The 72,089-nt window shown below is 38.5% G+C and overlaps 2 protein-coding genes across 3 annotated transcripts; both read right to left on the reverse strand.

The window, feature by feature from the left end:
• Positions 1–27,631: 27,631 nt before the first annotated feature.
• Positions 27,632–31,377, reverse strand: LOC111884528 (endo-1,3;1,4-beta-D-glucanase). Its single transcript, XM_023880843.3, has 7 exons — positions 31,193–31,377; positions 30,460–30,481; positions 30,081–30,207; positions 29,755–29,842; positions 29,468–29,557; positions 28,379–28,479; positions 27,632–27,944 (listed from the first exon to the last, which is right to left on the reverse strand). Exons 1-7 carry the CDS (start codon positions 31,338–31,340, stop codon positions 27,804–27,806), a joined length of 717 nt encoding a protein of 238 aa, XP_023736611.1. The 5' UTR covers positions 31,341–31,377; the 3' UTR covers positions 27,632–27,803.
• Positions 31,378–68,615: 37,238 nt separating this feature from the next.
• On the reverse strand, positions 68,616–69,924 carry LOC111884546 (stress-related protein). 2 transcript variants are annotated; one of them, XM_023880863.3, is made up of 3 exons: positions 69,709–69,924; positions 69,330–69,549; positions 68,616–69,260 (listed from the first exon to the last, which is right to left on the reverse strand). In XM_023880863.3, exons 1-3 carry the CDS (start codon positions 69,745–69,747, stop codon positions 68,875–68,877), a joined length of 645 nt encoding a protein of 214 aa, XP_023736631.1. In that variant the 5' UTR covers positions 69,748–69,924; the 3' UTR covers positions 68,616–68,874. The 2 variants fall into 2 exon arrangements, with proteins under 2 accessions (XP_023736631.1, XP_023736630.1); XM_023880862.3 differs by having other exon boundaries at positions 68,616–69,549; positions 69,709–69,920.
• Positions 69,925–72,089: the final 2,165 nt, after the last annotated feature.

Raw genomic sequence — 72,089 nt, forward strand, 5'->3', positions numbered from 1 at the left:
GAGTCTGTTACTCGAAGGATTATCTGAGCCTCACCACATGTGATGGTATTCAGATAATGGCTAATTGGCATTACAAAGAGGCCTTCAACAGCTGAGGACCGGGTAGGGTGGAGTTAGAGATTTCCCTAGGGCAAGCCTAGGATGAGTATAGTAGTGATCAGCGGTAGTGAAAGGGATCTGGTGGAGTCAAGGCAATCCTTAGAGAAGGTACGGATAGATGTGGAAGGTAGTATGGGCCCGTACTACTGAAAGCAGAGGATCCGTACCCGAACCAAGGAAGGCCAAGATAAGACCAGGGAACTTGTATTGGATGTGATCCCTCAAGAAGTATCAGTATCGCTGACGGTTGTTATTTATGTATTCCAAAATGGTGGTACTACGCTCGAGGCCAACAGTTGGCAGTTCAGGAGAGGGATCGGGTTCGGGATCAGGTTCCGAGCCAGTAGATGAGAGGCTACGCGAGTTCATCGCGTCAGAGATCACCAGGGGCATCCTTGAGTCGACCCCTATTATCTTCGGGTCGATCAAGGAAGGGATAGTCGAGTTGATGGAGGATCGCCTCAGGGCATTCAGGAGCGACATGGCATCTGGCCAGTCGGGATCTCGCACACTGTCCTTTAAGGACTTTAGGAGCAGTGCTGTGCCGGATTTTCACGTGGCGAAGGACCCCATTGCTGCCAAGTGATGGATTGCAGACATTGAGTTTGCACAGTTGACTAGCTTCTGCCTTGAGGGGTCGAAGGTGAGGTTTGCAGCAGGGTGTTTACAAGATCGAGCTAGGGATTGGTAGGAGTCCGTTGGTGACTCGTTGGGAGCCTCGGCTGTCGAGGCTATGACCTGGTCGGACTTCGTGCCAGGTTCAGGGCAGAGTTTGCGCCGGCTGTCGAGCTTCAGCAGCTGGCCAGAGAGTTCTTAGATATGAGGCAGACGACGGAGACGGTGGCGGAGATCACCACCAAGTTCCGGGAGAGAGCATTGTTGGTGCCCCAGTACGCAGGTGATGAGGATATGAGAAGGACCCGCTACCATGACATGCTTCGAGCTGATATTCGGGAGCATGTCAGTTTTTCAGCTTGCCCCACCCTGGACTCTATGATTTCCAGGGCGAGGGAGAGGGAGATAGATCTGCAGAACATCCGGAAGAGGAAGACAGAGGAGGGACAGACAGGAGGGGCTTCGGGGAAGAAACCCAAGGGATCAGATGGTAGGCCGAAAGGCCAGTTAGGACCGAGCCGCTGCAGGAAATGTGGCAGGCCTTATGAGGGGGCATGTAGACTGGGATCGTCGGGCTGCTATAAGTGCGGAAAGACGGGGCATTTCAGCAGGGATTGTACCGCCCCTACACCTGTGATACAGACGTCTGAGTTGCTGTGTTTCCACTGCAACCAGAAGGGCCACAAGAAGGCCAATTGCCCCCAGTTGACAGCAGCGGCGCCAGTGAAGGCACCAGCTCCAGCGACCCTACGGATCACTGATGGCCAGAAGGGCAAGGCAGAGGCTCCAATGGTGAGGAGTCGGGCATTTCATCTGACTACCGAGGAGGCACACGCCGCACCCGATGTGGTGACGGGTATAATTCTTTCCCTTTATTTTATTTTACATGATGTTATGTTATTGATATGTGCCCTGTGTTTATGTGTTAGGATCGTTCCATGTGAACGGTATCCCAGTTCAGGTGTTGTTTGACTCGGGTGCCACCCGGTCATTTGTTTCCCTTGCGCTTAGCAAGAGGTTCACTGAGTCTCCAGGCATGTTGGATTGCCCTTCAGAGGTAGAGATTACCGATGATCGATCGATGCGAGCATCAGCAGTGTCCAGGGTTTGTGTTCTAAGGTTATTTGAGGAGCGCTATTTGGTGGATTTGGTTCCCATCCCATTGCGGGGGAACAAGGTGATTATAGGCATGGATTGGTTGAGCCCTAATGGGGCGGTGATAGATTGCGCACAACAACTAGTGCGGATCAGGACCCCAAGTGGGGGAGAGTTGGTGATCCACGGCGAGAGACCACAGCATGGACCCATAGTTTGTTCAGCAGCGAGAGCTAGGTGCTACCTTCAGCAGGGTTGCGCAGGATATGTCGCGTATGTTATGGATACCCGAGAGACGGGTAAGGTGACAGTGAGCAAGGTTCTAGTGGTGCGAGACTACACTGATGTGTTCCCGGAGGAGCTTCCTGGAATACCTCCAGAGCGTCAGGTAGAGGTCAGGATCGACCTAGTTCCTGGTGCGGCTCCGATAGCCAAAGCACCCTATCGGTTGGCTCCTCCCAAGACGCAGGAGTTGTCTACGCAGCTGCAGGAGCTGCTAGACATGGGATTTATTCGACCGAGCAGTTCACCCTGGGGAGCCTCGATCCTATTCGTGAAGAAGAAGGACGGGTCGCATCGGATTTGTATAGATTACCGGGAGCTGAATAAGGTAACGGTGAAGAACCGTTACCCACTCCCGAGGATTGATGACCTCTTTGATCAGTTACAGGGAGCATCTTGGTTCTCCAAGATCGATTTGCGTTCAGGTTATCATCAGATGAGGGTCAGAGAGGAGGATGTACAGAAGACCGCGTTTTGGACGCGTTATGGCCATTATGAGTTCGCGGTGATGCCGTTTGGGCTCACCAATGCTGCTGCCGCGTTCATGGACCTCATGAACCGCGTGTGTAAACTGATGTTGGATCGGTCTGTGATAGTTTTCATTGATGACACCTTGGTTTATTCCAAGACGCGGGAGGAGCACGAGGAGCATCTGAGAGAGGTTTTAGAGGCCTTGAGGAGGGAGAGATTGTATGCCAAGTTCTCCAAATGTGAGTTTTGGTTGCGCGAGGTGCAGTTTCTTGGGCACCTCATCAACCAGAACGGGATTTCAGTAGACCCGGCCAAGGTGGAGGCCGTGATGAGATGGGAGGTTCCGAAGTCTCCATCTGAGATTCGGAGTTTCCTAGGATTAGTAGGCTACTATCGGAGATTCATTCAGGATTTCTCCAAGATAGTTGTACCGCTGACGCGGTTGACTAAGAAAGTCGTGGTCTTTCGATGGTAGCCTGAGCAGCAGGCAACATTTGAGGTTCCGAGGCAGAGATTGTGCGAGGCGCCAATCTTAGCCCTGCTGCAGGGCGTAGAGGATTTTGTGGTATACTGTGATGCGTCTATCTCAGGTTTGGGCACGGTATTGATGCAGAGAGGGCATGTCATTGCCTACGCCTCGAGGCAGCTGAAGCCTCACGAGGCGAAGTACCCGACGCATGATCTAGAGTTGGGGGCGGTGGTCTTCGCCCTCAAGATTTGGCAACATTACCTCTATGGAGTTCGGTGTACCATTTACACGGACCACAAGAGTTTGAGGTACCTCATGGATCAGCCGAATCTGAACATGAGGCAGCGTCAGTGGTTAGATGTGGTGAAGGATTATGATTGCGAGATTCTTTATCACCCGGGGAAGGCCAATTTTGTGGCCTATGCGCTTAGCTGTAAGGCGGCACCGATCAGGGATGTGTGTGTGAGGATGACTGTGGTGACTCCACTGTTAGAGCAGATTCGGGAAGCTCAGCAGGAGGCTATGAAGGAAGAACATCAGAAGAGCGAGCGAATAGTGGGTCAAGTCACCTCCTTCGATTATGATAGCCGAGGATTATTGACACTACACCGAAGGGTGTGGGTGCCGTATCACGGAGGCGTGCGCCAGATCTTGATGGAGGAGGCGCACAAATCCTGATTCTTTATTCATCCAGCGGCGACGAAGATGTATAGGGATCTTCGTCTAGACTATTGGTGGCCCTGCATGAAGCGGGATGTGGCTTGGTACGTTGAGCGGTGCTTGACCTGCAGGAAGGTCAAGGCCGAGCATCAGAGACCGCACGACAAGATGCAGCCGTTGGATATCCCGTTATGGAAATAGGAAGATATTACGATGGATTTTATCACAAAGCTTCCCAGGACTGCACGAGGAGTAGATTCGATTTGGGTCATCGTGGATCGGTTGACCAAGAGCGCCCATTTTATTCCGATTCAGGAGAGCATCTCAGCCGAAAAGTTGGCCGATATCTATATCCGAGAGATAGTGGCGCAGCACGGGGTGCCGGTGTCAGTGATATCAGACAGAGATGTGAGTTTCACTTCCAGGTTTTGGAAGAAGTTTCATGACGAGTTGGGCACTCGTCTGCATTTTAGCACCGCCTTTCACCCGCATACGGATGGTCAGAGCGAGTGGACCATCCAGACTTTGGAGGATATTTTGCGGGCGTGCATGCTAGACTTCGGTGGTAGCTAGGATACCTATCTTCCCTTGGCTGAGTTCTCGTACAACAACAGCTACCACGCGAGTATCGACCGCCCTCCTTTCGAGATGTTGTACAGACGGAGGTGCAGGACCCCGATATGTTGGGGGAAGTTGGCCAAAGGGTCATGGGGAGCACAGAGGTGGTGCTCAAGACGACTGAGAGAATCCAACAGGTTTGAAGCAGGCTTCAGACTGCGCAGAGTCGGCAGAAAAGTTACGCAGACAAGTGTCGATCAGACCTGGAGTTCCAGGTCGGGGATATGGTTCTCCTGAAGGTGTCGCCTTGGAAGGGCGTCATTCGATTTAGGAGGCAGGGCAAGTTGGGCCCAAGATACATTGGTCCGTTCAGGGTTGTAGCCCGGGTGGGCAAGGTGGCATATAGGCTGGATCTCCCAGCCGAGCTCAGTAAGAACCACAACACCTTCCATGTCTCCCAGCTGCGGAACTGCCTAGTGGATGATTCAGCGGTGGTGCCGTTATAGGATATCCAGCTTGATGACAGCCTGAATTACATTGAGCGCCAGTCGCAATCCTCGACCGGAAGTCGAAGGATCTGAGGAACAAGAGGGTGGAATTAGTGAAGGTGCAATGGCAGCACCGAAAGGGTTCAAAGTGGACTCGGGAGCCGGTGGAAGAAATGATGGAGCATTACCCTGAGTTGTTTCAGGATCGAGCAACAGACTTCGAGGACGAAGTCTAAAATAAGTGGGGGAGATTTGTAGCACCTGGTTCCTGGTATGTAAAATTTATCTAAGTATTTTGCATTTTTAGCCTTGGACTCGGCGAGTTGCAAGCCCGACTCGCCGAGTAGAGATGGGAGTTGGAACACATTTAAGTTAGCGACTCGGCGAGTCTATATTCTGGACTCGGCGAGTCCCCTCTGTCTGATGAAACCCTAATTTCAAGGGTTTGCACCCTATTTAAACCATCATATGCGCCCCCTTCCCCTTTGTGATTTGAGTGTTGGTGTGTGTTTCTTTGAAGTCTTGAGGAAGAGAAGGAGGAAAGATCAAGGAAAAGGAGGAAAATAGAAGTTGTGAGCCCATTTCAGAGATTAGTAAGGTAAAACTCGACCTCTTCTTCTGTTTCTATGGTTGAACCTCCATTAGAGCATCTTTAAGACTTTTTGGAACCCTTTTATTGGCTTGGTTGTGGTTTAGAGGACTCCTTGGTTCGTTTAGCTTTCAGATCTGACCACATCTGAGCTCTAGAGGCTCAGATCTACAACCTTTATGGTCCATTGTTATGAGCAAGCCTAGATCTACACTTCTAACCCCATTAAATTCCTTAAATCTCTTGAATGAGCATGAATGCACGTAAAGTTGGAGACTTTACATGAAAAATCAACCCTAGGAACCCAGATCTATGAATGGTATGCACTGGATTCAAGCAGAATCGAGTGTATAGTTCCTGCATGCATGCGACTCGGTGGGTCGTGTCGTGAGTCCCTGATTTTCCCCCTTTTTTTGTGTATGCTGAGTAGCAGTGAGTCATGGGTGGACTCGGTGAGTCGGAAGCCAGACTCATCCATGGAGGGACTCGGCGAGTCCAAGGCAATCTTCTTGCCTCAAGAAGAGACTCGGCGAGTTGTTCATACAACTAGGCGAGTCTCAGCATAGAGTGTTCTTCGAGTGAAGATGAACTCGATGAGTTGTTCATACAACTCGGCGAGTAGGATGAAGGACTTTTTGACATCATTTTAGAAGGAAAACTCATCGAGTCAATGCCAAACTCGACGAGTAGAGACGGTATTAAGGTCATTTCAATGGATAGGGACTCGACGAGTTGGCGAGCCAACTCGGCGAGTCGGGTCAACCAAAAGTTGAGTTTGACCTTGGCTCTTGACTTGGGTAGGGGTAAACGGTCATTTTACCTTGAGGACTGTTAGCAGTAATTGACTGAGAGTTTTGTGGGAATTACAGCTGGAGGATTTCCGGAGCAGCAGCAGCACTAGACAGGCAGTTCCCACGCATATCAGCAGCTACTACGAGGTGAGTTACCTTCCAGTAGCGGTGGGTCTAAGGCCACAATATCGGCCCACCAGTAGGAGACGTATGATAGATGATTGTCTCTGTGATATCATCTAGGTTTGCTACTACCTAATATGTTATATGCTAGCATGATATGTTAGATGTGATAGTAGCAGAGTTTGGTTGTTAGGACCGGAGGGTAGTCAGACACCCCAGATACGTCTGATAGTATGTGATGTTATGTTTATACGCTAGAATGATCTGTTATATGAGTTAGAGGTAGTAGGAGGGGAGCAGTCCCCAAGTTCGGTTGTTGGGACCGAAGGGTAGTTCAGACACCCCAGATATGTCTGACAATCTGTTATGTTATGATATGTGATAGTAGTAGTAGTAGGGGCTGAAATAGTCCCTGAGGTTCGGTCATCAGGACCGAAGGGTAGTCAGCACCCCAGAATGGCTTGACATGGGTAGTCAGCACCCCAGAATGGCTTGGCGCGGGTAGGACGGCACCCCATAATGGCCGCATGGGTAGGTCGGCACCCTAGAATGGCCGTACCGGGTAGGTCGGACACCCCAGAATTGTCTGGCAGTATGTATGCTATATGATTGTATGGTATGTAGTACGATGGGGGAACTCACTAAGCTTCGTGCTTACAGTTTACAGTTTTGGTTTCAGGTAGTTCTTCTTCGAAGGGGAAGGAGCTGGCGCGGTAGCGGCATATCACATACATGCTTGTATTCCGCACTATGAGATCTTCCTGGGGATTTGTACTCTGACATTATTATGTTTTATGAAATGGTTTCCGGACACAAGACATCTTTTATGAAATGACATGATCGGTGAATGTTTTATTTCTAATGTTTTGCAAAGTATATGTTTTAAAAATGATTTTTTTTTGGCTCGTATTTTGTGGTGTTACATCTAAGGCCTGATGTAAAGTTTAAAACTTATATGAGATTGAATGCGATATATATCTCATGATTCAACATGATGTCTGTAGCAAAGGGATAACCGATAAACTTACCTTACCAACCAATTATAACTTTGACTTTATGAAATATAAACCAAATCTTCTCTTTTCCATAAGCATGGATGGCCATGCATGCGGAAAATAAGAAGTATGGCTTTCTTAATTCTTTAATCTAAAGTACTCAAGGTATGGTGCATGCTAGGGGACGAAGTTGTCTAAAGTGCTTAATGGTTAAGGACTTGTGGACCATGATTCTATTATAAATAAGTGAAGAGTATTCACATTTTTTCTTACTTTTTCTTGCTTGGCCGAGAGCACATCTCCCTTCTCCATCTTCTCGCTAAAGTCTTGAACTTTGAAGATTTCTTGTTGCTTGCATTCTCTCTGTAAGTCATAATGTTGTTTTGACTTAAAACTTAAGAGTTGTAACTAGCATTACTTCAAGTTGGCACATTTTTGGTGTCTCAAGGGTTCATCCTCACTCCATCAGCTTCCAAGCCTCCCATAGAGGACTTTAAATGCTTCAAAGATTGTTACCACTTCTTCCTTCTATGGTTGTGTTTTAAATCTCTCCTTTACTTTCAAGATGATCCTTGGTTGGTGATAAATTGTTTATGCTATTTATAAAACTCAATCGTACCGTTTGCCATTATTTGTAGTTTTTTAAACTAAGTTTTAAATAAAACCCATCAGCTACTACCAAAAAGATCAACCACCACCCGAGAGGAAACTTGATTTCGATTCAATGTTGAATAGATTCATGGAAGCTAGTGAAAAGAGACATGATGCTACTAATGCTATAATTAGAAACCAACAAGTCTCCATTCAAGACATTAAGACTCAACTCGGGCACCTGACCAAACTTGTGAACGAACGACTACTAGCTAAAAATTCCAATTTGAAACCGCAACTACACATCATGGAGATCTCCACTAAAGAAGACACTATCTCTTAGACTCTAGTGATCTTAACTGAACCCAGAAAGCAGCCTGGTCCACAACCAAAGTAAGTGAATTCCGAAGAAGAAAAACAATTCGCCCAGTTTTCACGACGTGATGAGTAGTCTGTCACGTCGTGGCCTTAACAGACTCACACAAACACTTCTTCTGTCAAGCTATATCAACCATATTTTCCTTATCCTTCTTAAGCAAGTTAAAATCTTCTAGAACAAGAGCATACAAGATTCATCAATCAAATAAAAGAAATTCCAATTAATATCTTGTTCATTGAAGCCACAACTAAAATGCTCGAATGTGTGAAATTTCTTCAAGATCTTCTTAACACTCGTCAAGAACTAGAAAAGATGTCCAAGGTCGTTCTTATTGAACAATGTTCATCGGTCATAATTGAAGAAATAGAAAAAAAGATGGGAGATATAGGAAGCCTAACTTTCCTATGTGAGTTTGGAAATGCCATGAAGACATTTGCTTTAGCCGATTATGGAGCTAGTAATAATTTGATGTCTTATTCTTTCTATCAAAAGCTTTGTAACATCCCAAAAGTAGTGATAAAAGTTTTATTTAAAAATTCATTAATCCCATACATCATATGTCTCGAAAACATCCAAAATACAACTTTCCAAACATCAAAGTAAAGAAATCATAATCGCGGAAACATTAGGGGGGGATGTTGTGCCATCACGTCGGGCCCTTCCCTTTCGCACCAAAAGTATTTGAAACCATAAACATAACTATAAGCAAAAAGGTTAGTGATCTTCCCCAAAATACCACATACAACATACATATAAATATAATAGCACGAGGCTGTGTCGAGTCCGCATCAACCGACGTATTCGTATCAACCCCATTTCAGCAAGTAGCTGTGTTGGGTCTTTATCAAGCCCCAGGTATGTATCAACCCCGAGTCGATAATGACTCCTAACCCAGAGCAGCTCAATGCATACATCATGCATTCATATAATTAATAGTCACATGGTCATATACATCCAACACATACGAATCCGCAGGCCGTCATTGATGCCTTCGACCCACTAGTATGGTGAGAAGATTCGCCTCACAGAAAATGCACAAGTGCTACAACTCACACTGACAGAGTACCATTACTACCCACCACCTAATCAGTAAACCAAATAAACCTTGAACTCTTTATCTGAAATAGGTTCCTAACCAAAAGTTAGCTCAAGTCAAAGGTTAAAGTCAACGATCAACATTGACTTTGGTTAACCTCCATGTTGTGGCCACCTATGGCTACGTCGTGTGTGACAACCCGAAATTTCCATTCTGTACAAAACTATATCACTTCAATAGAAGTTATAGCAGTCACAGTTAATTTTCAGACTTTTTCGCGTAAGTTTGAGTAATTCAGGGTTTACACTTCAGGAAATATCAGGAGAGTGGGTGCACTAGGGTTTTGTGCAACACTATTATTCCAACACTCTATTATATTAGAGATCATTTCTGGAATAAAAATATTTTCTGCCAAAAATATCTCAGGACTATAAATAGATTTCTGAACCAAATTCATTCATTATTCACATTTCCAACTAGAGAAAAGCCATTTTCTCTTTGACGGATCTTCGGGTTTTTATCCCAAATTGCGAGTACCCTTTTCTAGTAGTGTTAGAATGCTTATTATGTGTTTATAACATGATTTAGAAGGCTAAATCACTAGATCTAGGAGTTTACTCCCCAAGGTGTTCTTGGGCGGTAAACTCCCAAAACAAAGCCAAAACCGACCCTTGTGTTATACCACTGCCCTAGACTCATTTGTATATGTATTTAGGACAAGAAAACATCCATAAAGCACCCAAGTTTGGGAGTTCACGGCCCAAGAGTTTCATAGGCCGTAAACTCCCTTTTCAACCTCAAAATGGTGTTTTAAGGCCACTAAAGCTTTAAGGCTTTTATCAAGGCTAGTTCCCATTTAATCTAAGGCCTTAAACACATCAAAGAACACCAACAAATGAGAGTTTACGGCCCAAGTGTATCTTAGGCCGTAAACTCCATAGAAATGGACCAAAGGGTGTTTTTAAGACACCTAAAGCCCTAGACCTTTACATGGAAATGTTCCCCACTTAATCTAAGGACCAAAGCACATCAAAACCACATTTCAAAGTGAGTTTACGGCCATGACATGGTTCATGGGCCGTAAACTCATTAAAGGGGCACCAAAGTGTGTCAATGGTCCTCATTAGCTTTAAACAATTGACTAGAACCTATCCTTTAAATGCATGAGGCTTGAAAACAACAAAAACAACACCCCAAGGGAGTTTACGGCCGTAAACTCCAAGGGGAATGGCCTTGGGTCCGTAAACTCCTAAATGGAGTGTTTCTAGACCGTAAACCCCTTCAAGGATGGAACCACCAAGTTAAAATAATTCTAGAAAGAATTTGGGACTTCAAAACACACAAATACCCCATGGTTGGGAGTTTACGGCCGTAAACTCAAGAGTTTACAACCGTAAACTCCATGTGTGTTAGTATATGAGGAGTAAACTCATATATGGGGTCCTTTGGAACCCTAAACACAAATACCTTGTCCCACAATAGCTTAGATGCAATCCTTAGGGCTTAAAACACTTATATAAAGTGTTTATTATGTCTAGGATGTCTTAACTTTATCAATTAGTGATTTAAGACTAATTGAATGCATATATGTGTGATTATATGTTCAGTAGGATCGTAGTGTGTGTACAAGTCCTCGTTTGACACGTAGCCATCCTATACCGTTCAGTTCATCCCAATCACCAACTACAGGTGAGTTCATACCCCTAATCAATATTTTAAATGATTTTAAATGCTTTAATGGGGGGGGGGGGGGAATATAAGTAGAAACAAACATTTTATTGAATCATTAATATGTATTTTATAACTGTGCTTGTCATTTAACAGATTTCACATGCTACAAAAATGTGATGCATGAAATGGTTTTACATCTTAAAAACGCATTGTTACCAAATGTTTTACCTTTGAAATGTTTATCAAAAATGACATCAAGTCATTGTTAATTATTGTTCAAAACCCATAAGATGTCTTACAAAACCATTTTACATTCTTGAACTAAACTATGCATATACACTTATATTCTTATATATGTATTGATGTTATACTTTACATCTTTCATTTAGTTTCCCACACCCTTGAGTAGTAAGAGTGTATAAACCTACATGATCAACCAGTTATATTACAGTAAATTATCATAGGGATAATTTGAAGATATCAAACATTACTTCTATTACAAGGAATCACACAAGAGTCAGTTCATTCATGAGTCTATACTAGTACATTACCTGATACATGAGTACTTACAAATGTTTACCTGATACATGAATATGTTTACATATACTTACCTGTTACATGGACACACATACATGAATACCATACAGGAACACTTTTACATAGGTGCATTATCCTGTATTCACTTACCTGGATACTGGTACTTAGGACTACGAGGATGATTTATTAGTACTTACTGTGTAAATTGTCTTTCCTATCTCGGTTCAATGGGATAGCTAGGCGGGACTTACCATTCCGAACCCCACTGATTAGCACCAGTGGTCGATGACCATCTACGGAGGTCTAAGGTTACTACTTATATTAGGTAGATTGATTGGGACTAACCCTTCCACCCACCAGCTGCTGCTACAGAGGAAAATTGGACAATCTTCGGATGTTCATTAGGTTATACCTTTCGCTTATTGCGATGATTGTGTTACTCCTAGTACCCAGCGATGACACTTACATTAATACTTGTTTTGGACAATCTTCGGATGTTCGTTAGGTTACATATTTTGCTTAATGTGATGTTGTGTTAGTCCTAGTACCAAGTGACAACACGTACAGTAGTACATTTTCCTGTTTACTTTATTTTGTGATACATTCACATAAACGATGAGTTAGACTACGCACTTTTAGTACTAGTCAATACAAAGGAAAAACTATCATTTTACAAACAAAACATTCGGGTCTTGGTAGAAGACTACATCTCAAACTGATAGAAAATAAGGGATTTTCTAGGGTTTTTCATACGTACATCAACATTTTCATTTAACGTTTTACGTGGCCTTCATAACAGATTTTCACAAACAAGGCACTGACACTTATATACTTATGATTTCACCAGCTTTAAAGCTGATACTCGCTTTCAAAATAACTTGTATTCTCAGGTCAGCAGTAGACAGGTACGATGGCCACGTTTTGAGAAGACGGAGCAGACAAGTCTCGTCTTTTATTTTGATTGTATATTTTTGGTGTCTTATTACAATGAAAGAACACACATGTATTAAACTTTACATATAATGCAATGGATGATGTTGTTGCTTGTTTATTATATTACACTGTTGTGATACTGTGCATGACGTCCTCCACCCCTGAACGTTTCCGCAGTTCGTGGTTTTGGGGTGTGACAGATTGGTATCAGAGCATTGTTTATTGTGAATATAGTATATCAACCCATAAAAGATATACTAACTATAAATACATCGGGATTAAAACACTCTGTCTCAGAGTTATACTTTTAAATAATAAAATATTTAACAAAGTATACGTGCCTGCATTCATACTAAAATCAGTGTCACCACGACAAGAACAAAAGTATTACGATTATTGAATATCACAAGTAAGCCTGGGGATATATGGTCAGTCTTAGGAATGGCATAGCCTGATCAACTATGCTGGTCCGAGGAGTGATTAGAATATGCCCAAGAATGGTTGTGATATGGCAACAAGTCTAAAAACTTACCAACACAACCATAAAGAAATACCATATGGGTATTTAGTCTTACTATAAGTACCTTAGTCAGTCGTCTATTTTAGCTATTCCTTCTGTTGTTGGACTATGGGGATTATTCCATGAGACACATTCATTAATCATTTATTCTTATCCATGTTGTCATCTTTTAAACGTATAGTTAAAGATGCCGCCACGCAGAAGTACAAGGCGTAACCCAAACAACGAAGCACCGATACCACCACCTCCACCACCACCAGTACCTCTTCAACCACCTAATCCGTTCGATGCCAACATGTTCCAGGCAGCTTTCACAGCAGCAGTTGCAGCTGCTGTGTCAGCAATCAACGCTCCTGCCCCTAGTGGGTCAGGAACAGGTGCACCACCCTCGAACCACGGCGAAAGCCATGGACACCCTCGGGAATGCACCTACAAGGACTTTACAAACGCCAAACCCCGCAGCTTCAATGGCACTGGTGGAGTTATGGCGTTAAGACAGTGGATTGAGAAGATGGAATCTGTCTTTGAGATCTGCGGATGCCAAGAAGGCAACAAGGTCAAGTTCGCAGCTTGTACCTTCTCTGACTGAGCACTAACATGGTGGAACAGCCGTGTTAACTATCTAACTTTGGTGGCGGCGTATTCCATCAGCTGGGAAAACTTGAAAGACATGCTGATGAAAGAATATTGTCCTCAAGGTGAAATACAAAAACTCGAGCAAGAATTCTGGGGTCTACAAATGGTTGGATCCGACATCACGACCTAGACTAATAGGTTCTGTGATTTGGCAAACTTATGCCCGGAGATGGTTGCTCTCCAGAGCAAAAAGATAGAGAGATATATCTGGGGACTGTCGCCCCAGATCCAGTCAAGTGTGATCGCTTCCAGGCCTATTACTTTTGATAGAGCCAAGGAACTGGCACAATCTCTTATCGATCACTGGAAACCTCAGAACACAACAATCCCTACACCCGTACCCCAAGACTCCAGCCCTGGCAACAACCAGAAAGGGTGGTCTAAGCGGAAAAAGGGGGCTTCAAAAGGATCCTCCAAGAGACAACAACTTGTGGCAATCAATGCTACCACAGTGATTCCCGCTGTCCCTGCGAACCCCTTACCAGAGAAAACTTATGCTGGATCTCTTCCGAAGTGCAACAAATGCAGCTTCCACCACCGCGGGCCGTGCAGGGAGATGTAATGCATCAACTGCAACAGGAAGGGGCACACAGCCCGTTTCTGCCAGACTCCAACAGCTCAAGCCACCCAGGCTCCTAACGCTGGTATGGGCCAAACTTGCTACGGTTGTGGCGAAGTGGGCCACTACAAGAGGAACTGCCCTAAAGCAGGAATGGCTGGAGTGGTAGGAAGAGTTATGGCCCTAGGCCACGAGGAAGCAGTAGCTGATCCTACGATAGTTACTGGTACGTTCCTCCTCGATAACTCATATGCTTGCATACTTTTCGATAGTGGAGCCGAGAAAAGTTTTGTAAGTCACAAATTTGCACACCTGCTTAAACAAAAACCATGTGCATTAGATAGTTCATTCACGGTAGAAATGGCTAACGGGAAAACAGAGAGTACAAACTGCATATACGTAGGTTGTACCTTAACTTTAGATGGCGATACTTTCAAGATAGATCTCATGTCAGTCCCAATTAAATGCTTCGACGTTATCATCGGTATGGATTGGTTGAGTCTTCTTCGTGTCGACATTATGTGCTTCGAAAAAGCAGTTCGTCTTAACCTTCCTAACAACGAAACCTTAGTTATCTACGACGACAAACCTAGTACGAGCCTTCGCATCATTTTGTGCATTCAAGCCCAGAAGTGCTTGCGGAAGGAGTACCATGCATTTCTCGCACACGTCGTCGATACCAGTCAAGAACTGAAAGACATCCAGAAAATCCCAGAAGTACGCGACTTTCCCGAAATATTCCCAGAAGAACTTCCCGGTTTACCACCACAACGCCAAGTCGAGTTCAGAATCGACTTAGTGCCAGGGGCTACCCCAGTAGCCAAATCCCCGTATCGTCTGGCACCGGCTGAAATGCAGGAACTTTCCAGTCAACTTAACGAACTTCTCAAGAAGGGATTCATTCGACCAAGCTTCTCACCATGGGGAGCACCGGTCTTGTTCGTCAAGAAGAAAGATGGATCGTTTCGCATGTGCATCGACTATAGAGAACTCAACAAACTTACCATTAAAAATCGTTATCCCTTGCCCCGCATTGACGATTTGTTGGATCAACTTCAAGGAGCCAACTACTTCTCGAAGATAGATCTGCGATCCGGATATCACCAACTACGAGTATTTGAGGAGGATGTTCCCAAGACAGCCTTCCGAACTCGTTATGGTCACTACGAGTTTGTAGTGATGCCATTCGGATTAACTAACGCGCCCGCAGTATTCATGGATCTGATGACTAGGGTGTGTCGTCCTTACTTGGATCAGTTCTTCATCGTCTTCATTGATGACATACTCATCTACTCTCGAAGTAAGGAGGAGCATAGTCAACATCTCCGTAAAATCTTAGAAACACTGCGATCGGAGAAGCTCTACGCGAAGTTCTTAAAGTGCGAATTTTGGATTTGGCGAGTCGAATTCTTCGGCCATGTGGTTAGCGAAGAAGGTATACACGTGGACCCTTCCAAAATTAAGGCCATCGAGAACTGGTCAGCACCAAAGACACCTACTGAAATTCGTCAATTTCTAGGTCTAGCTGGCTACTATCGCAGGTTCATTCATAACTTCTCCAGCATAGCGAAACCTCTTACAACCCTGACCCAGAAAGGCGTGGCCTTTGACTGGGAAGAGAAACAGGAAAGAGCGTTCCAAACGCTCAAACGAGCCTTGTGCACCGCCCCGATACTATCCCTTCCCGAAAGGATAGAAGACTTCATTGTCTCTTATGATGCATCCAATCAAGGACTCGGATGTGTTCTGATGCAGCGAGGTAAAGTCATAGCCTATGCCTCGAGACAGCTGAAGACACATGAGGTTAACTACACAACCCACGATCTCGAACTAGGAGCAGTTGTGTTTGCTCTGAAGATCTGGTGACATTACCTGTACGGAACAAAAAGCACGATCTTTACAGACCATAAGAGTCTACAACACATTTTCGACCAGAAAGAGCTCAACATGAGACAACGACGGTGGGTCGAGCTACTTAGTGATTACGAGTGCGAAATTCGTTATCATCCGGGTAAAGCCAATGTAGTAGCCGACGCCCTAAGTCGGAAAGAATATACTGGTCGTAGAGTCAAATCTTTGACTCTAACTATCCATTCACACTTCTCCACGCAAATAAAGGAGGCTCAACTCGACGCTTTGAAACCTGAAAACGTGGCAGGTGAATCCCTTAGAGGGATGGATAAGAACTTGGAAGTCAAGGGTGGCGGAGCCTTATACCTCATGGATCGGATCTGGACACCGAAACACGGTGGCTTCAGAGACTTGGTCATGACCGAAGCTCACAACACTCGTTATTCCATCCACCCGGGTTCAGACAAGATGTATCTGGATCTTAAAAACTTATACTGCTGGCCTAACATGAAAGTAGATATTGCTACCTTCGTGAGTAAATGCCTTACTTGCGCAAAGGTCGAGGTCGAATACCAGAAACCCTCCGGTCTTCTACAACAACCGGAGATACCAGAATGGAAGTGGGAGCGGATCACTATGGACTTCATAACCAAGTTGCCCAAGACGACGGGTGGACTTGATTCCATATGGGTCATCGTCGATAGACTGACCAAGTCTGCACACTTCCTACCGATCAAGGAAATGGACAAGATGGAGAAACTTACCAGAACTTACATTAGGGAGATTGTAAGGCTGCACGGTCTTCCTTTATCTATCATCTCGGACCGAGATAGTAGATTCACTTCGAGGTTCTAGCAGTCATTACAAAGTTCCCTAGGAACTAGGCTGGATATGAGTACAACCTACCATCCACAGACCGACGGGCAAAGTGAGAGAACTATCCAAACCTTAGAAGATATGTTGCGTGCCTGTGTGATTGACTTTGGAAAAGCTTGGGATATCCATTTACTCCTTGTTGAATTTTCCTACAAAAACAATTATCATACGAGCATAAAGGCAGCTCCATTCGAGGCCCTCTATGCCCAAAAGTGCAGATCCCCTCTGTGCTGGGTTGAAGCGGGTGATACTCAGTTTGCTAAGGGACGAGTTCCCGAAATCACTCTCATGGGTCCAGAGATCATTCGGGAAACGACAGAGAAGATCGTTCAAATTCGTGAACGATTAAAAGCCTCTAGAGACCGAAAGAAAAGCTACGCTGACAAGCGTAGGAAACCATTGGATTTCCAGGTGGGCGACCGATTCCTACTGAAGGTCGCACCCTGGAAGGGCTTAATACGCTTTGGAAAGCGTAGGAAGCTCAATCCAATATACATAGGGCCTTTCGAGATTCTCGCAAGAATCGGCCCTGTGGCTTACAAGCTCAATCTACCGAAAGAACTCAGTAACGTACATCCCACCTTCCACGTGTCAAACTTGAAAAAGTGTCTATCCGACGAGACTCTTGTTATTCCACTCGACGAGATCGAGATCAACGAGAGCCTCAACTTCGTAGAGGAACCCATAGAGATCATGGACCGAGAGGTCAAGCAAACAAAGCAGAGTCGTATCCCAATAGTGAAGGTGCGTTGGAACGCAAAGCGTGGACCGGAATTCACTTGGGAAAGTGAGGATCAGATGAAACTGAAATACCCTCACCTTTTCGCTTAGTTATTTGTAACTTCTTATTTGCTTAAATTCTAATTTCGGGACGAAATTCCTTCTAACGGGGGGATGATGTGACAACCCGAAATTCCCATTCTGTACAAAACTATATCACTTCAATAGAAGTTATAGCAGTCACAGTTAATTTTCAGACTTTTTCGCGTAAGTTTGAGTAATTCAGGGTTTACACTTCAGGAAATATCAGGAGAGTGGGTGCACTAGGGTTTTGTGCAACACTATTATTCCAACACTCTATTATATTAGAGATCATTTCTAGAATAAAAATATTTTCTGCCAAAAATATCTCAGGACTATAAATAGATTTCTGAACCAAATTCATTCATTATTCACATTTCCAACTAGAGAAAAGCCATTTTCTCTCTGACGGATCTTCGGGTTTTTATCCCAAATTGTGAGTACCCTTTTCTAGTAGTGTTAGAATGCTTATTATGTGTTTATAACATGATTTAGAAGGCTAAATCACTAGATCTAGGAGTTTACTCCCCAAGGTGTTCTTGGGCGGTAAACTCCCAAAACGAAGCCAAAGTCGACCCTTGTGTTATACCACTGCCCTAGACTCATTTGTATATGTATTTAGGACAAGAAAACATCCATAAAGCACCCAAGTTTGGGAGTTCACGGCCCAAGAGTTTCATAGGCCGTAAACTCCCTTTTCAACCTCGAAATGGTGTTTTAAGGCCACTAAAGCTTTAAGGCTTTTATCAAGGCTAGTTCCCATTTAATCTAAGGCCTTAAACACATCAAAGAACACCAACAAATGAGAGTTTACGGCCCAAGTGTATCTTAGGCCGTAAACTCCATAGAAATGGACCAAAGGGTGTTTTTAAGACACCTAAAGCCCTAGACCTTTACATGGAAATGTTCCCCACTTAATCTAAGGACCAAAGCACATCAAAACCACATTTCAAAGTGAGTTTACGGCCATGACATGGTTCATGGGCCGTAAACTCATTAAAGGGGCACCAAAGTGTGTCAATGGTCCTCATTAGCTTTAAACAATTGACTAGAACCTATCCTTTAAATGCATGAGGCTTGAAAACAACAAAAACAACACCCCAAGGGAGTTTACGGCCGTAAACTCCAAGGGGAATGGCCTTGGGTCCGTAAACTCCTAAATGGAGTGTTTCTAGACCTTAAACCCCTTCAAGGATGGAACCACCAAGTTAAAATAATTCTAGAAAGAATTTGGGACTTCAAAACACACAAATACCCCATGGTTGGGAGTTTACGGCCGTAAACTCAAGAGTTTACAACCGTAAACTCCATGTGTGTTAGTATATGAGGAGTAAACTCATATATGGGGTCCTTTGGAACCCTAAACACAAATACCTTGTCCCACAATAGCTTAGATGCAATCCTTAGGGCTTAAAACACTTATATAAAGTGTTTATTATGTCTAGGATGTCTTAACTTTATCAATTAGTGATTTAAGACTAATTGAATGCATATATGTGTGATTATATGTTCAGTAGGATCGTAGTGTGTGTACAAGTCCTCGTTTGACACGTAGCCATCCTATACCGTTCAGTTCATCCCAATCACCAACTACAGGTGAGTTCATACCCCTAATCAATATTTTAAATGATTTTAAATGCTTTAATGGGGGGGGGGGAATACAAGTAGAAACAACCATGTTATTGAATCATTAATATGTATTTTATAACTGTGCTTGTCATTTAACAGACTTCACATGCTACAAAAATGTGATGCATGAAATGGTTTTACATCTTAAAAACGCATTGTTACCAAATGTTTTACCTTTGAAATGTTTATCAAAAATGACATCAAGTCATTGTTAATTATTGTTCAAAACCCATAAGATGTCTTACAAAACCATTTTACATTCTTGAACTAAACTATGCATATACACTTATATTCTTATATATGTATTGATGTTATACTTTACATCTTTCATTTAGTTTCCCACACCCTTGAGTAGTAAGAGTGTATAAACCTACATGATCAACCAGTTATATTACAGTAAATTATCATAGGGATAATTTGAAGATATCAAACATTACTTCTATTACAAGGAATCACACAAGAGTCAGTTCATTCATGAGTCTATACTAGTACATTACCTGATACATGAGTACTTACAAATGTTTACCTGATACATGAATATGTTTACATATACTTACCTGTTACATGGATACACATACATGAATACCATATAGGAACACTTTTACATAGGTGCATTATCCTGTATTCACTTACCTGGATACTGGTACTTAGGACTACGAGGATGATTTATTAGTACTTACTGTGTAAATTGTCTTTCCTATCTCGGTTCAATGGGATAGCTAGGCGGGACTTACCATTCCGAACCCCACTGATTAGCACCAGTGGTCGATGACCATCTACGGAGGTCTAAGGTTACTACTTATATTAGGTAGATCGATTGGGACTAACCCTTCCACCCACCAGCTGCTGCTACAGAGGACAATTGGACAATCTTCGGATGTTCATTAGGTTATACCTTTCGCTTATTGCGATGATTGTGTTACTCCTAGTACCCAGCGATGACACTTACATTAATACTTGTTTTGGACAATCTTCGGATGTTCATTAGGTTACATATTTCGCTTAATGCGATGTTGTGTTAGTCCTAGTACCAAGTGACAACACGTACAATAGTACATTTTCCTGTTTACTTTATTTTGTGATACATTCACATAAACGATGAGTTAGACTACGCACTTTTAGTACTAGTCAATACAAAGGAAAAACTATCATTTTACAAACAAAACATTCGGGTCTTGGTAGAAGACTACATCTCAAACTGATAGAAAATAAGGGATTTTCTAGGGTTTTTCATACGTACATCAACATTTTCATTTAACGTTTTACATGGCCTTCATAACAGATTTTCACAAACAAGGCAATGACACTTATATACTTATGAATTCACCAGCTTTAAAGCTGATACTCGCTTTCAAAATAACTTGTATTCTCAGGTCAGCAGTAGACAGGTACGATGGCCAGGTTTTGAGAAGACGGAGCAGACAAGTCTCGTCTTTTATTTTGATTGTATATTTTTGGTGTCTTATTACAATGAAAAAGCACACATGTATTAAACTTTACATATAATGCAATGGATGATGTTGTTGCTTGTTTATTATATTACACTGTTGTGATACTGTGCATGACGTCCTCCACCCCTGAACGTTTCCGCCGTTCTTGGTTTTGGGGTGTGACATCGTGGCCCTTCAGTATCAGCCTGTCACAATTTTCCCCACCGCCACGCCGTGGGCACTGGGTCTTCAACAACGTACTAGATTAAGTTTCTTTCAACGATTCAAATGCTCAAACTTCCAGATCTAGTCCGAAACAAGGTCTATGAGAATAAATTTTCCAACTATACCTGGTAAGACCATCCACAAGGTCAAAATATCAAATCCTAGATTCAAAAAAGTTAAATATGACATGACTTTTACCATTAAGCACTTAATCTATAAAGTCCACAACCATTTACTTCCAAAACAGATTCTAATATGTAATCCAACATAAAAGCTGGTGCTTTATAGAAACCTATGTCTAATGCATGTCTTGAAGCCACAATGAGTTAAATAAGGGTTTTTCTATGGAAATCTCATGCATGGCTCAAATCCATGTAGAAATCAGATCAAAACAAATAATTATACAAAAAAAATCCCATTTATTCATAAATTTGCAAGCTTTATGAGATCCCATCATTCTAACTCACAAAACATGACGATTAAGGGACAAAACATAATATCTAGCAACCTATGATGATAAAAATCGAGTCTTGGATACTTACAAGGGTCCAGAAGATTGCTAACAAATAGGATGATGACTAGCTTGCTGAATCAAAGCTCACTTCTTCTTCTTTCTTACTTCAAAGTCTTCAAGAACACCAAGAAAGGCACATAATGAAACAAAGAGAGATTTAGAGTTTCACATGTCAGATGGAGGTTGAGGCTGAGCAAACCCTAGCCTCATCATTCCTTTAAATAAGGAGAAAACCCCATAAAATAGGGTTCCTCATTTTCCAGCTTCCACACTGTGGCCTATATTGTCACGCCGTCGCGACTTAAATAAACTACTCGGGTTGATCTTGACTTGCCACATCGTGGTGCCTCCCCACGACGTCGTGGTGATCCAATAAAGGGCCAACTTTTCAAAATGCAAAGTACCTCGGGATTCGGATGTTACAAGCTTGACCTTTTAGAATTGAAGACCACAAGAATGACGATCCATATGGTAAATCGGTAGGTACGTTATCCTTGAGGCATAGTTGAAGATTTATTGGTTAAAATTGGAAATTTCATTTTTCCAATTGATTTTGTTGTCTTAGATATGAAAGAGGATGAGGATGTACCAATCATTTTTGGACGACCACTACTCAATACAGAAATAGTCTTGGTAAATATTCGAGAGTCTAAACTTACATTATGAGTGGGGAAGGAATAGATTACATTTGGAGTTGATGAAAGGTCCAAGAACTTGAAAGAAGAAAATGAAGTATTTATCGTGGATGGGGTAAATGAAGATAATGAGCTTGAAGAATTAGAGAAATTATTGGAAGAATAAGTACAAACAAGGGAAAAGCCAAAATTGAAAGTCAAGCTTACTAAGAATAGGTGTTCCACTTAAATGGTTTTTAAAGTCTTCGCTTTTACCAGAACAAAAGCTCAAGCCGAGGAGGAACACAAAAAGAATTTAGTCTAAGTGATGAAGAGGAGAATCAAGTTAGCATAGCAAGGAGACCACTCTTGACAAAATGTAGCAGGACAAGAAGGAACCAGCTAAGGATAAAGAGAAGAGCACAGTGGATGAAAAATCTCGAAGAGTAAAATAGAAGCAAGATTCAAGTAACCTGAGGAAGAAGGAGAATTAAAAGAAAGCTTATAAAAGACGGGTTGCAATTTGCAAGAGTAAACACCTTGAGATAAATAAGAATAATGAGATTCCACTCCCAACTGGCACAATGTAGAGCGAGAAGGAGTCCGACTCACGACTCCATCAAAAGAAGCGCTTCTTGGGAAGCAACCCGAGCTCGGTTTGCATTTTCTTTCCCTTTTCTTTTTTGTTTGTTTGTTTTGTTTTCATTTTAGGTTAGTTTTTCATTCATCTTCTATTTAAAAAAATCAAGTGTAGGATCGCAAATATTAGTGGAAAATTTTTAATTTTGATTTTTGAAAAATGAAAAATATGAATTTTTAACCCACTACGTGGCTTTCTATTGCCGCAACGTGGGAAGAGAAACCCCGATTTGGTTTTTACTTCTAAACTTCACGACATGGGCCTTATAAGGCCACAACGTAAATAATGAGGGGACCAATAGCTTTTATACCCTAAACAAAACCATTTGACCTTATTTTCTTATACCGCTTAGGATGTGAATTCTGGTTTGGTCACCACTTGGATTTTTGGCTGCAATTGTTTAATCTTTCAACCTTTCGTGTTCTTTCCTTGCTTTAGGCATGATTTTTATGATCAAAATCCTTTAACTTTACTGATTTCATGACTTGTAAGGTAGGGTTCAGTTTTTAGGGTTCTTGGTATCAAATTCATGCGTTTTTTTTTTCTGAAAAATCGGGGTTGCATGTTGTGATTATTAGCCTTAGATTGACAGTTAGACAAAACCTTATGGAAGTATTTAGTCTGATTTGGCCTAAAAAAGAACGGATTTCAGACATGCTGTCATACTGAACTCACGACGTGAGAATTGGAATCACAGACTTATGTTGTTTTCTATTTTTATTAACTACTGGATTTTGCTTGGGTTTTGTTTGTTCATTGTTTTGCAGAATTCATGGGTCTAAGGAAAGCTACTCAATAGAACCGAGGATACTTATCCAACCTTCAACCGTTCTACCAATTTCCAAACGACCTTTCGCATGATATTTTGAACAACTATACTAACCGATTGGGGTGGTTACATAACAAAGAGTTTTGTATTTTACTAACCAATGATTGGGCAAAGTTGAATGGAATTGGAATTTTTGAGAGACTAAACCGTACCTTACAAAGTTGCTTGTGGGGAATGACGTTTCCATTACTTTTAATGTTTGGAGGAACTTATTTTCCATCAAAGAGTCGGTTTACAAAGAGCTAAGTGTCGAATTTTTTGCCGTCGTGTCTTTGAAGAAGAATGTGGAGGATCCTTAGTACACAAGAGCACTAGTTTGCAAGTGTTATGTGGGATGATTTGATGCGAACCCTATGATTTTGTTGAGCCAATATATTATAGTGTATTTGTGGCTTCCTAGTCCTAGTGAAATCGTGAGACAAAAACTCAACCTTGTTTAGTTTGAGGGACATAATATGTTTAGCATTGTGTACCAGAAATGTATCCAACAGAGCTTATGTAGTCATTGCACTTTAGCCTAATACCTTTAACCAATAAGTTTTAAAGTTAAGTTCCCTTGCTTAAGCATATGTTTTTCGTTTTAAGGTTTTTAGTCTTGATTGAAAAAAAAAAGTTGCAAAAGCTTGAGTGAATAAGAGTCTACAAAGTATGAAGATCAAGAATTATGAAGAAAAGTTGAAAAGTTCCAAATATTAAAGACTCGTGTTGAAGAAATTGAAGAATAAGGAAAACATACCAAAAGTATAGGTTATATTATTTAAGTTGTAATTTTTCTTTCTATGTTATTTTACTATATGTATGCATGAGAGCTTAACAAAAAATACCTTAAGGTTAAGAAAGTTTTCTAAGGATGGGTTCAAAGGATGCATAAAATGCATGTCGTTTAAAATAAGTAGAAGCATTTTAGAGGATAGTAAGTATTTAGGGCTTGAGGGGTAATTAGGATTTAGACACTTATACATACATTGAGATGATGTGTAATTAGCAGGTTCAATTTGGATTGTTTTGTGTAATATTTGTGAGAAAAGTTCTATGTATGTATTAAATAAAGTTTTGCTTGATGGTAATCAAAATATAAGTGGTGGTTTTTTTGATATTGCCATATTTATATACATTTTAGGCATTAGTTTAATATATTTAAAGCTATATTTTGGTAAAACGAAAAGGTATTTGGCACGTACTAAGTTAAATTGTATTTTGCAGCTAAAAAGGACATTCTTGAAGAAAAAGGATTAAAATGACAAAAGTTGGATACTTGGAGTACTGGAGGTGGAGCTAAGAGATTAAAGGAGAAAGTTTCAAGTCAAACATGACCCCACAACATGGAGATCTATAGTTTAGGACATGGAATTTGGAAGGATCTCAATTCCTTGTGCAAAAATAAAGCTCACGATGTGACCATCACCCTTTCACATCGCGACCATGTGTCCTAGAAGAGTCTACATGGAGAATATTAGTTTCCTTGGTAAATACGTGATAGATGTTGATTTCATGTCGTAACACCCTTATGGTCACAACGTGAAGAGCGATTTTAAGGAAACTATATATATATATATATATATATATATATATATATATATATATATATATATATATATATATATATATATATATATATATATATATATATATATATCAGACATTATAGCAAATTGAGGAGAATCCAGAGATTAATGAAGTCTTCTATGCAGAAAAACCTGCAAAAGTCATCCTTTGGAAGGATGAGAAGATTGAAGATCAAGAGTTTAGAAGATTGTAGCAAGAGATCACAACATACGTTCAGTTTGCTTAGATTGATCATGTCTAGTTTACTTTCTTATTTGATTTTGTGTTTCTTTTCTACAACGATGAGCTAAATCACTAGTCTTTCGTTTAGTGTAGATGAACCATCATACTATGTGTTTGATTCTAATTTACATGGATTTATGAAGTTGGTTTAACTTGTGTTTGATTTAGCAATACCTAACATGTTAAAAGTTTCAATCTTTGTTGCTTAGATTCAAGTTTAGTGTAGTTGAACGATCACTTTAATTACATGAACTTGTTTACCTAGTTGTTTATGACCATTAAATTGCTAGAGCTAGTGATTGACTAACTCCTAGAATACGTAATAAAGATAACAACTTTAACTGTGTTAGAGAACATAATTTGATTATAATTGTCATTTGTCTTGATCATAGATAATTAATCATTAATCTTAGATATATCCTACATAGTCCAATAATCTTAAATAATCAATTTAGTGTCCACTTGTGTATGATCATTACATAGTAGTTCATGAATTAGTGATAAAATTAGGAGATCAGACCGAGACTTCTAATAACTTTACATTGGTAACCAACTGAATTAATCTATGTCTTGAAACTAACCATAAGAAAAAGGGGGATTTAAAGCTAAATGAAAATGCCTTCATTATCCTAATTATAATCATCTTAGTTAGTTGTTAATTTTAGTTTTTCCTTAATTGAAGTGATTAAGTTAATCTGAACTTGCAAAATCAGATAAAAACCCTCATTTTAGGTTTTTTTTTTCTAGATTAATTTTTAGTGGTTATTTTATTAGCTAAATACCATTCCCAGAGATTGACACCCTACTTGCTTTCTTTACTATTAACTAACTAGGTTAACAGCCTAAGTGCATTTAATTAGTTAAGTATGTTAGGTTTATAAATTTAAAACTGCTAGTATATAAGTTGCACATCAATCGCCTTCCTAAACTATATTTGCTTGGTGTTGGTCGATGGCAGCAGTAGTGGTCGCTACTGAGTGGCAATGGTGACATTAGATTTGGAACCGATGGTGGTAGATTCAGGGCATTGTGGCGGTGTTGTCTTCAGGGCGATGGTGGTAGCTGATCTAAATATTGTGGAGGTGTCGGTGTTCTATTGTCAGAGTTGATAATCAGCAGGAAGAAAAAACATGGGTGGGATCTCGTGTTTGTCGGTGTTCTACTCTCCTCGGGGTTTTGGTCTCGTCGGAGCGAGGGGATTTTCCGGCGGAGATGACTGTGGCGTATAGTTGTTTACCAGAGAGGTGAGAATCTGGAAATGATTTGTAGGAGATGATTAGGTCGGATCCATTTAATTAATTAATAATATAAATAACTCTAATAAAATAAATAAATGAAAAAGAAAATAAAAAAATGCATTATAGTCTTTTTATGTGTAACATGGATGAAAGACGTAATAATGGATGAAAGACGTAATAAAAACAAAACCTAGGGATGAAAGACGTAATAAAACCCCAACCTAGAGATAGTCTGAGTGCAAAAGAAAAAAAAAACTTTAGGGACCAAACTAGTAGTTTTTACTAAACAACCGAGATGATTTCAGTAATTTTTTTCTAAAAATAATAAACCAAAATGGACTTGTAGTGTTGGATCTTCAACTCTCCTGACGTGATTGTATTAAGGCTCTCTTGCATCTTCTTTTTCCATGCACATTCCTTCTAATGGATCACATGTAGAGACCTTGACATTGAGCTTGTAATCGATCTTTAAATTGTTGTATCCTAGCCACATGAACTCCACTCGTCAAGACAAATTTATGATTAGAAAATGGAATGTGCATAAAAGACATAACATCAATGAGAACACCCTTAATGATATTAGTCTACTTGGTAAGCCCGTGGAAGGGTGTTTTTTCTTATGTGGAGGCACCTCAACGCCATTGTAACGGAGTTAACATCGTCCCAGCCTTCAATTATGAGATGTTGTGTTATGAAATATGGTAACATTAACCACCTTGGGAGGCAACACCCAATCAAATTATATCTCTCTCTCTCTCTCTCTCAACACCATGTTATAATATAGGAAGAACTCTCTCTCTCTCTCTCTCTCTCTCTCTCTCTCTCTCTCTCTCTCTCTCTCTCTCTCTCTCTCTCTCTCTCTCTCTCTCTCTCTCTCTCTCTCTCTCTCTCTCTCTCTCTCTCAACACCATGTTATAATATAGGAACATCATCCCACTTCATGTTATAACAAATTAGAATGTGAGGTGACAATATTTGTTTCATAACACGGTCTCACCTAATTGTCTTAAGTAGATTTACTATCCATCCTTGAGATATTATTTCAATTTTGTTTAATGTGGTCATCAGCTGCAGGTAGTAGGTAGAAATAATACAAAAATAATCCAACTTACTAACCCTTATTTATTGAACCACTATAGTTACTAGCACTCAAAAATCTACGATCAAGATCATGTTACAAATCCAAGGATCTCTTTATTCATTCATTTCACATTTGAAAAAGGTTTTGCATTTATGATATTCTATAATATATAAATATAGATATAATATAATTATATGAGGTGCTTGGAAAACCAATTGAGCATGTCTGTGTGAGCCTCCTCGGCACTCCTGATAGCAGATTCATCATCGTCCTTGTATCTGGAAGCCCATCCATGACCAACGCCCCGGAATATCTTCACAAAGCTCTCCACCTGTATACCACAATACAATTCCTTCAAATTTTCATTATTAATTAGATAAATACAATTTTACCACTTTATTTTAACAAAGCTCCACAAGTTATTTTTCACCGTTATTATTCCCAGTTACCCAGTTTCAAAAAAAGCAAGATACACAAGAACAACAAACTATAATCGACTCTACCATTTTCTTAATTTATTATAATAAGGATTTATATCAATCAAGATTTAGTAACAAAACAAAAGCATTTCGCATGTTCCCATTTTAATCTCTGAGACTGAGAGTAATTTACTGAAGAAATGTATTTTAAACGTCGAAAATAGTTTAACCACTACACAAAATATAGTTAAGCGGTGAAAATATAATTGTTGTTCTGTATTTTTTCCCAAAAAACACTCTTTTTTTATGTATAGAAAGTTAGGTCCATGGAATAAAAGGAACTTACTTGTGGTTTTGCTGCTAAAATTTTCCGATAATGCTCCACTTCTTCTTGTGGGCATAGTTGGTCAAGCTCACCACCTAAAATGGCAACTGGGACCCTCACCTCTAAAAAAACATTTCGGGCCGGGTCATAAAATAAAATAATAAAAATCCTTGGTTGCTTATTTATTAGAGTAAATTGTACGAATGGTCTATATGGTTTGGATAATTTGGATGCTTGGTCTTTAATTTATTTTGTTAACTCGAAAGGTTCCTACTATTTGTTTTTATTACACGTTTGGTCCCCACTTTTTTATACGCGCTTGGTCCTTGTTTTACATAAAAATACTATTATTTAAATAGGGAAAAATGATGGGTAGGTAAGGTAAGGTGAGGGGTGGAGTTGGAGGTGTGTTTATTTAAATAAATTAAAAAAAAAAAAAAAAGCAAAATAGTGTTTTTAGGTAAGATGGAAAACAAAGGTTCCTACTGTTTGTTTTTATTACACGTTTGGTCCCTATTTTTTTATATGCGCTTGGTCCTTGTTTTACATAAAAATACTATTATTTAAATAGGGAAAAATGATGGGTAGGTAAGGTAAGGTGAGGGGTGGAGTTGAAGGTGTGTTTATTTAAATAAATTTAAAAAAAAAAAAGCAAAATAGTGTTTTTAGGTAAGATGGAAAACAAAGGTTCCTACTGTTTGTTTTTATTACACGTTTGGTCCCTATTTTTTTATACGCGTTTGGTCCTTGTTTTACATAAAAATACTATTATTTAAATAGGGAAAAATGATGGGTACGTAAGGTAAGGTGAGGGGTGGAGTTGGGGGTGTGTTTATTTAAATAAATTTAAAAAAAAAATGCAAAATAGTGTTTTTAGGTAAGATGGAAAACAAATTCATAAGAAAAACAAACAGTAAAGACCTTTCGAATTAAAAAAATAAGTTAGGAACCAAACCCACAAATTACCCTAAACTATAGGGACCATTTGTGTAATTTACTCTATTTATTATTATTATTATTATTATTATTATTATTATTATTATTATTATTATTATCCGGGACTCCAAACCAAAGAAATTAAATGGGGAAAAAATAAATAAATAAACGTACCATTAACATCATTGTATGACAAGCGACCTGGGTGCAATATAACCGCCGCCTTAATGTCCTCATATTTTGCGAGTTTGATGACCATCATCCCTGACACATGATAAATTAATTAATTAATTAACTGTGAACAAACTTAATCAGTTTCTTATCCCACACACACAAACATCGAACAATTTTCATTTAATTTCAATCAAACACACCATTAATTTCTTTTTAAACAACTTTCATTTAATGCCCTCCTCCACAATTAATGTAATCTTATGTACACAAAGAAGAAATTAACATACCTCCCCAGCAAAAACCTGCAGCCCCTACAGCAGATACTCTAGTTTTAAGTTCAGCAATTATCTTCAATGCGTTTTCACATCCTTTTTCCTATAAAAATGCATCAAAGTGGTATAATTATGATAAAGTTACATACTACGCTTCCTTCCTTGCATCTATTATTTCCTTAAAATTATTCTTAGCATTTAATATATGTATTATCAATAAACTAATAACTTTTTGTTCAAGAATAGCTACTACATCTAGAATATTATTAACATAGTAGCAATCATTAAGCTAAAAGAGTGAATGAAAATTGAAAAGAATGATGAGAAATTTGAGAACTAACTGGAGGATGATTAGGTAACCAGTTTTCTCGGAGTTGTGGAGGCATCGTGCTGTAATAACAATCCCCAAAGAAGAAATCAGGAACGACAATCAGGTATCCAGTATCACCCATTTTGTCAGCCAGTTTCCTGTTTATATAAAAAAATGTTAATAATTAACATTTAACAAATAAACACTTAGGTGCTAATTCCTTTTGATGTGAGGATATGCAAAGAAATACCATTACCAATAACATCTTATTTTGTAGACAAGGCCTAAAAACCCAAACCACAAAATACCTATGTGTTGGTTTTCTCTTTGTGTATGTCATGTTTTGGCTCTTTACATCTCACATAACGCTTATGGTTTGCATAAATAGTAATTCCTTTTCTCACAATTACCTTAGCATAACTCCTTCATAGCCTGCATACGTATTATTAGAAAGAAAATTTCAATTTTCTAGTCTACAAAATTGAACTTAAAAAAGAAAAAAGAAGTTTTTAAGAATTTACATATTTCAAAATTGAATTTCCCTAAAAAAAAAAAAAGTAGCACACATACTTATATTCTTTTCAGCGATAATAAGTTAATAACATATATGTAAATTGAAATTTGTGTAAGTACTTCACAAGTTTTGGTTACATTTTGCTACTATTATCAGGAAAAAAATGTAAGTACACAGAAAAAAGTCGAAGTACTTCGCTTTTGGGTAAAAAATAAAATACATGACTATGTGGTAACGATAACCATTGTAAACTACGTTGCTAGTAATACGCAGTTTCCTATTTGGATTATGGATTTGTATAAACTTTTCAGGGGTTTGTTATTCTGAAAATTAGTCCAGCAAACGTCAATCGGGCGCTTTTAAAATAACAAAACATGTATTTTTATAAATTTAACAGCATTAATTTATTGTCTAAAGTCAGAACTTATGGTTTCTATTACGTAAACTTAACAAATCCACAAACAGTTTTGTAGTTGAATATTTAATGGGTTGAGACCAAATCAAAAAATTGACTCATCTTTCATGTCCAAAGTGACATATTATTGTTAGAATTAAGTACAAGAGAAAACCAATATGGAATTTAGTAGAAATAATAAATGAGTGATGGATGATGAGTAGTGAAATTATACCGAAAGCATCAGAAGCAAGAAGGATGGCTCGATCGGAAGAGCGATTCCCAGTAATATACGCTTTCAGTCCTCCGATTTCTTCGACGCTCCCTTTTCCAAAAACACTGTTCACCTCCGGTGGATTCGCACTGCATTCTGGTCCCGACATCTTTCCAGAAACACCAGCATCTTCAACAAACTTTGAAGAGATACGTATTTAATTAAGGCTCCATTTTTTTTGACCATTTTTGGAGCCTAGTCTACCATTCTTGAGTGAATTTACAGGAATGGTCCCTGTGGTTTGGAATAACTTTTATGTTTGGTCCATAACTTTAACAGAAAACTGCCAGAATAGTCCCTATTGTTAGCTTAAAATCCCCGTTTTGGTGCAAAAAGATTGTTTTGGTGCAAAAAGATTTAGACTAGTATTAGAGGTCTAAACTTTTTATTTTGTTATTAGTTTGGTCAAACTAGTTTTGAACTTTTTTATAATGATAATTTTGCCTTTATCTTTTTTTTTCTTTTTCAATTTTATTGTTAAATTTTTTAATACTTTGATTAAAATAAATAAAAAACAAAAGAGAAAATATACACACTCCTCATTTTTTATGTATCTTTTTTTTGTTAGAAGTCCAACACTTAACATCACCATCAACATCAGAACCACAACCACCACCACCATAAGCCGCCGCCGCCGGTTGTAGCGTCACCGGTTACAACGACGATGCAACTGTTTTCACCACCGAAAGGAGTGAGATGCAGAGAGAAATAGAGGCGAAAAAAATATAACGCCGCCCTAATCACTTGTCGGAAAATCGTTTCACCCCCAACCTGCTGGAGGCATCAATACCATCACAGCTCCTAACCTTAACGCCATCACTATCGTCTGAAACACTAACCCTTGTTTCGACGTTCTTGTACCCTAGCAAACTAGAATGTCGACGCCAGAACCCTAGACTTCTCCGACGAGGGTTTCGTAGTGGGATGTTCATAGCAGCGACAATGAGGGTTTTAAGCTCAACGATGATTGAGATAGATGTGAAGTGATCTGACGTATAGGATCCTAATCGAAGAAGACAAAGGAAGACAAAGTTAGGAAACGGCGACAAACCACTAATCGGAGATAGGCTGAGGCGACGAAACCGTAATCAGAAAAGATGAAGGACGATGCTGGCAATTGTGATGGTGGATTCCAAGAATGGTGGTGGATTTCGATAATGTCAGTGATTTTTCGATGAACAGTAAAGAGAGGGAGAGAGATAGAGCCTTTGATGAGGGAAATATATAGGGTGTGGTGGAACAGTAAAGAGAGGGAGAGAGATAGAGCCTTTGATGAGGGAAATATATAGGGTGTGGTGGGTTATTAGGGGTAAGTTTTTTATTTTTTTATTTTTTATTTTTCTAGTGAAGTTAATAAAAAGAAAATGGGAAAAAATATAAATGGCAAAAATATCATTTCTCGCACATTTGATTTTGAATTAGACCAAACTCACAACAAAATCAAAGTTTTGGACCGGTGGTGCAAGTCCAAAACTTTTTGGACCAAAGTGGTAATTGTCAGCATATAACAGGGACATTTTTTGAGTGTAAACTAACTGTAACTTTTAGCATAGTTTTTAAGAATTATATTTTTTTTGGGCTTAGTAATTGATCTAGTTAAAAAGACTAACATATCCTTATTACTTTCATTTAACATCATTATATCCATTACCTCCTCGGCCCTTCTCCTTTATTATGGTTAAAGCCTTTCTACCAGTATACCCTTGTCCGCATTACATCCCACCATAGCCTTTGCTTACACTCATGCAATCATCGTAGAAGGCGAATCGAACCTATCATCCATATATTAAAAGTTTCAACAAAAGTGATAGATTAAGTTGTGTATTCCGATTCCAAACAACTACAAAATGTTGAATTAAGTTGTTCAAGTTCCGAAATTATAACTTTTTCACCATTGTTTTGGAATTATGGGTTGAAGATGTGTAACACCCGGTTTCGAATCGTTTCATTACTCGGGGCCGTGACCCAAAGATCAGTGATCATAAGGCTTCGAGACTTGGGGAGAGAGATATTTATAGCCTTTTTGGATGTGGGTATTATGGGATAGGTGATACGGAAGTTCAGTTCGTGTTTTGGAGCCAAAGTGGTATATTGGTAAAGTGTTAGTCAGGGCTTTTGTTGAATTTTGGATTTTAGTTCGGGAAGTTTTAAGGAAAGGATGAGTTTATAGAAATGTAGAGCTTCATGTCACCTTTCCATGGATATAAGGATCGTCGAAATCGGACTTAGAACGAAGAAGATATGGCATTTAGAAGATTGAAGGATTGTGGGGCAGCCTAGTATGTGGGGCGTACTTTAGGAGTACACATGGCGTACTAGGCAAGGGAGCCGCAGGTGCTCCTTGGAGTACGCTGGGCATACCATAGATACACATGGCATACTTGATACTCCAGTTAGACTCAAAATCTAATTGAGGCTCTTGGACCTTACTTAAGCTCGTTAGCCCACCACCAAACCTTATTATCTTCAGTCTCCATCCCTTTAAACCCTAGAAACAAAACCCTAGTCAACATTTGAGTGGTTTTTGAGCTTTTGGTGGTATTTCATGCATTTTTGTGTTCATAAATAAAAAAGGCGTTTCTTGGAGAAGTGTGGGACTACTTGAAGCTTTTGGATCCAGACTTGTTACATCTTGATCTACCTTCTAGATGTATAAACTTTCAAACTTGTTGACTCTTGGTGTGAGATCTTGTTTAAGGAATGTTTTGGGTTCATTTTGGTCCTTAGAGTCATCCATGTGAGTATAAGCTACTCTATGAGCTTAAAATGTTGGATCTTGGCATTTGTGAGATCCCTTGTTAATAAAAATGCCATCTTGATGAGTTGTGTTGGACAATGCATGAGTTTGGGTGCTTATTATGGATTATTTTAAGGTTTTGGTCCCATTAAGCCATAAAAAAGGGGTAAAGTTGCCAACTTTGCGTGTTAAGACATCTCATAAGGGTCATATCCGAGTTTGGAATTCATTGTCTTAACCACTAAGAGCTTAATGTTGATTTTTGGGTCCCTGACGAGTACGTTGGGCATATGTGGGGGTATGCTCAGTGTAATGCTGAAATTGTGCATCAATCGCCTGTACGTTGTGCTTCATGGCTGAGTATGTGGGACGTACGTCTCTGGTACGCAATGCGTACTCCTCAGAATGGACATTTTGGGCCTTGTAAGGTTTGGGCCTTATTGGGTCATTGGACTTTTGACTTTCAGCCATGGATATGCTAAGGGTTTTCTTGGAATTAGGTTCATGATGGTTTTTAGGCCCAACTAGGAAGATGGGCCATATTGGGCCTTGGTATGCCTTTTATAAAATTGGGATTTTTGAGCAAATGGGCTAGGACTTGGTTTTGGGCCAAGTAAGGAAAGGGAAAAATGGTCTTTTACCATTTAGGAAGTTGGATTATGAATTGGGCCTCAGATTTTGGGTTATCGGATTAATTATTAATTAAGATGGTATTTTGTCAGTTGGTGCGAGGTTAACCGGTTCAACGACCCAAGCATTTAGTTGGTTATCATCAGTTTGAGGTGACTCCTCCTTTTTAGTATTCGTGGGTTGAAGGCACCAAGGTCGGCACACTAGTTTATGTTATAATGTGATGATTGTCTTTGTGATAATTATCATATATACCTGTATTTTCTTAACGACTCTATGATTTCTATTATGATATTATGTGGTAGTATTAGGCAGTGAAATAAACCCGATATCCAGTTGAAATAGACCGAAGGGATTGCAAGCACCCATATATGTTTGATAGTATCCGGTTGTGATAGACCTAAGGGGTAGACAAGCACCCATATATGTTTGGCATTATCCGGTTGAAATAGATCGAAGGGACAGGCCAGCACCCAAATATGAATGAAAGTATGTTTGTTTAGTATGTGGTACTTTGGGGGAGCTCACTAAGCTTTGTGCTTATGGTTTTCAGTTTATGTTTCAGGTACTTCTGGAACAAATGAGAAGGGCCTAGTGTAACTGCACTACATCCACCCATGTTTCCGCAATCCTCTGATTTCTGGGATTGTACTACGATAATTTTTTTTACATCATTATACTTTTGAATGATTAATAATACCAAATGGTGTTTTTAATGGTTGAATTAAAAATGAAAATTTGCCTTGCAATTATTGGGATGTGACAAGTTGGTATCAGAGCCTTAGTTTGAGGGATTCAGACATACTCTTAGGTGTGTTTGAACTCAAACTGAGGTTTTGGTGGATTTTTTTATAAAATAAATATTTATTTTAAAGAATTTTCTAATAAACGAAAGGGGTGTGATGTGTGCAATCGGCCAAGCTCAAGTAAGTGAATCCCATAATACATATACGTGTTTGCTATGATTATATGTTATGAGAATGGCATGCTAGATTAGGGCTAAGGATCTGCTCAAGATTTCATGTTAGGAGATATGCCTTTATATGCCTGATTGTTTGAGCTTTTAGAATTACATGTTAGATGGCTCTCAGATGATTGGAGAGAATGGCTTGATTAGTTAGTATGTTGGTTAGATTTTCCAATGCATGAATGTTGCTTGAGTCGTGCTTTATGGAACTCCTAGTGACATGGGTTAGCTACTAAGTGAATATGACAAGTCACATGTTTCATAGGTTAAATAATCTCACAGTGATGGAATTGACCCTATTATGCAGCTCTTGTCTGAGTCTAACCGTTGTAGTGTCGAGTCTTTTACTCGATGTATTATTTGTGCTTTGTATCATGTCATTGTATTCTTGAAATAGTTAGCTAGCATTGGTGGGAGTTCTTTAGCAGCTGATTGGGGGGGGGGGTGAGGTGAGGGATCCTAGAAGAGCTTAGGAAGTGTTTTTTGTTGATTAGTTGCACTTTATAGCGAGTAATTAAAGTAGCAGTGTCACACCCCCGAACCAGACAACGGAAATGTCCGAGGGCTATCGTGACTTAATTGAATACCATAACATTGAATATATATGAAACATAACATCATTCATCACCATGCATTAATATAGTACAACTGATAAAGTTTACACTGAGTACATTGTTTTAGCATTACATTCCCAAAAATAAATTGTTCGGTTCATAGATAAACAAACTGCAAGCCATCACTGAGTACATTTTCCTTCGGTTTACTTGTTACCTGAGAATACAAGTATTTTGAAAAACGTCAACATATGAAATGTTGGTGAGTTCATAAGCGGTATTTGAAAAGCAACGTTTTGTATTGTTTTGAAAAAAAAAAAAAAAAAAACTACCAGAAAATCCGATATTTTCTGAAAAGAGTTTATGAAAAAGTTTGTGAAGATCCATAAGTATGCTTGTTTGTTTCTATAGTTGTAAAAATAGTTCATTAAACTTGTGTACATTTCGAAACCGTATGTATAAAAAAACCCTAGGAAAACCCGATGTTTTCCTAACACTTTGAATTCCATGTAGTTGTTGTACCATCGCGGCGTGTGAAGTCATTGATTCCAGGCGACGTCGGATTATTGCGCATGGTGAATTGCTATAAACACGCGTTACACAAACGACCAGTTTACAACTATACTAACGATCCCGTAGGCATCGTCCATACTATTCACGCAATCCAAACCGCCCTGACTTCTTGTAGTCCCACATCCTAAAAGAAAGAGGGCACGAAGACCTCGATAACTCCGTTAGTCGATTGGGGATAAAAAGAGTGCGAAGGGCCCTTGACCCGACTCGCATTTGAATAACCGACTTTACTAGCAGTACCAAAGGACCCTTGGGGACCAATAGTATAAATGCCATTGAAAGTCCCTTTACGTTGTGTTGGATCATGTAAGACTCAACAACTCGTAAGGTTGAAGTCTTCGGGCCTAAAGATCAAGCCATTGGGCTAGCTAGGCCCAACAAACAAGATTTTACACTTTTGGGCCCAAAGGTGGTGCGTCGACGTCTGTGCACTCTCACGTGTGTAATGATTTCCCAAATTTTCCGTGTGTGAGTCGAGTTATCGTCGTGTTAGTAGTTTCGGGTTTGTTATTGATTCGAGGCCGAATCAATTCGTTTGATAACGATTTTTGGTGTTGTTGTGTAATATAATTCGTCGGTAGTCGTAGTGCCAGTGTTTGATCACAACGGATGTATTGAATTAACATTTCAACTTTTCTGTTACAGCCCCTCTTTTTGTTGTAAATTTACTTTTTCAACCCTTAAAATAAACAAATTTCCGGTTTAGTCCCTAAACCATTTTTCTTGACATTTTAACACCAAAACTTATTGAAATTGATATTTTTCAGCCTATTTTTAGTTGAAAACAGTTTTAGTCCCTGGAAATACAGTTTTCTCGGTTATAACCCCTCTTTTCGCAATTTTTACATTTTTGGCCCAAATTGGAAAATTTTTGCAACTTTGGTCCTTTTTAATTATGAAAAGCATTTTTAACCTTTGAAAAGGATTTATAACATTAATAGTCCACAGTTTTACCGAAAAACACAGTTTCAGCCCTCCAAAATAGAAATTTTCACATATTGGGCCCTATTGGGCCGAAAATGTCATTTTTAGCCCATTAAGCTTGAAATTTATATTTTTAATCCTCTAAATGAGTATATTTCCAGAAAATATTTTATTAAAACTGTTTTGACTCCTCTCATCCATCAGAATTCGTAATATGACAATTTGGGCCCTTTAACTTTATATTTTTAACATTTTGTGTCCAAAAATTGAGTTTTTAGCCCAAAGAAGATGTTATCAAGTCACTTAGCCATTTTTCTTGGAATACTTTGTATGTAATAATATAAGTTATGCTAATATCATTTCACATAAAATATATCTCAATTTTTAGGAGTTTATGGCTAGATCCATCATCATAATCACACAAAAACACACATTTAAGCATATAAATCATACAATACATAAAAAACACATATAGATCTACACTTTCACTTGTATTCCCCCCAGAAAACTTAGAAAACAGAAAACAGGGAGTATGAAGCTCACCTTAGGGCTTTATTGCCCTCAAGCCCATATAGAAGTTAAGTTGGATGAGTCTTGACCTAAAAGAAATATAATATGATTTTCACACTTTGTTGGGCTAGTTTAGGTTAATCATGGTTCAAAACTTTTAATTTATTTCATTCTAGGCCCAATATGGCCCATAATGTTGAAATAAATTAATGTGGGTCCAATTGGAGCCCATTTAAGGGTTCTAAGCCCATGATAGTCAAATTGGAAGCTTATTGGTTCATTGAGTCCAATAAGGAAGTCCTAGTCCAAAATGGACCTATACAAGAACTTCTAGGGTTTCCAATTGCTTGTTGACTATTTGTAGTATTTGTATGATGTATTTGATTGAAGATTTTGATGTCATAATAATAGGTATCACACATGCTCTTAAGTTTTTGATTCAACATTTTACTTAAGCATAGTGATTACAAGACACAAAATTTCTAGTTGTGACATCATCCCCCCGTTAGAGGGAATTTCGTCCCGAAATTCTGTTTGAAAGCTAGATTTGAGAATGCTAGAATAAGTGAGGGTACTTTTGCTTTATTTGGTCTTTGCATTCCCACGTGAATTCTGGCCCACGCTTTGCGTTCCACCGTACTTTCACGATCGGGATGCGACTTTGCTTAGTACGCTTCACCTCCCTGTCCATGATTTCAATTGGTTCTTCAACGAACAGGAGATTCTCATTGATTTCAATTTCGTCAAGAGGGATGACGAGGGTTTCATCTGATAGGCACTTCTTCAGATTAGAGACATGAAACATGGGGTGTACACTGTTTAGCTCCGTGGGTAGTTGTAGTCTGTATGCTACCGGACCTATTCGGGCAACGATCTCGAAAGGTCCAATGTATCGTGGGTTCAATTTTCGCCGCTTCCCAAAACGAATAACTCCTTTCCAGGGCAAGACTTTTAACAGTAATCGATCTCCGACTTGAAATTCTAAGGGATTTCGCCGTTTATCGGCATAGCTCTTTTGTCGGTCGCGCGATGCTTGCAGTCGAGCTCTGATTTGAACGATCTTTCCCGTGGTTTCACGAATGATTTCCAGTCCCGTTAGCGCCTGATTCGACGTGAGTGCTTTTGCTAGCTGAGTGTCACCTACTTCAGCCCAACATAACGGTGATCTACACTTACGCCCGTACAGTGCTTCGAAAGGAGCGACCTTAATGCTTGAATGATAACTGTTGTTATACGAGAATTCGACTAAAGGTAAATGGGTATCCCATGACTTCCCAAAGTCTATCACACATGCATGAAGCATGTCTTCAAGCGTTTGAATGGTTCGTTCGCTTTGACCGTCCATTTGTGGGTGATACGCGGTGCTCATGTCGAGATGGGTTCCTAGTGCCTTATGGAGAGATTGCCAAAAATGCAAAGTGAATCTACTGTCCCTATCCGAGATAATAGACACCGGTACTCCGTGGAGTCTCACGATCTCTCGAATGTACAAACGTGTCAATCTTTCCATCTTGTAGGATTCTTTTATAGGCAGGAAATGGGCAGACTTCGTCAGTCGGTCGACTATTACCCATATTGTGTCCAGTCCGTCCGACGTCTTGGGTAGCTTGGTCACGAAGTCCATAGAAATCCCCTCCCATTTCCACTCAGGGATTACCGGTTGTTGTAACAATCCTGAGGGTTTCTGGTACTCCACCTTTACCTTGGCGCACGTAAGGCACTTACTAACATAGGTCACAATTTCCGCCTTCATGTTAGGCCACCAATAGTGTTGTTTAATATCCAAATACATCTTGTCTGAACCGGGATGAATGGAGTATCGTGTCTTGTGGGCTTCCTTCATAGCAACCTCCCTAAATCCTCTGATTTTAGGGACCCAAATTCGGTTCATGAAGTAGTATACTCCATTCTCCCTTGCCTCTAGGTTCTTCTCCATCCCACGTAATGCTTCGCTTGCTCTATTCTCTGTCTTCATGGCCTCTGACTGGACTGCTGCAATTTGGGTGGCCAGATGAGATTGAATGGTTATCGAGAGAGTTTTCGCACGGCGATTAGAGTACTCCTTCCGACTTAATGCGTCAGCTACCATGTTGGCCTTGCCTGGGTGGTACTTGATCTCACACGCATAATCGTTTAGCAATTCAACCCATCTTCGTTGTCTCATGTTCAGCTTCCTCTGGTTCAGGATGTGTTGGAGACTCTTGTGATCCGTGAAGACGGTGCACTTCGTACCGTAAAGGTAATGCCTCCAAATCTTTAGGGCAAAAACTACAGCTCCCAATTCTAGGTCATGGGTCGTATAATTTACTTCGTGCATCTTTAGTTGGCGGGATGCGTATGCTATCACTCTTCCACGTTGCATGAGAACGCAACCTAATCCCTGGTTTGACGCGTCACAGTAGACTACAAAATCTTCCGTTCCTTCTGGTAGAGATAGTACAGGAGCACTACAGAGAGCTTGCTTCAAGGTCCGAAACGCAATCTCTTGTTTGTTTGTCCATTTGAATGGTACGCCCTTTTGTGTAAGCGAGGTAAGTGGCTTGGCGATCTTAGAGAAGTTTTGAATGAATCTCCTATAGTAGCCTGCTAGACCTAAGAATTGACAAATTTCTGTGGGCATTGTCGGGGTTGCCCATCCTTCAACAGCTTTGACCTTAGAGGGATCCACATGAATTCCATCTTGGCTAACTACGTGACCTAGGAAGTTCACACTCCGGAGCCAGAACTCACACTTGGAGAGTTTTGTGTATAGCTTCTCCGATCGCAGCGTTTCTAGGATTTGTCGGAGATGTTGGCCATGCTCTTCTTTGCTTCTAGAATAAACGAGAATGTCATCAATGAAGACAATGACAAAGTTGTCGAGGAATGGTCGACAGATTCGGTTCATTAGGTCCATAAATGCTGCAGGGGCATTTGTCAGACCGAAGGGCATTACAACAAATTCATAATGTCTGTAGCGGGTTCGGAAAGCGGTTTTTGGAATATCCTCTTCCCGGACTTTGAGTTGGTGGTATCCGGACCGTAGATCTATCTTAGAAAAATAAGTAGCTCCTTGGAGCTGGTCGAATAGATCATCGATTCGTGGGAGTGGGTAGCGATTCTTGACAGTGAGTTTATTTAACTCTCTGTAATCGATGCACATCCTAAAGGATCCGTCCTTCTTTTTGACAAAGAGTACTGGAGCTCCCCATGGCGAGTAACTAGGTCAGATAAATCCCTTGTCCAGAAACTCACTGAGTTGGCTGGACAATTCCTGCATTTCAGCAGGAGCCAGCCGATAGGGTGATTTAGCGAGAGGAGTTGCTCCTGGAACGAGGTCGATTCGAAACTCAACCTGTCTCTCTGAGGGTACTCCCGGAAGATCTTCAGGAAACACGTTTGGAAATTCACACACTACCGGAATATCTTGAATGTTAGTTTCTTCCTTGGTTTTATCCACTATGTGAGCCAGAAATGTCGAATCCTTCTTTCGTAGGTGCTTTTGTGCCTTGATGCACGAGATGAGGCGAAGGTTCATGCTAGGTTTGTCTCCGTAAATTACTAGGGTTTCGTGATTTGGGAGACGAAGACGAACGGCCTTCTCGTGGCACATAATTTCAGCATGGTGGGGGCTTAGCCAATCCATACCGATGATCACATCGAAACTCCTAATCGATACTGGCATTAGGTCTATTCAAAAGACATGTTGATTAAGGGTTAGGGTACATCCGATGTAGATTTCCCCAGTGGATTCGGTTTTCCCATTGGCCATTTCCACCGTAAAGATTTCATTTAGCTTTTGGGGTTGTTGTTTTAATAAATGCTTAAACTTATCGCTTACGAAACTTCGCTCCGCTCCGGTGTCAAATAAGATGCATGCATAAGTGTGGTTTAGGGGAAACGTACCGGTAACAACAGAGGGGTCCTGAATAGCCTCACCCTGACCCATGGTCAGCATCCTTCCTGTTCCTCCGTTTCCTGAATTGTTGTTGTTAGGGCAGTCTCAGCGGAAATGCCCCGTCCTCCCACACCCATAGCAGGTGTGGCTAGGCCCTGCACTGCTGCCGCCGGTGATGATGTTGTTGTTGTTGCGATGGTTGTTATTGTTGTTCCCCTGATTTTGGTTCTGGGGAGGGTAAGTCCTGCAGTACCTTGCAATGTGTCCCCTTCGGTTGCAACTGGTGCACTGAAAATCCTTGCATTCTCCATTATGATGGAGACCGCACTTATTGCACTTAGGAAGATTACCGGAATAAGGTCTTGAAGCATTTGAAGCAGTTGAGGCTGGAGCATGTGGTGCGGCTGGAACCGGTGCGGTGACAGCGTTAACCGCCACTGTCTGCTGCTTTTTAGAGGTCTCGGGGCCCTGGCGCCCCTTCCTCTTATTATTCTTTCCCTTCTTACCATCACCTTCCTTCTTTTTCTCAGCCTCCACTGGCTTCTCGCCCTTCTTGTTGTTATGGTCATACAGCTTCTTTGCCAATCTTTTTGCACTGTCAAATGTTTCAGGGTTCGCAGCTATCACATTCCCTTGAATTGATGATGTTAGTCCCTAGATGAATCGCTCAATCTTCTTTCCTTCCGAGGTGATCATACCCGGGCACATTAGAGATAGTTCACTAAATCTCGATATGTAGGCATCGATATTCGCATTCTGCACAGTGAGGTTCCATAACTCTTGCTCCATCTTCTGTATTTTGCCTCGTGGGTAGTACTCAGCCATTAACATTTCTTTCATCTCTGCCCACGGCATAGAGTTGGCTACAGGGAGCGTCATGGCTTCCACGTGTCCGTTCCACCAAGTGAGTGCTTGGTCCACAAAAGTGCAGGCCGCGAACTTCACTTTCATCTGCTCAGGGCAATCGCATATCTCGAATACCGACTCCACCTTTTCGATCCATCGCTTCAGGGTGATCACCCCTCCAGTGCCGTTAAAAGTTTGTGGTTTGGAGTTTGTGAAGTCCTTGTAAGTACATGTTTTGGTGGGTCCTTGATTCATTCCGTTGTTTGAACCTCCGGCTCCTTGCCCATTGACTCTTCCATTGTTCCCTTGATGAATTTGCGCAATCGCTACAGTGACCGCAGCAGATACAGCTGCCTGGAACGCGGCTGAGTCAACTTCGGGTGGAGTTGGTCCTGGGTTTCCGCGAGTGGGTCGGAGAGGCATCTTTCTGTCACGAAACGGAAAGATGTTGAGTGTATGTGGTTTTTGTGAGGTTGTGATCCTACTGACTAGGTGCATGGTACGAACTTAAACACTACTGCCATTGAACATACAATCATAACTTCTCAACACATAGCAATTAGTAATATCATAACAAAGCACATAAAAGTTTATTAATATTATCCGCATTTGATACAAGAAAATTTTGCTCGTAAGAGCATACATGAGTGACACTAATTCGACAGCATAACGGCTCTATGAGTAGTGTAGTCACTTAAACATAGAGTCGGGGTACATTGCATAGTTCCTAACGACCTACTAAGATAAGTCTATCCCTAACCGCGATGAGCTGCGTCCTACGTAGTGACGAGGTCATATGCCGAAATGTTGCGCCAGTAACTGAGCCATCTCCGCCATGTCTCCAATAACCTCATCCCTCTCATGCTCAGCTTGCACTGCCCGAGCTTCCATAGCATACAGCTATTGTCGCAGTGCGGCGATCTCAGGTTCGGGGGAACGGTTCTCCCTTCGGGGGGTCACTGGTGGAGCGGGGTGGTCTGGTTGCGCCTCGTTCTCACACGGAGGGATATGGTCCTTGTCCCCGTCTTGGCCTTCCTCGACGTCGTCGTCGGTCTCACCAAATTCGTAGTCGGTGTCTATGTATTCGTCAGGTCTGACGTCGTGTGCTTCCTCTGGATTCCCTTCTGGTTCATCTTCAAGCATCCCGTGAGCCACTAGGACTTGATGGAACTGAATACCCAGCTGATCTCCCTCCATGACGACTGGGGGAAAGTATAAACTATCGTCACTCCCACGACTATGATATATACTAAATAGATGTCCTCTTTTTGGTGCTAAAAGGGTATAGTTTTAGGTTCCCTAGCTATTCTGATCTCATCAGAACGTGTGTTAGTTGTACTTTGGAGAGAATGTAGTTGATCAGGCTACACCCACTCCTTGGTACCACTAAGAACAGTCCTGAATTAACCGAGATACTAGCATTATTTTGTTTGGTTCGGCGTTATGTTCTTATTCCTAATGCAAGCAAGGGTGTTTTATTTACTTGTTTTGTTCAGAGTTATGTTAGTCCCTCTTTTTGGTTTATAGTTGCAAATCAATGTGTGGCTAGATATGCTAGTTCACTATAAACAAAGCTCTGATACCAACTTGTCACACCCCCGAACCAGACGGCAGAAACGTCCGAGGGCTGTCGTGACTTAATTGAATACCATAACATTGAATATATATGAAACATAACATCATTCATCACCATGCATTAATATAGTACAACTGATAAAGTTTACACTGAGTACATTGTTTTAGCATTACATTCCCAAAAATAAATTGTTCGGTTCATAGATAAACAAACTGCAAGCCATCACTGAGTACATTTTCCTTCGGTTTACTTGTTACCTGAGAATACAAGTATTTTGAAAAACGTCAACATATGAAATGTTGGTGAGTTCATAAGCGGTATTTGAAAAGCAACGTTTTGTATTGTTTTGAAAAAAAAAAACTACCAGAAAATCCGATATTTTCTGAAAAGAGTTTATGAAAAAGTTTGTGAAGATCCATAAGTATGCTTGTTTGTTTCTATAGTTGTAAAAATAGTTCATTAAACTTGTGTACATTTCGAAACCGTATGTATAAAAAAACCCTAGGAAAACCCGATGTTTTCCTAACACTTTGAATTCCATGTAGTTGTTGTACCATCGCGGCGTGTGAAGTCATTGATTCCAGGCGACGTCGGATTATTGCGCATGGTGAATTGCTATAAACACGCGTTACACAAACGACCAGTTTACAACTATACTAACGATCCCGTAGGCATCGTCCGTACTATTCACGCAATCCAAACCGCCCTGACTTCTTGTAGTCCCACATCCGAAGAGAAAGAGGGCACGAAGACCTCGATAACTCCGTTAGTCGATTGGGGATAAAAAGAGTGCGAAGGGCCCTTGACCCGACTCGCATTTGAATAACCGACTTTACTAGCAGTACCAAAGGACCCTTGGGGACCAATAGTATAAATGCCATTGAAAGACCTTTTACGTTGTGTTGGATCATGTAAGACTCAACAACTCGTAAGGTTGAAGTCTTCGGGCCTAAAGATCAAGCCATTGGGCTAGCTAGGCCCAACAAACAAGATTTTACACTTTTGGGCCCAAAGGTGGTGCGTCGACGTCTGTGCACTCTCACGTGTGTAATGATTTCCCAAATTTTCCGTGTGTGAGTTGAGTTATCGTCGTGTTAGTAGTTTCGGGTTTGTTATTGATTCGAGGCCGAATCAATTCGTTTGATAACGATTTTTGGTGTTGTTGTGTAATATAATTCGTCGGTAGTCGTAGTGCCAGTGTTTGATCACAACGGATGTATTGAATTAACATTTCAACTTTTCTGTTACAGCCCCCCTTTTTGTTGTAAATTTACTTTTTCAACCCTTAAAATAAACAAATTTCCGGTTTAGTCCCTAAACCATTTTTCTTGACATTTTAACACCAAAACTTACTGAAATTGATATTTTTCAGCCTATTTTTAGTCGAAAACAGTTTTAGTCCCTGGAAATATAGTTTTCTCGGTTATAACCCCTCTTTTCGCAATTTTTACACTTTTGGCCCAAATTGGAAAATTTTTGCAACTTTGGTCCTTTTTAATTATGAAAAGCGTTTTTAACCTTTGAAAAGGATTTATAACATTAATAGTCCACAGTTTTACCGAAAAACACAGTTTCAGCCCTCCAAAATAGAAAATTTCGCATATTGGGCCCTATTGGGCCGAAAATGTCATTTTTAGCCCATTAAGCTTGAAATTTATATTTTTAATCCTCCAAATGAGTATATTTCCAGAAAATATTTTATTAAAACTGTTTTGACTCCTCTCATCCATCAGAATTTGTAATATGACAATTTGGGCCCTTTAACTTTATATTTTTAACATTTTGTGTCCAAAAATTGAGTTTTTAGCCCAAAGAAGATGTTATCAAGTCACTTAGCCATTTTTCTTGGAATACTTTGTATGTAATAATATAAGTTATGCTAATATCATTTCACATAAAATATATCTCGATTTTTAGGAGTTTATGGCTAGATCCATCATCATAATCACACAAAAACACACATTTAAGCATAGAAATCATACAAGACATTCAAAACACATATAGATCTACACTTTCACTTGTATTCTCCCCCAGAAAACTTATAAAACAGAAAATAGGGAGTATGAAGCTCACCTTAGGGTGTGGTTTCAGTTTGTGAAGAAAAGATGGAAGAAAGCTTGGTGATTTTTGGCCTTAGCACCCTTTTCTTGAAGATCTCGAGTTTGAGGTGATTCTAGGATGCAAGATCATGATTTTTGCTTGGATTAGGAAGAGATTTTTGATAAAACAAAGAATCTAAGTCATAAATGCAAGCACAACCTTACCTTAGATGAAGAGTTTGTGGAAATATCCTCTTGAAAACCTCCTAATTTTCGAGATCTTGATGAAAGATGGAGGGAGTTTTCTTGAGAGAGAGTTGTGAGAGAATTATGTGTGTGTGTGTGATTCGGCCAAGAGTGAGAGACGGAGAGAAGAAATGGAACTTGAGTTGATGTATTCATAGAAGTATGAGATGTTGCATGGAGATATGTGGGATATTAGTGAGGTGGCATGCATTAAGTCAACCCCTCCTCTTTTCTTCTTGGATTTGGGCCTGGGGCCGAGAATGTGAAAGGAAAAAGGGTTTTTGGGCTTTATTGCCCTCAAGCCCATATAGAAGTTAAGTTGGATGAGTCTTGACCTAAAAGAAATATAATATGATTTTCACACTTTGTTGGGCTAGTTTAGGTTAATCATGGTTCAAAACTTTTAATTTATTTCATTCTAGGCCCAATATGGCCCATAATGTTGAAATAAATTAATGTGGGTCCAATTAGAGCCCATTTAAGGGTTCTAAGCCCATGATAGTCAAATTGGAAGCTTATTGGTCCATTGAGTCCAATAAGGAAGTCCTAGTCCAAAATGGACCTAAACAAGAACTTCTAGGGTTTCCAATTGCTTGTTGATTATTTGTAGTATTTGTATGATGTATTTGATTGAAGTTTTTGATGTCATAATAATAGGTATCACACATGCTCTTAGGTTTTTGATTCAACATTTTACTTAAGTATAGTGATTACAAGACACAAAATTTCTAGTTGTGACAAGCAGTTTGAGAACGTGACATGGAGGATTCAAGATGATTCTTGAGGAATCTATGGGTAGGTGTGGAAGGTAGTATTGGGCCCATACTACTGAAAGAACATGATCCATACTTGACTCAAGGAGAGTCAAGTAGAATCTAGAAAGCCGGTAGGATGAGGATTATATGGTTATGTTTCAATCATGTGTATGATTGCTTTTCAGAATGGTGTTGAGCGCGCATGGAAAAGGTGCATGTCTTGGTTCAGGCTCTGGTGATGAGCCAATTAGTGGAGTGACTTGTAGGGTACTGAGTTCTGTTGGATTAGGTGTCTAAGCCCATAACTAAAATTGGTATGTACTTGACCCGATAGTAGCATGGTCCATTTTGGGTTGCATTCACCAGAACAATTTGATAGGAGGGATATTTGAGAAAGAGGTTATTTGTGATTTATTAATATATTATATGTATAATATATTAATAGAGAAATTAGATTATTTAATTAGTATTAATCAAGAATTAATTTGGAATTAATTTAGTGATCAAAAGAGATTGATTAAATTAACAGGGACTGATTATGTAAATCAGTGATACATATGGTTTGGGCTACTAATCCATGATTGATTGGTGATGGGCTAAGCTTATGAGATAGTCCATGAAGTGTTAGTCCAAATCAATTGTTGGATCATAAGCCTAAGTGTAAGAATTAGGGTTTACAAGTGACTCTTGGAATTCTACATTATATATGTAACCTCTAAGCCCCTAAAATCACCACCAAGAGTATTCTAAGAGGATATAGCTGATTTTTGGTGCTCCAAGCTCTCTCCCATTGTCATCTAGTTGGTGGTCGTGTTTTGTGAAACATTTGAGGCATCACACTTGAGGTGCTAAGCTCTTGAAAGGACAACTTCTACAAGCTACAACAAGAGGTAATCATCTAACTTTTTTTATGATTCAAATATCAAATTTGTATGCTAGTTAGCCTTCACGCTTTGGAAAAAGAATATTGCATGTATAACTAGAGAAAAATTAGATCCAAAGCATTAGTGCTCAAAACCCTTCAAGTTCTTGATGGATTAAGGAGATGGAAGGTGTCTTCCACACTGGTCCCTATCCAATAGAAGCTAAGGTTCAGTTTGCCTTGGATGTATTGCATCATGCGACAAGGAATTATTGGAAATTGATTGCACAATCTATGACGCTTACTGAGTTGGAGACTATGTCGTGGGAAAAGTTTGTGACCTGGTTCTGGGAGGAGGATACACCAGCTATCTTAGTGCAGCAGTTGGCAAGGGAGTTTGTGAGCGTGTCAAGGTGCAACACCCTGAATGAAGGGATTGCTAGAGCCTATGGGCAGGATATTGATTTGGAACACCTCAGGAAGAAGAATGCATACCCGTTTCAGACTGTAGTGGGCCGAGTGGCGTGGCCAGCAGGGTTGGGGCCGTTGTGCCAAGTGTGGGAGGACCCATATGGGAGGTTGCCGGGAGATAGGGAGGGGATGTTTCATTTGTGGACAAATGGGTCATTTCGGTAGGGATTCCCCCGGGAATCGGTTATGATATTCGGGAAGTATTCACCAAGTTTTGGAGGGTGTGTGATCGCTAAGATTAGCTAGTAACGGAATGCTAGTTCTTGTAAGCTCAGGTTGTCGATAGTTTGAATTGTACGATCGCGAGATGGATTGAAAATCCATCAAATCTTGAGGACTGGAAGGGCGCAGCCGAATCTTAGTGGGGGATAATCTTTGGTCTAAAGGATTGCTCAAGTAAGGATATTTGTGTATCATTTCACGATAGTAATGACGCATGGTGGGTATGTGGATGGATCTAGGTCGAGGGTGGTATTAGAGCCTTTCTACCTATTTTTTTGTCTGATTAAGTTTTTGGGGTTCGAAGTAGGGTCCGAACAACTGGTTAGGATATAGTCAGATGCGAGATTGACTTAGGATGATTCGATTGGAATGGTAAAGGTGTGGTAAGATCGTGGGAGATAACCATGGCAAATTAAGGGTATTGTAAGATTGCGTGGTGGACATAACATTCAACAGGATGGCAGGTAGTGTGGTTGTGTTGTAAGACTGTGGGGCTAGACCGTAGCATTCACCGGTTCTTGAGTAGTTGAGAGAGCATGGCAAATATATGTTTTGGCTTGTAGTTCCTCGAGGTAGTATTAGAAGATGGTAGAGCATATTGTGAGACTGTAGGAAGGCCACAACATTCATGGAATCAAGGGAGGTTGTGGACCGTATGGCACCGACCGTGATACAAGACTACAAATGGACATGTAGCATTCACTTTTAACAAATGGATTTGGTTTCATCAGGTTTAATTGTTGGTTATGATCAGTTGGATCAGAAGGGTTGTTAAAGCCATGATAGCGGGTTAACTAGGACCACCCTTGTTAGATAAGACCCTCATTTGGAAGTCGTGAAAGGCGATTGTGTGAGGCTGTTTGCTTTTGCAACCGGTTAGGAATCTAGTTTATCGGGTAATGGGTAGGTGAGTATGAGACCAGGGAGGTCTCAACTGCATCAGAAGTGTATGGGTCAGTAAAATGAGCCTGAGGTAGCGCTATTAATTGGGACTTGTAATCAGGATCGCTCTATTAGGTGGATAGATTAAGGAAATTAATGCACGGGTAAATAAACTCAGAGTGATTAATCTGTCCCTACTGCGCAACTCTCATTTGATTCTAAGCGTTGCAGGGATGAGTCTTTTACTCGAAGGATTATCTGAACCTTTTATCAAGTGAAAAGTTTTGGTAGCAACAGATGGTCAGCGATTTCATTCCCAATGGAAGGAACATGATAATAAAGGGTTGAAAGTATTATGATCGTTTTGGAATGTGAAGTGGAGTTGATATGATAGTGTTTCAGAGTGGGCGGTCTGTTAGGGAGTCAGACAGGGTTGCAGAATTTCAGATTTTTGGAATGTGAAGTGGAGTTGATCTGATAGTGTTTCAGATGTAGGATCTAGAAGCTCAATAACAACCAAGGTTTGATCACCACCTTCTTCTTCTTCTGGGGATTTTAGGACGATAATAGACTATGGAGGCTGACTAGGGTAAGGTTCAAGCAACATAAAAGTGTTTAAATAGGGGTCTTTCCCTAAAATTAGGGTTTTAGTCTTGAGCTACGTACGCCCTACTTACTACTTGGTAAATCGTGCGTACTTGATGCATGCCTGCGACCAGTCTTCCCCTGTACGCTAAGCATATGCCTATGTACGCCCAACATACGTAGAGCCTTATAGCAAAGAAAAATTCATTCGACGTAGAAAAAGTAATTACCTTAACCTCGATCGTTACAACGCACGCTCCATCAACAATCATAAATTCGAGTATATACCATCATTTCATCGTTGTAATCCCATATTAGAGTATTGTTTAACCACATGCACTCCACTAACGACTATCAAAGAAATGATGTGCGTTTTCATGGATTAACATGTATTTCACATCTTTTTTTCCTAAAGTAACTAGATGGATATTTGTAGAATGCTCTATGACTTTATTTATTATACTTTTAATTTTATTTATGTCCTATCAAACTCGTTCGGCTAATGACTCTCCACCACATAAAGAAGCGGTTGGTGAAAAGGACACTCATTCAATGGTCATTTTATAGGTTGTTTTCTTAAACATCTCTTATAGTGTTGTTTCATGAATGAGGTCTACTATTAATTCGACTGACTTTTAGTTATACATATATTATTCAGGCTCTTATATATATATATATATATATATATATATATATATATATATATATATATATATATGGTGTATTTTAGAACATTTTAAAATTTCAAAGTTTAAATTTAATTTTTCTAAATTAAAATTTAATTAATTAATCATTTAAACCAATTATGGAATTAATATTTATCTTTTCGATTAACCATTAATTAAGTTTTATATTAAAGTTCATTAATGATATGTCACGCCCCAAACCGAAACGACGGAAACATTCAGGGGGTGGAGGACGTCATGTACAATATCATAACAATTGTATAATAGTAATCAAAGCAAACACAACCATTACATTAATAAAATATTGTATTTACACCTATTTATAAGATAGTTTGTATGACATCAAAAGTGTATAACAAAAGTATACAAGACGAAACTCTATAACGCTCCGTCTTCTCAAAATCCTATGGGTGTACCTGTCTATTGGTTTCCTCATAATACAAGTGATTTTGAAAGTGTATCAATATTTAAGTTGGTGAGTTCATAAGTATGGTTTAGTGATAGGAAACATGTCTTTGAAGTTTGAAAATGCTAGTATGTTCCTCCAGAAAATCCAATATTTTCTATAATGAATGTAATGTATTATTCTAAATAGATAAACTATTTCAAATGTTTTCTTTATAATTGTATGTTGTATTATAGTACCCTGTGCTTAAAAATAGTGCATTGTATCTGTATTTTTATGAAAAACCATTATAGGAATGCCTGGATACCACCAACTGTAGTGTAAAGTAGTTTTATAACTTCAAATAAAACCAATTGCAGAGTTGTAATCTCGTAAACAAATGTTTAGTTTTTACTGCTGTGAGTTTCATATAACCATGCTTGATATGACCTAGTGACCTCTACGACATTCTTCAGGCGTCAGTATTTTATGACATTTGTCACCCTAGGCCTGCCGGCCTAACTGTAGCTAGCAGTTTAGGTGTGGAATTGTCATTCCTGTATAGATCTATACGCAAATCTCACTCTCTCCCTCCAGGAGACTCTGGTTATATTGTATAGGATTTAATTTCGTACCCCTGGTGGATACAATTGATGTAGTGCCTCACAACCCTGTGTTAACTAGTTTACGTGTAGTGTTGTATTGTTCCCTTGTATTTGAAAATGTATGTATGACCTTGTAGTAGAGTACTTGTAATGTATCATAATTATATTTAGGGAAATCTCCAATAAAGTCCTAAAATTTTGGCCCGGTTTACGTTTTAGTCCTAAACTAATTTTTGTTTAAGAAAAAGTCTTAAAAACCGATAAAAGTATGCATTTTGACCCTTTTTGACCGGTTGGAACCGGTAACAAATTAATTTGCGACTATTTCATAAACTGACATAAAATATTGTGACTATTTCACAAAATGACCAAAAATATTGGGACTTTTCTGCAGAAAAAATATTAGGACTTTTCTGCAAACAAAAACCTTATTATTATTATTATTATTATTATTATTATTGTTATTATTATTATTATATTAAAAATATAAACAAGTATACTAATTTTTAAATTCATTATTATTAATATTTTTAATAATACATATAAATACACTTAAATAAAAAATATATTAAAGAAATTATTTAAGGTGAAGGTGGTGGTGATGGTAATGCTTTAAGCATTGAAATCATGAATATCTGCTTGTATGTCCTCACTTTGTATATGATCATTTCACATTTTTTATTATTGTTTTCAATTCAAAATATTAACACTTAACAATTTAAAAGAAGTTGCCTATTTGTAAAATTATGTATAAATAGTTTAAGATAAAATGATTTTTCACTTTGTATATAAAATTTCTTAAGGTAGAATGATTTCTTTTCAAATCCAACAGATCCACAATAAATATTTACATTGGTGGCGCATATCAAAATTCGAAAATATTAATTAAAATATATTATTTAATAGAAAGTAATATGACTTATTTTGCTTTATCACACTATATCTGCTATGATTCCAAAAAAACCACAAGGATAAAGTAATGAAAAAGTTCAAAACACATGTTAGTAATTCAAATACTTACACACAAGACATACACGCATATCACATGCTCACTATTTGTAAACAATTTGAAAAATCAGTAGGTTCTTTTAAATTGTTAAATGTTAATATTCTGAATTAAAAACAATAATAACAAATAAATGTGAAATTACCATATACAAAGTTAGAATATACAAAAAGACATTCATGATTTCAAAGCTTAAAGCATTACGATCCGCTCAACCTTCACCTTTATAAAATGTCTTTAATATATTTTTTAATTTAAATGTATTTATACGTATTATTAATAATATTAATAATAACAAATTTAAAAAATAGTATACTTATTTATATTTTTAATATAATAATAATAATTATAATAATAATAAGGTTTTTGTTTGCAGAAAAACCCTAATATTTTTTGTTTTTGCAGAAAAGTCTCAATATTTTGGGTCAATTTATGAAATAGTCCCAAATTAATTTGTTACCAGTTCCAACCAGTCAAAAAGGGTCAAAATGCAAACTTTTGCCGGTTTTTGGGACTTTTTCGTAAACAAAAATTAGTTTAGGACTAAAACATAAACCAGACTAAAATTTTAGGACTTTATTGGAGATTTCCCTTATATTTAAATAATTATTTAGTAATATGTCTTTGCATCAGGAAAATAGCTTAGAATTTCATAAAATATATCTACCATAGTTTATATGTTTCTTTCTGATTAATGTTCTTGAACTAGTAAAATAGTGTAACGTATCCCAAACTATACCTATTATAGTTTGAATGTATGTTAGTGTTTCTTGTATTGAACTCGGTGATAGTAATGTAGTGTTCTCAAACCATACCAATTATAGTTTAATTGTGTGTTTCTGTAATGTACTGAAAACTTTTGTAGTTTAGTTGTATGAAGGAAAACACCCTTATGTTGTACAAAAGGGTTAAAATATATAAATATTTTACGAAATGTAATGAGTCCTCTGTTTGAATCAATTGCAAAGGTTTTGAAAACTGTTTGAAAATATTTGTGTGTAAACAAAAGAATCCTTTGTGTTTTACTTGTATTATCCCCCTAAAGCATTAACAACGTTGAAAATGTAGGGGTATGAACTCACCTTTTGTTGTGTGTTCGTGACTGGATGGCGAGAGTGAATAGATGACCTTCGAGTTGGCATACGCGAAACTAACAGTACCCTAATAATATTTAAATACATAAGTATATTTAAATTGGTGAAAACATTAATTAAAGTGTTATAAAACACTTGCTTTTGTGTTGAGAGTGATTACCGAAAATTGCACAAGCGTTGAAGGGTTTTCGGTTCCAAGGAGTTCTCGGCCGAAAACGGTTCTCGGCCGAACACAGTTTTCGGTCCTGGGTTGATTTCGGTCACTTCAAGATAATAATGTTGTTCTTGGTGTTCTTGGTATTCCTGGTGACAAGATGAAGATTTGAAGGTTTTCTCTTGAAGATTTGAATGTTCTTCGATGATCCTTAGGAGCCAAAGGAGGGTGTTTTCGGGTGTAAATGGTGAGAAATGACTAAGTTTTCAAAGGAAAACTTATATATAGTTGGGTTTTCGGCGGAAGAAGGGTTTTCGGCTAAAATGAGTTTTCGGTCCGGAGGTTGTCAGCCAAAAACGAGTTTTGGTGCGAGGGTCATTGGTTCTAGTGGAAAAGATGTTGATTTTCGAATGTTTTTGGTTCTGAAAAATTATATAAATGTTATTTATATAATGTAAATTATTTTCTAATCCTTACAAACTTAACGAAATAAAATAAAACTCAAAATTTTATTTATCGGATTTGACTTTTGTTGACTTGAAAGTATAGGGTTGTCACATCATCCCCCCGTTAGAGGGAATTTCGTCCCGAAATTCTTTCTAAAATGAATAAAATCTTGGACTAGGAAAAAGATGTAGGTACTTTTGTTTCTTTTGATCCTCTCGATCCCAAGTGAATTCAGGCCCCCGCTTGGCATTCCATCGAACCTTCACTATCGGTATGCGGCTTTGTTTCGTTCGTTTGACTTCCCTATCCATAATATCTATGGGTTCTTCCACAAATTTAAGACTCTCGTTTACCTCGATCTCATCGAGTGGAATCACAAGAGTTTCGTCAGATAGACACTTCTTTAAATTTGACACCTGGAAGACATGATGTACGTTGTTAAGTTCTTGTGGTAGACGGAGTTTGTAAGCTACTGGGCCGATTCTAGCAAGGAACTCGAACGGTCCTATGTACCTTGGATTTAATTTTCCGCGCTTACCGAAGCGTATCATGCCCTTCCAAGGTGAGACCTTTAACAAAACACGATCACCCACCTGGAATTCCAAGGCTATTCACCTCTTATCTGCGTAGCTCTTTTGTCTATCTGTAGAGGCTTTTAGTCATTCTCGGATTTGTACGATCTTCTATGTGGTTTCCTGAATGATCGCTAGGCCAGTGAGAGTGTTGTTTGGAACTTGGCCTCTAGCTAATTACGTGTCTCCTACTTCAGCCCAACACAGAGGGGATCTGCACTTGCGGCCATATAGGGCTTCGAACGGGGCAACCTTCATGCTATAGTGGTAGCTATTGTTGTATGAAAATTCGACTAGTGGTAAATGGGTATCCCATGCTTTACCAAATTCAATCACACAGGCTCTCGGCATGTCTTCTAGTGTTTCTATGTTCCTCTCACTCTGACCTTCGGTTTGTGGATGGTAGGCTGTACTCATGTCTAATTTAGTCCCTAAAGATTTTTGTAGCGACTGCCAAAATATCGAATTGAATTTGTTGTCTCTATTGGAGATAATGGATATTGGTACACCATGCAATCGCACAATCTCTTTGATGTATGTTCTAGTCAGTTTCTCTATCTTGTATGTTTCCTTAATTGGTAGGAAGTGAGCGGACTTGGTTAATTTATCGACGATTACCCAAATTGAGTCATGACCACCTGGGGTCTTGGGTAACTTAGTTATGAAATCCATTGTAATCCACTCCCACATCTACTATGGTATCTCTGGTTGCTGCAATAAACCTGAGGGCTTTTGATATTCTACCTTGACCATGGCGCAAGTTAGGGACTTGCCCACAAAGGTAGCAATATCGGCTTTTATGTTTAGCCACCAATAGAGTTTTTTGAGATCTAGATACATTTTACATGATCCTGGATGCACAGAGTATCGTGTCATGTGAGCTTCATTCATGACAAACTCTCGGAATCCACCAAACTTTGGTGTCCAGATTCGATTCATGAAGTAACGAACATCGTCATCCTTGATTTCTAAGTTCTTGTCCATTCCTCTTAAGGCTTCACCTGCCACATTCTTAGGCTTTAAGGCTTCCATCTGAGCCTCTTTGATTTGTGTGGATAGATACGAATGAATGGTCATGGTTAGTGCCTTCACTATATGACCTGTGTACTCCTTTCGACTAAGGGCATCTGCTACTACATTGGCTTTACCGTGATTATAGGAAGTTTTGCATTTGTAATCATTTAGTAGCTCTACCCATCGTCGTTGTCTCATGTTAAGTTCATTCTGATCAAAGATGTGTTGAAGGCTTTTATGGGCGGTGAAGATAGTGCACTTAGTACCGTATAGATAATGTATCCAGATCTTCAGAGCAAATACTACTGCTCCTAACTCAAGATCATGAGTGGTGTAATTGACTTCATGTTCTTTAAGTTGTTTCGAGGCATAAGCAATAACCTTTCCTCGCTGTATGAGGACACAACCTAGCCCCTGATTGGCTGCATCACCATACACCACGAAATCTTCTGTATCTTCAGGAAGAGACAAGATAGGTGCACTGCACAGGGATTGCTTCAGCGTTCAGAACGCAGTGTCTTATTTCTCTTCCCAGCTAAAAGTTACGCCCTTCTGAGTCAGGGCAGTAAGATGTTTGGCAATTCTTAAGAAGTTTTGTATGAATCTGCGGTAGTAGCCATTAAGTCCTAGAAAGTTACGGATCTCCGAAGGCGTTATGGGTGCTGACTAGTTCTCAATCGCCTTTATTTTAGAAGGGTCCACATGTATTCCTTCTTTGGTGACCACGTGACTAAGGAATTTCACCTTCCTAATCGAAAATCACACTTGGAGAATTTTACGTAAAGCTTTTCCGCACTCAATGTTTCCAAGACTTGTCTCAGGTGGTGGCTAAAAGACCCCAACTTTCGTATTTCTGAAAGACCCAAACTTTTATACTTCACAATACTATTACTCCAAAACATGCTACTTGCATATTCATAAAAACAATATTTTACATTGATAAAGAGGTTACAAACTATTGGATACAAACCGACTATTACAAAGTGTTATATATTACATAACTACCCAAGATATTATAATTTATACAAACGTAAACTGAAGTACAAAAGTATTATTACAAACTATTCTAATTCTTTCAACAATATATGATTATACTGGTTACTTATCACTTGCAATTGTTAAATATTGATAGGGTAAGCGGTGACGCTTAGTGAGTTCAATAATAGATACAATATGATGTTATGTCATATATATACTTCAATATGGTAGAAACAAAGAGAATCAAGGAGCAACAAAGGCATATGTGAATCATGTGTCAAGCTTTCCATAACAAACAATGACTTGATTCAAAGGTATACAATCAATGAGAAATAACAATTTCCATATATGATATACATCAATAAAGCTTCGGCCCAAATGGCACAGAAGACATAAGATTTCTGATTAACATCTTGGTAGATTTCAGGCTTATATCCCTGTCTAACCATTTGCCAATGCCATAGAATAGAAGTCATTTTCTTACGGAGACATGCTCTACATGGCCAGAGGCTACGTACCAGTACCAATGTGAATCTAAGTCCTTTCACTGATTACATGGTCAAAGGTATTGCTTTTGCTATAAAAATAGCGAATAAAATAACACGGGAAAATAACTCGGAATAATAACACTAAAAAGCACATAGCACATATTAAACATAACATACAATTGCTCCTATACATTAAACTCACCTTGAATTAACCGAGGGTCAAAATAGTAATTTGAGCAGCGCTTCGGCTTTAAATATGACATTCTATGTTGAAAACCGGGAGCTTAATTGAAAACCGGGCTCTGCGAAGTTAGGACTTCAAAACCGAAAAGATAAATTTTTCGGGCTTCACGGGAACTTCGGGACGTATTTCGGGTGCTAAAATTCATATCGGGGCTTCGGGGGATGTCAAAATAACAAAAATATGAAAAAAGGGGGGGGGGGGTGAAAATGGTTAATTTCCCATTTTCCTCGGGAGGGTTCGAAGCCCTCTTATTTATAGGGTGAAAATTGCAAGGGTCGGATCCGAGGCTGGAGGAGTCAGCAGCTGCGAAGGCCACACGGCAGTAGGAGCTCGGTTCGGAGGCTAGACGTCACGCATGCGAGGCGGCCAGGTGCGAGGCTCGGAAGAGTGACACGGAGCGAGGCGTGTCGGACAGGGATAGGCTTCGGCCTTGGTCCAATCAGAAGGAAACACGCGTTGGACATTTGGACGCACAGCGCATCGGATGACGTGGCCGGTTCCGGATAAGGCTTATCCATGCGAGTTTATCCGAAATTCTCGGATTTTGAGCCAAAATCTTCCGAAATTCATAACTTTCGCATATGAACTCCGTTTTTGACGTTCTTTATATGCACGCGTAGCTAAAATTATGATCTACAACTTTCATTTAGACTTCGTCGGCTAATTTTGCATTTAATTTTTATATTATTATTTTTAACAGACCGGGACAGGAAAATCCGGTAAAATTCATAACTTCTTCATCCGACATCCGTTTTTGTCAGACTTTTTACCGTTGTACTAAAAATGACGAGACATTGAATTTTCGTTTAGGTTGTGTCGGATAAAAATCACTCGATCTAAAATTCAAGTTTTTAGCTGTCTACTGCTAAGCTGAAACTTTGAAAAATCATAACTTCCTCATACGAAGTCAGATTTTGGCGTTCTTTTTATCGAACTTCTCAGTTTAATGAATACTACGACTTTTATTTAGATCACTAAGGCTAAAAATTAGTTTATCAAAAACTCACTTTTTACGTCATTCGGCGTCATGCCGGTTTTGTCGCGAATCTTCGATTGGTCATAACTTCTTCGTTATAGCTCGGATTTCGATGAGGTTTTCGCCTAAATGTTTCTAACGAGATTATCTACAACTTTCAGTAATAAAATTTTACTTATTACAAATTTTACATTTTCGCTAAATTTCACTATTTGACTTTTAATTGGAATCTCATAAGACTTCCAACATTTTCTGAGTGATTCTAAGCATAGTTTTATTTCATTTCTAGTTAAAACTATCTGTTAGAACTCAACACTCAATTTCGCACAATATTTCACAATTTTTATTCATTACAAAACACGATTTCAAAACATGTATGTTACAATGGCTATGATCTTCTTTACTCTGCGAATAGATAAGTATATCGTCTATGAACACTATCACGAATTTGTCCAAGAAGGGATGGCACACCCAATTCATTAAATCCATGAGTATTGTGGGTGCATTCATTAGACCGAAAGGCATCACTACAAACTCGTAGTGACCATATCGAGTCCGAAAAGATGTGTTTGGGAACATGATTCTCATGGACATGCAACTGGTGATACCCCGATCTCAGGTCTATCTTTGAAAAGTAGCTGGCTCGTTGAAGTTTATCGAAGAGGTCGTCTATTCGCGGAAGAGGGAATCGATTCTTAATAGTGAGCTTGCTTAGTTCGCGGTAGTCTATGCACATACGGAACGATCCGTCTTTCCTTTTCACAAATAAGACTGGTGCACCCCAGGGTGAAGAGCTCAGCTTAATGAATCCCTTACTGATCAGTACATTCAATTAGCTGGATAATTCTTGCATTTCCGTTGGCACTAGGTGATACGGGGATTTGGCTACGGGGGTAGCTCCAGGAATTAAGTTGATTTGGAATTCGACTTGGCGTTCAGGAGGAACTCCTGGAAGGTCTTCGGGGAAGATGTCAGGAAAATTGCAGACTTCGGGGATGCTCACGAGGTCTTTTACTTCTTGTTTTTCATTAACTACATGTGCTAGGAAAGCACAATACTCTTTTCGTAGGTATTTTTGGGCTTTAATACAAGAAATCATAGGAAGGTTCGAACTGAGTTTGTCGCCGTAGATAACGAGGGCTTCACCATTTGGCAGATTGAGGCGAATGGCTTTTTCATAGCAAAGAATGTTAGCACGATAAGGACTCAACCAGTCCATGCCAATAATGACGTTGAAGATTTTTATGGAGACCGACATAAGGTTGATTGGGAAAGAATGTCATTTAGGTTATGGGTACAACCTATGAATATATTGTTAGCACTATATTTCTTCCCGTTAGCCATTTCGATATTGAATGTTTCGTGTAATGGTTGTGGTTTGTGTTTGAGTAAGTGCTTAAGTTTGTGGCTAACAAAGCTCCTCCCCGCACCACTATCAAATAGTATGAATGCATAAGAGCTATCGAGAAGGAACGTACCGGTAACTACTGAGGGGTCTGTTACTACCTCCTCTTGACCCACAGTCAACACTCTTCCCGTGTTGCCAACGTTTCTTGCTTTGGGGCAATCTCTTTTATAATGCCCTGTCTCGCCACAATGATAACAGGCCTCGCCTATTCCATCTTCGGAGGTCTGAGCTTTAGGTTGTGTAGACGTCTTGCAAAAGCAGGTTGTATGCCCCTTCTTGTTGTAGCTAGTGCATTGCATCTCCTGACATGGTCTGTCATGATGGAAATCACATTTTTCGAACCTCGGGCGGGTTCCAGCATATCGACTGGTAGGTGCTTGAGTAGTGGGAACAACAACAAGATTGGTGGCAATGTGGACTGTAATTGTTTGCTGCTTCTTTGAGGGCTCTTGAGATGACTACCCCTTCCTCTTGTTCCAGAATTTATTCTTTACACTACCTTATTTAGGTGGTTCGGGAGCGACTAACATGGATTCTTGGCGGTCTCCTTGATCTATTAATGTTTGTTCCAAATGTTTGACACTATCAAACGTGAGGGGATTGGCAGCTAGAACATTTCCTTGATTCGGGGATGTCAATCCCCAGATGTATCTCTCCACCTTTTTACTCTCTGCGGGTGACCATCCCGGGACACAGAAGAGTCAGGTCATTAAACCTCGCGGTGTAAGCAGCGATGTCAGAGCCCTTCATTTTCAAACTCCAGAGCTCTTGCTCTAGTTTTTGCATTTCGCCCCGCGGGCAGTACTCGGCGAGCATTAGTTCTTTCAAATCTTCCCAACTCATAACATTAGATATTGGAAGATTCAGGGACTTGACTTGGCTATTCCACCAAGTTAGTGCTCTATCAGTGAAGGTGCATGCAACAAATTTTACTTTGCTCGACTCGGGGCACACACAAATATCAAAGATTGATTCAGTCTTCTTGAACCAACGCGTCAAGGCAATGACACCTCCAGTGCCATCGAAGGATCGACGTTTTGCATTAGTGAAGTCTTTGTAGAAGCATTCCCTTGGGTGCCCGTGACTATCTCCTTGGTTGAAAGGGTTGGCACCACTACCTGCCTCATTATTACCACTTCCGTGGATTTGCGACATAGCGGCAGCCACGTCGGCTGTCACTACTGTTTGGAAAACAGCGGGGTCATACTTCGGAGGTGGTGGCGGCGGATTTGTTGGAGGGGTAGTTTTCTTCCTGATGGACTTCTTCTAAGGCATCTTTTTCTAAAAATATTCAGGAGGAAATGACAATAAGTCCTCTATAGTAGTCAAGAGTCAGGTATTATTGAACAAGATATATCCTAGTCCTAATCATATCATAACCTGATTTCTACAGTGTACTATCAGCTATTTACAATAAAGGTTTACTAACATAAGAAAGTAATCACAGACTTTAAATGGTGAGAATTAGTAATACGTGTAATGAAGCTGTGTAGTGTGATAGTGACATAAAATACTCCTATAGTATTTTAACTTTATGTTTGGTTCTAGAGTTTCTCTTTGTATATAGCATTGGTAAATTTTAGACTTACCGCAACACCACAGTCACTCACAAACACATGTTGGTCATATCTTGGATAAATATAGTTGATCAGGTTATATTTATCCCAGATATTATTACATAACTATCCAGGTTTAACCGTAGTGTCCAACTCATCTTAAATACTTTTATGTAGTTCTGACTGTGATATTGTTTCTAGTATGTATGCATACTCATATACTTTTATAAAATACTTATATTTTAAAAGTATACTTTTAGTTCAGAGAGATTTGGCCCTATAGTGCTTATAGTTGTACATCTTGTAAGGTTTGATATACTTAGTTCACTATAAACAATGCTCTGATACCAATCTGTCAAACCCCCAAACCGGAACAACATAAACGTTCACGGGCGGAGGACGTCATGTACAGTATCACAACAATTGTATAATAGCAATCAAAGAAAACACAACCATTACATTAATAAAATATTGTATTTACATCTGTTTATAACATAGTTTGTATGACACTAAAAGTGTATAACAAAAGTATACAAGACAAAACTCTATAACGCTTCGTCTTCTCAAAATCCTGTGGGTGTATCTGTCTACTGGTTTCCTGAGAATACAAGTGATTTTCAAAGTGTATCAACATTTAAGTTGGTGAGTTCATAAGTATGTTTTAGTGTTAGGAAACTTGTCTTAGAAGTTTGAAAATGCTAGTATGTTCCTCCAGAAAATCCAATATTTTCTATAGTGAATGTAATGTAGTATTATAATAGATAAACTATTTCATATGTGTTCCTTATAACTGTATGTTGTATTATAGTACCCTATACTAGAAAGTAATGCATTGTATTTGTATTTGTATGAAAAACCTTTATATGAATGCCTGGATACCACCAGCTGTAGTTTAAAGTAGTTTTATTACTTAAAATAAAACCAATTGAAGCGTTGTAAACGAATGTTTAGTTTGTACAACTGTGAGTTTCATATAACCATGCTTGATATGACCTAGTGACTTCTACAACGTTCTTCATGCGTCGGTTTGTTATGAAATTTGTCACCCCAGGCCTGCCGGCCTAATGACCTCTATGACATTCTTCAGGCTAGGAGGCCTAATTGTAGCTAGCAGTTCAGGTGTGGGATTGTCAGTACCGTATAGATCTATATACAAATCTCACGCTCTCCCTCCAGGAGACTCTGGTTATACTGTATAGGATTTAGTTCCGTACCCTGGTGGATACAATTGAAGTAGTGCCTCACACTCTGTATTAACTAGTTTACGTATAGTGCTGTACTGTTCCCTTGTATTTGAAAATGTATGTATAACCTTGTAGTAGAGTACTTGTAATGTATCATAATTATATTTAAATAATTATTTAGTAATATGTCTTTGCATCAGGAAAATAACGTAGAATTTCATAAACTATATCTACCACAGCTTATATGGTTTTTTATTAATGTTCTTGAACTAGTAAAATAGTGTAACGTGTAGCAAACTATACCTATTATAGTTTAAATGTATGTTCTTGTTTCGTGTATTGAACTCGGTGATAGTAATGTAGTGTTCTCAAACCATACCAATTATAGTTTAATTGTGTGTTTCTGTAATGTACTGAAAACTTTTGTAGTTTAGTTGTATGAAGGAAAACACCCTTATGTTGTACAAAAGGGTTAAAATATATAAATATTTTACGAAATGTAATGAGTCCTCTGTTTGAATCAATTGCAAAGGTTTTGAAAACTGTTTGAAAATATTTGTGTGTAAACAAAAGAATCCTTTGTGTTTTACTTGTATTCTCCCCTAAAACATTAAAAACGTACCTTTTGGTATGTGTTTCTGACTGGATGGCGAGACTGAAGAGATGACCTTCGAGTTAGCGTACTCGAAACTAATAGTATTATAATAATATTTAAGCACATAATTGTATTTAAATTGGTGAAACCATTAACTTAAGTGTTAGAAAACACTTGATTTAGTGTTGAGAGTAATTACCGAAAATTGCACAAGTTTTGAAAGGTTTTCGGTTCCAAGGAGCTCTTGGCAGAAAACGGTTCTCGGCAGAACACAGTTTTCGGTCCTGGGTTGTTTTCGATCACTTGATGATATGAAGGTTGTTCTTGGTGTTCCTAGTGAAAATATGAAGATTTGAAGGTTTTCTCTTGAAGATTTGAATGTTCTTGGGTGATCCTTGGGAGCAAAAGGAGGGTGTTTTCGGCTGTAAATAGTGAGAAATGACTAAGTTTTCAAAGGAAAACTTATATACAGTTGGGTTTTCGGCCGGAGAAGGGTTTTCAGCTGAAATCAGTTTTCGGTCGGGAGGTTTTTGGACGAAAACGAGTTTTGGTGCGAGGGTTTTTTGTTCTGGTGGAAAAGATACTGATTTTCAAAAGTTTTTGGTTCCGGAAACTTATATAAATGTTATTTATATAATATAAATTATTTTCTAATCCTTACGAAAATAAAATAAAACTCGAAATTTTATTTATCGGATTTGACTTTTGTCGACTTGAAAGTATCGGATTGTCACATGATAATTCCATTTGATTATCTTATAGTTAAAGATTATCATGATGTGTGTTTTCATGGATTAACATGCATTTTACAATTTTTTTCCTTAAGTAACTACATTGTGATTTGTAGAATGTTCTAGTACTTTATTTATTATACTTTTAATTTTATTTATGGCCTATCAAACTCGTTCAGCTTACGACTATCCACCACACAAAGAAGTGTTCGGTGAAAAAGACACCCATTCAATGGTCATTTTATAAGTTGTTTTCTTAAACATCTCTTATAGTGTTGCTTGGTGAATAAGGTCTACTATTAATTCAACTGACTTTTAGTTATACATATATTATTAAGGCTCTTTTATATATATATATATATATATATATATATATATATATATATATATATATATATATATATATATATATATATATAAAAGGTGTATTTTAGAACATTTTAAAATTTCAAGGTTTAAATTTAATTTTTCTAAATTAAAATTTAATTAATTAATCATTTAAACCAATTATGTAATTAATATTTATCTTTTTGATCAACCATTAATTAAGTTTTATATTAAAATTCATTAATGATAATTCCATTTAATTATCTTATAATTAAAGATTAGGTTTCCTTATTTAATTCCTAAAAATTCGAATTAAAGTTTTAAATTTGTCTAGCATTAGAAGATTTAGATTTTACTAGATAAAATAGCAGATAATGACTAAAATTTACCCTACTAATCAAATTAGGCAAGCTAAAACAGAAAAAAAAAAAAGTTTAGAAAAGCATGCCAGACCTTACAATTATTTTTGAAGGTTTCATCTATTGTGTACAAATAATTGTAAGACATGGCTCGGATACCGCTGTTTGAATTTATAGTTCATAAAATCAATGTACATGCAAAAAATCACTTAACACTTACGGGTACATATAACATATTGTATCCATGTCTTTTAACAACTAATGACAACATACTTATGAAACTAAAAGAAACCCTATATGTAATTGAAAAAAGTACTATTTAAGATTACATAACTTTGATATTGCACTAGTAGACAATATCCTCTTGATATTCAAAAAGCTAGCACAAAAAATATGGTTGCCTTTCATGACTCATACTCAAACCCTAGATACTAGAAGATAACTTGAGAGATAGAGAGATGGAGAGAGGGAGAGAGAGAGAAAGAGAAAGAGATAGAGATAGAGATAAAGATAGATAGGAAGGAGGAGATTTTTGGCCAAGGTTTTACTAGTAAAGAGATGTGTCAGAAATGACACGCTAAATGGTCTATTTATACTTGTGAGGTAACTAGGATAAGCCCTAATTTGAATTCAATATAATATTATTCTAATCCAAACCAAGTGGTTATCCTTATCAATATCTAAAGACTTCTAGAAGCTCCTTAAGGAACCTCCTAAACAGTCCAAACATGGAAGTATCTAGAATTATTCATTTGCTCAACTATTAAGCAATTACACACCAACCATTGTACCTCTAATTAATTCCAATTAATCCAAAAGTAATTCCGAATTAATCGTGATCAATTATAAATCATTTATAATCGGTTTCTAATAAATTTATTAATCATAATAAATGAATAAATCATTTTCTCTTTCTCCAAATGTCATTCTAAAGTATTTCTAGTTATGAACGTCATCCTAAAAGAACTTTATTTTTAATTACAAGAATATAACAATTTGGTTACGACCTTAGAAAACTTAATCCAGCGTAATGATGGGTGACAATGTTTCTGTCAAGAAAACAATTAATTGATGGGAATTTAAGATGAGATTAGGAACGGATCGAATTAACCTGGTAGCCACTTCAAACAATATATATTATAGGTAAAACAAATGATTTGAAGGAGGAAAGGATGTAGTGGATTGTTGTTAGAATCGTTGAATTAAGTTTAGGACTTAAGAATTTCTAGCAAGAAAGAATGTGAGCTTTAGGAGGGGTGTATTAGGAGTGAAAGGGTTGGTGCATTGTTGATAGTTTGTTGACGACAACAACATTCTATTAAATATATAGTTTAATTTTAATTTTGGTTAAAGAAGGCTACTTTAGTAATATCATATATATTTTTTGAATTTTAGATAAAAAATTGGATATTGTGTTTATTTAAACCTAATTTAAATATCTTTTTGGATTTAAACGTGAGTTTAATAGGTTAAAAAGGATATATATATATATATATATATATATATATATATATATATATATATATATATATATATATATATATATATATATATAGAGAGAGAGAGAGAGAGAGAGTCAAGATCAAATAAGAAGGAAATTTTTGGTAGGAAGGTAAGAAGTTTTTTTTCTACATATTTTTTTCGCGAACAAACAAAATGAATCATTAGATGATTAATTTGTAAGATGATTCACAAGAAAAAATTCTCAAAAAAACATCTCGATGATTCATTTATACAATGATTTTGTTGTTATTCACTAAAATTATCATAAAAATGAATTTTTCTTAATTTACTTAAAAATGAATCATAAAGATGTTTTTTTGGGAATTTTTTCTTGTGAATCATCTTACAAATGAATCATCTAGTGATTCATTTATTTTGTTCGTTAAAAAAAATATGTAGAAAAAAACTTCTTACCTTCCTACCAAAAAAAGTTTCTTACCGTATATATATATATATATATATATATATATATATATATATATATATATATATATATATATATATATATATATATATATATATATATATATATATATATATATATATATATATATATATATATATATATATATATATATATATATATATAAAGGATATAGATGTAATAATCGTTTGTAGGGACGTATATGAATTATTTGTTTATTATTTTTTTTCCATTTTTCATAATGTGTATGTAGGAATGTGTATGAATTATTTATTTATTTATTCCTTTTATGCATAATGTGTACGAAGAGGATAAAGTATAATAGTAGTCCAAATAAAATGAAATATATTCTCTTAATACTAATATAATGAATATATAATGAATTTAGGTAAATTTTTTGTCATTTAATTTTTGATTTGGTGCTTCATTTGTCTTTTAACTCATTTTAAGTTTTAAAAGGTTATAAAACATATGATTTTGTACTTATTTAGTTACGTAGCTTTTTGTTTGGTTATTTAACTTTTGGTTTTGTGCTAATTTAGTCACATAACTTTTAAATTATCTTTATTTAGTGACTAAATTTTAAAAATAAAGCTATAAAAATAAAAACAATTTTAAAAGTTAGGTAAGCAAATAAATATAATTTTAAAAGTCATATGACTAAATGAACATAAAATAAAAAGTTAAGTGACCAAACCAAAAATTAGGTGTAGGGATGAGTATATGGACCGGAGAACCGGACGGAACCGGCACCGGAACTGGAACTCGATGCAACCGGTCGGGCTGGGACCGGGACGTTATTTTTGTGGATTTTTGGAACCGGGAACCGGTAGAACCGGCAAAAACCGGAACCGTATGATGCTATTTTTCGAGGACCGGTTCCAACATTTGAAGATACGACAAGAACCGGTAGGAACCGGGAACCGATAGAACCGGAACCGGTAGAACCGCCGGGCCGGTTCGATTCCTGATTTTGGCCGAAGCCGGTTCCCGGTTCCGGTCCGGTTCGGGCCGATTCGGTCATTGTGCTCATCCCTAGCTAGATGACTAAATGAACACAATGTCAAAAATTCAATGACCTTTTAAAACATAAAATAAATCAAGAGGGTGTTTGGACAGGGAAAAAATAAGGTGCTTATTGTTTATTGCTTAATCCCACCGCAATAAGCAAATTTAAGTATTTGGATAGAAGTCTTTAAAAATTAGCTACGAATAAACAAAATAAACTGATTTTAATAACCAAATGAGAAGGGTTATTGCTTATTTGCCATTTTATTCATATAAAATCTTTTGTTTGCCAAACATTTAAAATGTTTATTGTTTATTGCTTATTCCCACCGCAAAAATTATTCTGATCACCACAATAAGCAAAATATAATCAATAACGCAAAATACACAAATAATAATTAATAAGAAAAATAATTAAATACATATGTTCATCATATATAAACATGTATTATTAGCAACATGCATGATCTCTACGATCACTACATCCTGATCTTGTAGTCTCTACGGTGTTAATAACAACATTGAGGCGATCATTTTAGCTAGGTATTTGACAGAGTACGAAAACACATTGCCAAATAAACCAAAACAAGCATTTACTGTATTCAATCTCTGCAAACATCATAATCATCATTGGGTATTGATATTAATCACCGTGCACAGCTCCTTCGGCTCCACTGTGAACCACCCGTTCTTTTTCTTCTTCTTCTTCTTCTTCTTCTTCTTCTTGATCAGGAGCCTTGAATACCTTGGCAATCTTTTCAGTGGGCACCAATGGAAGATATGAAGAAGCCTTGTACCCTTCCTCACTTGTTTGCTGCACAGTCTGGTTATACTTCTCAGAAACGTAACCTGCTGTTGGTATAACCGCGTTAGCTACACCATGGAAGAGTGGCACCTTGTTAACAGATTGCCAAGCTGAAGCAGCATGTTCCTCTGCAACAGGCTCGTATTTCACTAACATTTCTTTCGCAGTCGGCTCTATCTCGGTGTACGCAGTTTTTGCGAGTCCAGATGCCGTTTCCACCACACCTACGTCATTCTTTGTGTCAGAAGCCACACTAATAGACTTGGCTTTGCTAACAGATTCGGCAATCTTACGATCGAAAAACTTTAGGACGTTAACAGGGACATCATGAAACGTATCAACAGCAGGGTCAAAAACAGTCTTGAGAGTACCCTCTGTTGTCTCCATGCTAGGTTTGAGGGTCCCACTGTTGTCCTTAGCGTAATCATAGGCCTTTGATACATAAGGAACTGCATTTTCTGCTGTTTTTTGCACTATGTCTAGGTACTTCAAGCTCTCTTCTTCGTCCTCAACCTTTGAAATATCCCAATAAACAATACACCAAATTTATTTTTCAACTGATCGTATTGTATCTTGTGTTATCGAGAAACATGCTTTCATTACGAAAAATGCATAATTAAATAAGAACATGAACATGTACAGTTAAGCATTACAAAAGGGAAAAAAGCGAACCTCTGGTTGAATAGAAACCGGTAGATCGTTATGAGACATAAGGAAGTAGTATGATTCACAAAGAGAAGAAATTTACTGAGAATTGATCGTTGTTTGAATATCAAGATATACCTATTAATGATCAATCGGTGATTTTGTATTAATTTATACAATACACATAGTCGACGTCGATTGCAAAGGGCAGGGCACAGTTTCCACGAGAACTAAAAGTTTCATGCAAAATGAGGTGTAGGCGATTGTCGGTCAGCAGTAGTGTCGAGTCGACTGTTATTTGAAAGCAATGGGCATGTGGCACTTGGGCCCCTAAGATTTATGTTTCATGAACGTAAGTACCCCTATACTTGTTAAATGGTCTATTGAATCGATTTAGTATTTCAAGTTTGAGAAATAATTAGTGACTGGATTTTATTTATTTATTATTTATTTATTTTTTGGAACCGACAAATAAATATTAAAGGAAAAACCCCCGCCTAGCACGGACCTAGGCCATAAAACAGATACAAAGTTGTTCAAAACATAAAAAAAATACAAGGGATTGAAGAGGGACAGGATATTTACTCCACTCAATCCAATCTCCCACTCCAAAATTACTCATATGTTTGAACCATAAAAATACTATTGATGGTTCTATTATTTGGAGCTCTCCATAAACTCCACAAAGTGTCGTAACATATTACAATGAAGAATTTTCTTTTCTTTAGGCAATTCCCCCATGAGGCTGCAATTTCCAAAATCTCCTAATGCCACACCATCTATAAGTCCAATCCCACGTCACTCTCGCAAATGAACGTTCACAAAGTAAGTGATATGTGACATAATCATTGAATTTGTAAGCACTATAAAGGCTAGATGTCAGATTTATACCACCAGATTTAAGAGCAGCCGCAACTGGTATCCGGTTTTGAGCAGCACGCCAAGTAAAACATACCACCTTGACTGGAATCTCCCTCAGCCAAACAAAGGGATCCAATGTACTATTGCCTTGTGTTTTCCCCAACCTACACCTACATGCTTTCACTGTATAAACACCTGTTGTTGATAGTTCAAAGATCCCCAAGTCTTTTTGAGAATTGAGCTTGATGGATGCCAGAGTCTGGGATAACTGGTTCAACTATGAAGCAGGCGGGGGATGTGTCCAAGACCACGAAAGACCATTTCCAAAGATTCTATCAGATACTTTACATCTTTTGTATGATTCCAAGCTATACAAATCCGGAAATAGCATCATTAGAGCCCCAGACCCAAGCCAGTTGTCAGCCTGGAACATGGTATCTTTACCAGAGTTCACTTGTCTTCTAAAGAGGATGCTGATTCGGATTTCCATTTTGACCAACTCACATTTAATTCTTGCAATTTTGCTCCAAACCCATGTTAATGATTTTTTTTGCTAATTGATTTTGATGGGAAAACGCAGCCACAACGGTAAATAACAATGCAGAATAATACTTCGTTTGACTAAATTATTCCCGTCTTGAATGAACCTTTTAGGATGCAAACAAATAGGATAGTTTCACTTGCAACAAATCAGCCTGAATGCAAGTTATATGATCAATATAATCAACCCAAAACAATAAGTAATCAACCAATGAACAGACCGGAATTTTAGCGTGGAAACCTCTCAAGAAAAGAGAGTAAAACCACAGGACTACTAGAGCCGCTTCAAATCCACTATCACCAATATTAGAGCAATACAAAGTCTTCTCTAGATGTACTAGAGGCATACAATAATCATCATTAACTTGGAACTAAATCACATCAAGCATATGGAATCAAATAAGGAAAGACAAAGAAGAATATCACCAAAAAACGTTCCTGATTTCCAGCAGCAAACATAAGTGACGATTCCTGAGTCTCTAGAGCTGATCTTAACAATTAAACCGTTGGATCTGAAGGCCTCAATTTTGGGAAGTTGCTGTCCAAAAATGAGAGAAAACGGACCGTTGGATCTCTGGGAAACAAAGGAATACTGAAGGTGTGTCCAGAAAAATGGAAATTGAAGAAACCCTTGATTTCTCTCTTTTGCTCTCAATATTGCTCTTGGTGGCTGAGAATTTTTTGTGTGTTTTTGGAATTAGGGCATGTAACACATACATATATATATATATATATATATATATATATATATATATATATATACATGGGCCAAATAATTGGGCTTTCCTCATGGGCTAAAAACCCAATAGAAAAACCCAACAAATCTCCCCTTTTTTGGCCTATGAGGAAGAGTTAGCCATCCCGGCGATCGAGCAACATATCTTCAACTTCTCCCTTGCTAAAGCTTTAGTCAACATATCAGAACCATTATCATCAGTATGAACTTTATCAAGTTCAAACAAGCTATCTTCAAGAGCATCTCTAATACAATGATACCTCACATCGAT

This window comes from Lactuca sativa, chromosome 9 (assembly GCF_002870075.4).
Source record: "Lactuca sativa cultivar Salinas chromosome 9, Lsat_Salinas_v11, whole genome shotgun sequence".
In the NCBI taxonomy this organism is placed as follows: Eukaryota; Viridiplantae; Streptophyta; class Magnoliopsida; order Asterales; family Asteraceae; genus Lactuca; species Lactuca sativa.

Excerpts from the sequence above, each read along its gene's own strand:
- LOC111884528 (XM_023880843.3), bottom strand. The coding sequence starts at position 31,340 with ATGTCGGGACCAGAATGCAGTGCGAATCCACCGGAGGTGAACAGTGTT. Across the intron at positions 30,482-31,192 it reads TCTTGCTTCTGATGCTTTCG|GCTATGAAGGAGTTATGCTA; the intron begins GTATAATTTCAC and ends ATACGTATGCAG. Across the intron at positions 29,843-30,080 it reads GGTTACCTAATCATCCTCCA|GAAAAAGGATGTGAAAACGC; the intron begins GTTAGTTCTCAA and ends GCATTTTTATAG.
- LOC111884546 (XM_023880862.3), bottom strand. The coding sequence starts at position 69,747 with ATGTCTCATAACGATCTACCGGTTTCTATTCAACCAGAG. Across the intron at positions 69,550-69,708 it reads CGGTTTCTATTCAACCAGAG|GTTGAGGACGAAGAAGAGAG; the intron begins GTTCGCTTTTTT and ends GATATTTCAAAG.